The sequence below is a fragment of the Alosa alosa genome, chromosome 7 (genome assembly GCF_017589495.1).
Source record: "Alosa alosa isolate M-15738 ecotype Scorff River chromosome 7, AALO_Geno_1.1, whole genome shotgun sequence".
Taxonomy (NCBI): Eukaryota; Metazoa; Chordata; class Actinopteri; order Clupeiformes; family Clupeidae; genus Alosa; species Alosa alosa.
The window spans coordinates 27360174-27432262 of NC_063195.1; the positions used below are offsets into that span (position 1 = coordinate 27360174).

The following is a 72089-nucleotide window of genomic DNA, read 5'->3' on the forward strand; positions in this document are numbered from 1 at the left end:
ATGGTTAGGAAGGTGTGATCTAAACCAAGCAAGTGCTGAGTCTTTGATGCCTATCAAATTTTCAAGCCTAAGTAGTATGTCATGGTCTATGGTGTCAGTCCAGGAGGACCAGTATTGATACAAGGCTAGGTTTTTTGAGGGAGGCAGATGTCTTAAACGACTGCGGTACATGCCCTGATATCATTGAATTATTTATAATCTAGAGCAAAACATTATCCAGGAAAGGGAGAGCAGTCTTAAGAAGTTGAGTAGGAATAGGGTCTAGTAGACTAGTTGTAGATTTTGATGAAGAAATTGTGGAGGTGAGATGTAATATGTTGTGTATATGTAAATAAATTAAATGTTGTTCGAGGTCTCATCTGTTATGTTTTTGCTATCTTTCAGCCAGTATGTGTATTTGGTGAAACTGATTGGTTGTTGATCTTATCTCTAATTGTTTGACATACAATCATAATACTGACATACAATACTGTTGAAGATAACTGTTTTGTGAACTTTATTCAACATAGCCAGTGATTTTAGGCGAAATGTATGGTGTTAATTACAGTGTAATATACAATTTCAAAAAAATAGGGTTGAAACAGGTAAAAAATGCGTTCCGCGAAAATAAATCACACTTCAATTTGTCTCCATATTTTACTCCATCCCCCACTCTTGAAACTTTTGTGTATGCTTGTTTGGTATGCCTGAGTGTGTGTGTGCGGCTGCACAGAAAGTAGCCTACTGGTGCTGAAAAGGTGAATAGATTGTAGAATAGCCAAAGAAGATGTAGCATTGTTATAAAACCTTTAAAATCTCTAAACAATCACAAGTAGGGCAGTTCATCACAGTTCATCCATTGCAACTGGATTGATGAAAGGTCACTTACACCTGTAGGCTACATTGTATTTGGGAAAAGCAAAAGGTATCAGCATAATGTTATTTATTTATTTATTTTTTATGTATTTATAAACAAAAACATCTCTGTCAGTTCCATGCCGTTTTTCAACAGCTATCAAAAAACAAAGGTCATTTTGGATGGATGGATTTTTTGTGAATGTTTCTTCTTCTACATAAGATTTTAGTCATCTTTAGTTCATGTAATACTTTATTGTCAATGCACAAATTAAGTAACAGTAGTCTGAAACGTTATTGTTAATGCACAAATTAAGTAACAGTAGTCTGAAACGAAATGCTGTTTTACATCTAACCAGTGGTGCAAATAACTGACATGTCCAAATGGGCCTTGATGAAATGCGTCGCTACTGTTCATACTGTTCATACTGTTTAACGGGCCAAAGTTGAAGAGCTTTTGTCCGTTATTGTTCGTGCAAATATAGGCTGATTCATGTTCCCTTGCATTGTGTAACTGAGGTCCATGGCTAGTCTGACTTTCATCAGACCAAGCTCAACTTTTAAGAAATCAAAAAATAAATAGCGGGCAGATCAGGCTGGGTTCACCCAGCCTAGTCCATAGGCACCCGATATTGTTTAATTTTCCGATTGAGATATATACACGCTCTGGCTATTCTAAATGCAAAAATGCATCAGGGAGTTATGACAAAACGGTAACTAACAAACTAGATCCTAATAGAAAGCTGATAGCTTCCCTAAGCTACAGGTAGGATTATAAGGTAGGCCTATTTACAACATAAATTGTCAATAGGCTATGCTGGCGACACAAATAAAAAATCTCCTTTGAAACCAATGGCTTACAGCCTTACAGTATCAAGCGGACTTAAACTGCCATATCGTGGCGAAAAGTTGTAATAACATTCACGCAGCTCCACGAGTCAAGGAAAGCGCGAATGAAGTAGCCACTTCTAAATGGGACCCACTACACAGTAGCTTAAGGTGTGTTGTTATAGCAGCCATAATGAAATGAAGGTGTCATTGTTTGGATACTTCACACACACGTGTTTTTTTTAATTTCACAGACTACAACTACCAAGCTGGAATCAAAGCACATCGATTCCCCTCTCACACCCTGCACGCACTTAAAACAAAATAAACAGGCGTCTCAGTCTCACGCATGTATAGCAAAACTGTATCAGACCGGTGTAACGTTGGTAAATCTTCCATTGCACAGAATGATTTTGTAGCACGTGCAATAAATGACAGTCGAAACATGTAAACAGTGCTGCTATCAATTTGCTTGGTATAACCGCATTTATAGTTTTCTACAAATGCAATCAATCAAATGCCTCCATCACTCAACCAACGCTAACGGTAACATTACCTAGGTCCTTATTGATATTACAAGATTAACGTACCTGCAGTAAAAACCAAGCATGTCCGATAAACATCCTCAGATTTATTTCGGCTTCAAGAAGTTCCCCGGGGGCGAAATTAAAATTTTCCGTAAAAGTCTAGTGGGGCTACATACCCACCAAATTTCATGTACCCCGGTGGTTCGGTGTCCCGGGTATCAATGACCAAAAATTCAGGGAGTAGATGACGGGAAAAATTCTTGAATTGTGTGCATGTATGCGTGTACAAGTTTATGTTTATGTGTGTGGGTGTGTGTGTGTGTGTGTATGTGCGTGCTTGTGTGTTTGCCTGCGTATGTGTGTTTGTGCATGTGCATGTGCATGCATGCGTACATATGTCTACTGTGTGAGTATGTGTCATACTTATGATTACTGTAAATGTATGTGTGTGCGTGTGTATCTGTTTATGCACATGTGTGCACATTGAATGGGTTAACATGACCCCTGGAGGCAAACATACGGAAAAAAAATTGTCATCCTACATGTAGGCCCTACAGTTCTCAAGATATTCACAGAGAACTGTGTCTGCCCTACCCTCCTTTCGGGGGGTCCAGTCCAGCGGGGGGGCTACAGATCAAAACGAAAAATTACGGTTCCATGCTATCCATGTGGGGGTACATGCCCACCAAGTTTTGTGTACCCCGGTCTTTCAGTGTCCCGGGAATCCTTGTTGGTGTACATCACTAAATGTACACATAAATTATTTTATTGTAAGGCCCCCCATGAACGAAAGTACACAAAACTTGGCATGCATTCGGAGGGTGTCATAATGATCCTACACTTTTAATTTCGTGCAGTTTTGACCTTGTCAGCCAGAGATATTGTGATGAAAACACCTAATTTTTGGCTTTTTAATTTTTAACTAGGTGGCGCTATACATGAAATAAGTGGTAATGGGATGGGTTGACATGCCCCCTTAAGACCAACATACATAAAAAAGGTGGACCTCCTAGGCTCTACGGTTCTCGAGATATTCACAGAAAACTGTCTCCGGCCACCTACAGGCCAGTTGGTGTATAGTAACATAAATTAATTTATTGTGTGGCCCCCCCATGAACGGAATTCCACAAAACTTGGCGTGCATACCGAGGGTGTCATAATGATCCTACACTTCCAATTTCGTGCAGTTTTGACTATGTTAGGTCACAGATACCTTCAATTACAACACCTCATTTTTACTTTTTTGTGTTTAACTAGGTGGCGCTATACATGAAATGAGTGGTTATGGAATGGGTTGACATGGCCCCTTGAGATCAACATACAAAAAAAAAATGGTCCTCCTAAACCCTGCGGTTTTCGAGATATTCACAGAAAACTGTGTCTGCCCTACTCTCCTTTCGGGGGGTCCAGTCCAGCGGGGGGGCTACAGATCAAAACGAAAAACGATGGTTCCATGCTATCCATGTGGGGTTACATGCCTACCAAGTTTCGTGTACCCCGGTCTTTCAGTGTCCCGGGAATCATTGACGGAAATTTGGGCATGCGAAAAAGAAAAGAAAAAGAAAAAGGAAAAAAAAATCTGACTAAACCTATATGACCGCCGCGCAGCGAAGCGCCTCGCTGCGCGGCGGTCATATCGGTTTAGTCAGATTTTTTTTTCTTTTGCAATAATATGCATTTTCCATATGGGGTCTTATGGGGTCCTAAAAGCCATGTCTCCTTCTAGCCACAGCGTTTTTGTTGCAAACATAGGCCTAATCTAAGCGTGCTCAGATGACGTGATGGACGAGGCGCTGTTGCTCACCTGTCAATCATCGTAAAGCCTGATTTGATTGGTCCGCCAGATCTAGGGCGAGCATACCTAGCGTTTATGTATGGCAAGCCGTTCAAGACAAAACGTCTGTCAAAATAACGCCTCCACGTGTAGATTTTTTACTTCTTCAGGAGTAAAAAATAGACGTCTGAGCGTCAGATGTCAAATTTTCACGCGTGCCACGCAGCGCAAAACTTTAAGCGCCTGGCGTCAGCAGTAAAAAAAATGACGTCTGGGTGATTTGCTGCAATGCCAGAGCCTTTGTGCCAGAGTAGACACAGCATTGGCTGCTGGAAACAGGAAATGCAGCTGCTATAGTTGCAGCAGAAGAAACAAGATGCCAGAGCAATGTGCAGCATATTCCTGCTCAAATCGGCAGACCATCGCAAACAGGGCTCGGGGGATTACATTTCACATGTAAGATTTAACATTATCATACTATTGGTTGTATTTTGTGAATGCAATATTACCAGAGAGTTGAAAAGGAGCAAGGATCTTTGTTATTGTATGTAAATCGTAGCCAGCTAGCTAGGCTACTTGCTAGGTGTTTAGGTGTTCACCCGGCTATGAACTGAGACTTGATGAGTCATATCTATTGAGTCAACTGCCTATTATCGGGCAGTTGCTACTTGTAGCTTAGCTAGTAATAAGTGTGTTGGTGGTAGCTTCACTATTTCCAGAATAAAGTAACTTTTCAATAGCTTAACTTCTTTATATGAAGTAGCTTGGCCAAACAAGCTACACTTTTGTCATGTGAAATTAGCACAATTTTAAAGTAGCTTACTGCTGTGTTTGTGTTACTAAGCTTGCTACATTTGACTGGGGTGGTAGTTTTGTGTAGTGAAGTTTTATTCATGGCAGAGTAACTAGATGGATAGAGATAGATAGATAGATAGATAGATACTTTATTGATCCTCAAGGGGAAATTCAAGATACTGATAGTTTTGCTCACTACAATTCCCAAGTAGCTTGCCCAACACTGTATTATTCACATGTAATTCACTCAACAAAAATAAGATGCATCTCAAATCCCTTTTTATTCATTTATTATGACCGCCGCGCAGCGAAGCGGCGGTCATATAGGTTTAGTCAGATGTTTTTTTTTTTTTTTTTTTTTTTTTTCGCATGTCCAAATTTCCGTCAATGATTCCCGGACACTGAAAGACCGGGTAGACAAAACTTGGTGGGCATGTAACCCCATATGGATAGCATGGAACCATCGTTTTTCGCTTTGATCTGTAGCCCCCCACGCTGGACTGCACCCCCGAAAGGAGGGTAGGGCAGACACAGTTTTCTGTGAATATCTCGAGAACCGTAAGGTTTAGGAGGACCATTATTTTTTTGTATGTTGATCTCAAGGGGCCATGTCAACGCATTCCATAACCACTCATTTCATGTATAGCGCCACCTAGTTAAACACAAAAAAGTAAAAATGAGGTGGTGTAATTGAAGGTATCTGTGACCTAACATAGTCAAACTGCACGAAATTGGAAGTGTAGGATCATTATGACACCCTCTGTATGCACGCCAAGTTTTGTGGAATTCCGTTCATGGTGGGCCACACAATAAATTAATTTATGTTACTATACACCAACTGGCCTGTAGGTGGCCGGAGACAGTTTTCTGTGAATATCTCGAGAACCGTAGGGCCTAGGAGGTCCACCTTTTTTTGTATGTTGGTCTTAAGGGGCATGTCAACCCATCCCATTACCACTTATTTCATGTATAGCGCCACCTAGTTAAAAATTAAAAAGCATAAAATTAGGTGTTTTCATCTCAATATCTCTGGCTGACAAGGTCAAAACTGCACAAAATTAAAAGTGTAGGATCATTATGACACCCTCTGAATGCATGCCAAGTTTTGTGTACTTTCGTTCATGGGGGGCCTTACAATAAAATAATTTATGTGTACATTTAGTGACGTACACCAACAAGGATTCCCGACACTGAAAGACCGGGTACACAAAACTTGGTGAGCATGTACCCCATATGGATAGCATGGAACCGCCATTTTTCGCTTTCATCTGCAGCCCCCGCTGGACTGGACCCCCAAAGGAGGAGGTAGGGCAGACACAGTTCTCTGTGAATCTTTTATGGTATGTTGGTCTCAAGGGCCCACATAAACCTGGCTCATAATCACTCATTTGTGATTTGCCCCCGGTAAAAAAAAAAATGAAAATCAGTAGGATTAAAAGAAAGCCAAAATAAATATTCATCATCATCATCATGGCTGCATTTTCAGTATTGGCGAGAAGTAGTCGCTTGTCCACTAGATGGCGATCGCTGCAGTGAGACGTAATTTTGTTGGAAGTTAAAAAGGGGTTGGAAAAAAACAATGGACGCTTCATACAAGGACTGTAATTTACCGCAGCTTAACATCTAATAAGGATAGGACGATGTTCACATGAAGTGTAATTCCCATTTCTTCTTGAAGCCTAAATAAATCTGAGGATGTTTTATCGGACATGCTTGGTTTTACTGCAGGTAATGCTAATCTTGTAATATCAATAAGGACCTAGGTAATGTTACCAAGTTAAGCTTGGTTGAGTGATGGAGGCATTTGATTTATTGCATTTGTAGAAAACTATAAATGCGGTTATACCAAGCAAAATGTATAGCAGCACTGTTTGTATCTTTCGACTGTCATTTATTGCACGTGCTACAAAAATCATTCTGTGCAATGGAAGATTTACCAACGCTATAATCGGGTCTGATGCAGTTTTGCCTATACATGCGGGAGACTGAGACGCCTGTTTATTTTGTTTTAAGTGCGCGCAGGGTGTGAGAGGGGAATCGATGTGCTTTGATTACAGCTTGGTAGTTGTAGTCTGTGAAATTAAAAGCACGCGTGTGTGAAGTATCCAAACAATGACACCTTCATTTCATTATGGCTGTTTTAGCAAAACACCTTAAGCTACTGTGTAGTAGGTCCCATTTAGAAGTGGCTACTTCATTTGGCGCTTTCCCCTTGACTCATGGAGCTGCGTGAATGTTATTACAACTTTTCGCCACGATATGACAGTTTAAGTCCGCTTTGATACTGTAAGGCGTAAGCCATTGGTTTCCAAAGGAGATTTTATTTGTGTCGCCAGCATAGCCTATTGACAATTTATGTTGTCAATAGGCCTACCTTATAATCCTACCTGTAGCTTAGGGAAGCTAACAACTTTCTATTAGGATCTAGTTTGTTAGTTACCGCTTTGTCATAACTCCCTGATGCATTTTGCATTTAGAATAGCCAGAGCGCATATATCTCAATCGAAAATTAAACAATATCGGTGCCTATGGACTAGGCTGGGTGAACCCAGCCTGATCTGCCCGCTATTTATTTTTTTGATTTCTTAAAAGATTGAGCTTGGTCTGATGAAAGCCAGACTAGCCATGGACCTCAGTTAAACAATGCAAGGGAACATGAATCAGCCTATATTTGCACTAACAATAACGGACAAAAGTTTCTTCAACTTTGGCCCTGCTAAAATGTGTATGAACAGTCTAGCTTACGATTTCATCAAGGCCCATTTGGACATGTCAGTTATTTGCACCACTGGTTAGATGTAAAACAGCACTTCGTTTCAGACTAGGCTACTGTTACTTAATTTGTGCATTAACAATAACGTTTCAGACTACTGTTACTTAATTTGTGCATTGACAATAAAGTATTACATGAACTAAAGATGACTAAAATCTTATGTAGAAGAAGAAACATTCACAAAAAATCCATCCATCCAAAAATGACCTTTGTTTTGATAGCTGTTGAAAACGGCATGGAACTGACAGAGATGTTTTTGTTTATAAATACATAAAAAATAAATAAATAAATAACATTATGCTGATACCTTTTGCTTTTCCCAAATACAATGTAGCCTACAGGTGTAAGTGACCTTTCATCAATCCAGTTGCAATGGATGAACTGTGATGAACTGCCCTACTTGTGATTGTTTAGAGATTTTAAAGGTTTTATAACAATTCTACATCTTCTTTGGCTATTCTACAATCTATTCACCTTTTCAGCACCAGTAGGGTACTTTCTGTGCAGCCGCACACACACACTCAGGCATGCCAAACAAGCATACACAAAAGTTTCAAGAGTGGGGATGGAGTAAAATATGGAGACAAATTGAAGTGTGATTTATTTTCGAAACGGATGTACAGGACTGAGCGGCGGTCATATTTTGTACCGCTATGCGCGGTACATCTAGTTTATTTTATATCTCCATACTATTATAATGTTACTGTTTCTGCACTACAATGGTACTGTTACCACACTGCACATAGCTGTACATACTGTACATATCTGTTTATATGGTTTATACTAAATATCCATATTTATTCAGTTTGTCTGTAATATATTCACTGCATAATACACTGCATATATCTAATATAATATTTTTCTTACTACTACTATAATGGTACTGCCACTACATTGCACATATCTGTACATGTTGTTTATATTACATGGCCATATTTATTCTGCTCTTCTAAGGTTACTGCTAATACACTGCACATACTTTTACATTTAATTTATACTACTCTAAACCACCTTCTGAAAACAACTGTACACTGTCTACACTGCACTATATCTTTTGTCTGTCTATGCACCAACTACTTTGTATATCACATTGCACTTTTCTGCTTTTTACTTTTTTGCTTCTGGTTAGACACAAACTGCATTTTTGTTGTCTCTGTACTTGGACTCTGCACAATGACAATAAAGTTGAATCTAATCTAATCTAATCACCTGCATTAAGCCACTCTGTCTCCCATTTTCCCACTGTCTGGATGACTCGGGTCCTCTTTATGGAGTTTTACCCAGTTTCATTATGTACTGCCACCTGCTGTCTGTAGCACTTTTGTCCTCAGTCTAAGTGTATCTAAGTAATTTAGTACAAGCACCAGTTGTGCATGTACTGTCACCAGCATGACAGTAACCTCTGTCTCACTGAGCCTGTGAAGACACTCCCAGATTCTTTACTTATTGCATTGAACAGGGCTGATCTCAGCCGTTTTTAAAATGTTTCTTAATTCCTCTTTATTTGATCTCTTCATTGGGGCTGGAACCTGTGAACTGTGAATAACACATGCTGGCCTTTTTGTCTTGTATTAATGAACTGTTACACTTACTTATGCCAAAAACCAATGTCTGTTTTTTAACAATCAGAAACAAACCTACTGTACAAACTTGCACTTTTCAATGTTTATGGAACTTTTCTAACAGATATTGAACCCAGTTACACCATTTCCTTTACTTATTCCAAACCAATGTCTGTTTATCAAACTTTATTTTTGATGGCACTGAACTTAAATATGAAAACACTTGAAAATGTTTATGGAATTACAACTTGTATCAAACCAGTTTTTGTCTATGCTGTCAAACATTATGGATTATGTTCCCAGTTTTGATCTGGGATGTCATCACTTTATATGATATACAGTATCAGAATATTCTATTACTGTTAAGCCACTATGAATATTAAAATACACACAACCATGTTTCCTGTATCAGCTCTTCTACTCTGAGTCAATTTACTCAGGTTTGTCACTCAACCACGTAGCCTACTTGGAATAGCCTACCCCCCTCAGGTGTCTGAATGGCTGATCTCACACTCGATCAGTAGGAAAAAAATGTGGGCAGGGGAAGTGGTTGAGCACTGCTCTTCCATGCCCACATCCACGGCTGAAGTGCCCTTGAGCAAGGCACCTAACCCCTTACTGCTCCCGAAGCTGCTGTAGCAGGTAGCTCACTGCTTCGGGGTTGTGTGGTGCTTCACCTCACTGTGTGTTCACTGTGTGCTGTGTCGGTTTAACTAATTCACAGATTTGGATAAATGCAGAGACCAAATTTCCCTCACGGGATCAAAAGAGTGAATATATACTTATACAGAAAGGTTCCATAAACATTTAAATGAGATCAGCCATTCAGACACCTGAGGGGTAGGCTATTCCAAGTAGGCTACGTGGTTACGGGTGCAGAGAGACCTGTAACGCCTCCCTGAGGGGAGTGGGGTTGGGGTGTGAGACCGTTCAGCTCATTCGTGGTAGTCCTTGAGCAAGGCAGTTGTTCTGGGGAGATATAAAATAAATAAATGAATAAAAAGGGATTTGAGATGCATCTTATTTTTGTTGAGTGAATTACATGTGAATAATACAGTGTTGGGCAAGCTACTTGGGAATTGTAGTGAGCAAAACTATCAGTATCTTGAATTTCCCCTTGAGGATCAATAAAGTATCTATCTATCTCTATCCATCTAGTTACTCTGCCATGAATAAAACTTCACTACACAAAACTACCACCCCAGTCAAATGTAGCAAGCTTAGTAACACAAACACAGCAGTAAGCTACTTTAAAATTGTGCTAATTTCACATGACAAAAGTGTAGCTTGTTTGGCTAAGCTACTTCATATAAAGAAGTTAAGCTATTGAAAAGTTACTTTATTCAGGAAATAGTGAAGCTACCACCAACACACTTATTACTAGCTAAGCTACAAGTAGCAACTGCCCGATAATAGGCTACAGTCTGTGCCACTTGTGTAAAATTCGCCGGCCAATGTTATATTAGTAATATTTGATTAATTTCTACAATAGCATTCTTGTATCAGTTGTAATGTAAGTCAGTGTTATGGAATATGACTCATCAAGTCTCAGTTCATAGCCGGGTGAACACCTGAACACCTAGCAAGTAGCCTAGCTAGCTGGCTACGATTTACATACAATAACAAAGATCCTTGCTCCTTTTCAACTCTCTGGTAATATTGCATTCACAAAATACAACCAATAGTACGATAATGTTAAATCTTACTTGTGAAAAGTAATCCCCTGAGCCCTGTTTGCGATGATCCGCCGATTTGAGCAGGAATATGCTGCACATTGCTCTGGCATCTTGTTTCTTCTGCTGCAACTATAGCGGCTGCATTTCCTGTTTCCAGCAGCCAATGCTGTGTCTACTCTGGCACAAAGGCTCTGGCATTGCAGCAAATCACCCAGACGTCATTTTTTTACTTCTGACGCCAGACGCATAAAGTTTTTAGCGTGGCACACGTAAAATTTGACGCCTGGCGCCAGACGCCTATTTTACTCCTGAAGAAGTAAAAATCTACACGCGGAGGCGTTATTTTGACAGACGTTTTGTCTTGAACGGCTTGCCATATTTATGGGCTTCGGAAAAACCTTTCTCCGAGAGGTCGGAAACTGGGGCTAGATTTTGCTAACAGAGTTGCCCAGTTAGGGGCTCGTCATCACTTTTGTCGTCACGTTGTAGTGCGTTTGTAGTCCATGTGGCCTTTCATGTCCAACAGTTTTAATGTGAACTTGGGAATTTGCCGTTTTTGTCACTTGAAAGCTGCATATCTTTCTTTCACGAGCATCTTACACTATATTTTAAGCAAATACAGTTGTTTGTTTAGGATTAGTGAGTGTATGTTTTAACCTTTGTTGTGGCATCCGTGTTTGTCACACATTCCGATGGCAAAGCACATGAACACTTGCTGTCGGAAAAACAAAGTAGCCATGGGGGCGGTCCTTGTCATTCCGAGGTGCTCTGAATGCACCAATAGACCTGTCCGGAATAAGTCCCGCCTCCGAAACAGCCGTGTCCACCCAACTTCCGGGCGTCGAATGTCTATGGTAAATAACATGGCGTTTCGAAATATCATACCTGTCAAACATCTGTAGGTGGAGAAGTAGAAAAAAATGGTGGGCCGATTAGCCTACACACTACTGCCATCTAGTTTCCACTGGATGTTTTGATTGTCGGTGGCGTTAAAGTAGAAATATATCAGTAAGAAGCACTAAGCTAACGCACGCTTCGGACGCCGTGACTCCCCGAGTCAAGGTTGCATAGCAACGGCAATGTTTCATAGTTTTCACCGAAATGGAGTTCGTGGCACCAGAGCCTGTCTATGCCATAGACGTCCAGACTCGAAGTCTCGAGCTCGAAACGTTGCACACATAATATAAAACCTTCTATGGGAACGAAGCTGAAGTTGGCCGCACATTCAGAATGCGGTGTAGTCAAGTTTCCATTCCACCTTAAATATTGCAATTTTCTACCGACGGGGCAGTGCTGACTGCAAATATGCGATGACACTGGCATTTGCCTAGTAGCAGACGAACATTTAGGCTACTCCTCACAGACTAATAAAATCCTTTTTTCTGGTGACTCCATTGTCGACCAATCTTTAAGTAAATGATACAACATGCTTTCTGTCAAATAAATCGGTTCATATTGCACTTGTTTGGGGGGATGTGGTGTAATATTTCACGGCAAATAATGTATGGGCCATAGGTATCAAATCTAGTGGATAAATTGTGGAATATGAAATATAGCTCATGTAAATTAAATCTATGAAATATGTCCATTTTCCACAACGAAATTGTCCATGCATGGTGTCAAATGAAAGCTCAGAGACTGTAGAATCGGGATGTGGTGTAATATCTCACGGCAAATGATGTGTGGGCAATAGGTATCAAATCTAGTGCATACATTGTGGAATATGAAATATAGTTCATGTAAAGAAGAAACAGAAAAGCTTCAAAATCTGCCACTGTACTCAAGTAAAAGTACCAATACTTTGATGAAATATTACTCAAGTACAAGTTAAAATACCGATCTGAAAATGTACTCAAGTAAAAGTAAAAAGTAGTTCATTTAAAATGTACTTTAAGTAAAAGTTACTTACTTTTTTTTTTTTTTTTTTTGGGGTACCAGAACAACCAGTTTTACCAGAGACTTTCTAATGAGGAAATACAGCACTCAACTGTTGTAAAACGTGGCAAAACGTCGACATGACATGTGAATACATTGAGCCAATCATGTGGTGTGTTGTGAATACATTGAGCCAATCATGTGGTGTGCTGTGAAGACATCGTGCCAATCATCTGTTGTGATCTCGTCGCTGGAGCAAGATTGGAGTCGTGAAACCTTACGCACTCCATAAGTAGAGTCATGTGTAATGAAGTGGAATAACACAGGGGAAAAGTATTGAACACGCCAAGAAAAAGCACTAAGGCAAGGAAAGGGAAGGAACGAGCTGGAATCTGTAAGTAGTTAGAGAGTAGTTATCCTTTCTATCTGTGCAAATTAATATAAGCTTAGTTAGAAGCCTACATATTGATGGGCTATAAAAAAGTTTTTCATTACCAAGGTGTCACACAAGAAACATTTCATGATGGATAAAAGCAAAAAGCTCTCCCAAGACCTTTGCAACCTTATTGTTGTAAACATCAATGAAACTGGTTACAGATTCATTTAAAAACTTCAGAATCTTCCAGTAAGCAGCATGGGAGCCATTATCTGCAAGTGGAAGGAACATCACTGCATCATCAACCAGCCATGCACAGGATCTCCTCGCAATATTTCTGACCAGGGAGTCAGAAGGATAGTCAATTCCAAGAGCCAAGGACCACTTGGAGAAAGCTCCAAAAAGACTTGAAGGCAGCCAATTCAATTAAATTCAATTAAACAGTTCTGGAAGTAACTAAAGATCAGGATTCACAAGAGGGACCCCTGGGCCAAAATGGGCCAAAATCACACCTGATACTGCGACTAATACGTTTTCTCATACAGGAAATGTCTTGAAGCTGTCATTACAAACAAAGGCTTTCTACAAAGTATTGAAGAAATTTCAGAAGGAACGTTCAATACTTTTTTTCCTGTGTCATTCCACTTTATTACACATAACTCTTATGTTTGGATTTTTTATGTGTGTTGATATAATGTGTGGTGAAAATTTCGAATAGACTCACTGGAAGTTTAGGCTAATTAGGCTACTGAAAAAACATTTAAGTGTTCAATACTTATTTCCACCATATATTTATTTTACCTGAATATTTTAACTTCCTTCCTTTAACTTCCTACTTTAAATGTCAAAATGAATGTCAGACGAAATTTAAAGTTTGACTGACTGTGATTTTGTATACAACATAGTGAAAACTGTCTATCTCACTCTCCCTTGCTAAAGAGCTAAAGCCTGCACGATTCATTAGGTAGTCTACAGTGTTTATTTAGCTGAGCATCGCTAGTAGGCCTAGTGGACCGCTAATTGTTGTGCTGCTGGTGCAATGTCTTTCTCCAAGAAAGCCAAGTCAGGTTACCAAAAAAAAGTCTAAAACAGGAAAAAGAGAGACATTAAAATGAGGGGAAACAACTGCTAATCAACTTCTTTCCAAAGAAAGGTGAGCACAAACGTCAAAACACAAAATCCCATGGTGTTTGCTTGAATATCTCCGCAATCATTAGTGCTAAAACGAACTGAGACAACCCATTGAAATAGTGGAAAATACATAGCCTAGACATGTAATCTGATGCATCTCGTGATCCAGCTCCATCTCCATCACTTTCAGAAAGACTGCATGGCGCTAGCTTGATTCATGTCCTGTTGTAGGCTAGCCTACATGCTGATCATTATCACTAGGCTAGTGGTTTAGGGCACGATTTTTTTCTCTCCCTTTCTGTTTTCGTTAGTCTTAACTTTTTTTTTTTTTTACCCAAGTAACGGATGGGATTTTTGATGTAGCGAAGTACAATACTTCACTCAAAATGTAATCAAGTAAAATTTAAAATACCGATTTTATAAACTACTTAAAAAATACAAAATACACAGAAAAACTACTCAATACAGTAACGTGAGTAAATGTATTTCGTTACTTTCCACCTCTGCGTTAGTGCTAGTTGACGTTAGCTAACCTACCGATAGCAGAGCTAGCTGATGCACTAGCTACCAGATTAATTTGGTAATTAGGCTACAAAGATAATTTACGAACCTGATATTTGCTCTACCTAAATCGGCATCTTGTGGATCAGATCTACTGGATTTAGCAGTAACTGTACTGTAACGTGGTCAGCTAATGGAAATGCAGATACTTATGTTTAATACATTACGTTTTTGAACAGTTATGAAGGACGCAATGGATGGTGAGGATGAACCCGCGATGACAGGGAGGAATGAACTTGAGCCTGTGTTATTCAGAGGATAAGTCAATGCTATGTTACAGTACATAGACCAGGGGTCTCAAACTCCGGCCCGCGCCCGGCCCAATTCCGGCCCGCGGCCTAATGTCAAAATAATAATGTAATTCGGCCCTTGAGGGTATTTTTAATTGCGACAAACAACAACACTGATTAAAATAGACCAGTTGCTAGACATCCAGAGCTTCGATTCAAGCCCAAATTCGATGCACAAAGTTTTCAGGAAATATTTGTATTACACGCCAGAAACACGAAGACATGAATTTGTTTGTGATGACACGGAAGCGATGCAGGCCATTTTTGCACAAATTGAAGCAGAAATAGACCTACACCAAATGTTGAAAAACATTCACGTGTGATGAAGTCTTGGCTAGGCTATTTTATTCATCTAGATTCTGATTCTGAAGGAGAATATCTGCCTTTTGGAGATTATGATCGATCGTCTGACTGATAGTAATGGTGCGTCTGTGAATGAAGGTGGGTCTGTAAGTGTATACGACGGTGTCCACTAAGCATAGGCCCCAAACCATGCTTATTTCGACCCTCTGCCCAACATAGCTGAAGGTGGCAGTGGTAATCGTGATGATAGTGTCCGTAAAGGACGTGGTACAGACGGCAGGGTTTGTGGTTATAGGCTAGTAATAGTTTACTATATTGTTGGTTTACATCAGGGGTCTCAAACTCAAATGAGCTGGGGGCCAATTCTGCCAACGTCATCTGATTGGGGGGCCGGCTGAAAATGCAATGTTCTTTTTTTCAAATACCACACAAAACTGCAAACAGAAAGTGCAAGTGTTTTTATCTAGTTTTAGACACCTGTGCTAGCAACCTTAGCTTATAAATAAAATAATGATAAAATAAATATTAATACAAATTATAAAATAAATGAAAAACATAAAAAAAGGTATGTGTGTGTGTTTTTCACCAAATAAAAATATTTCCTCTCATAACTTTTTTTAAATCTGGCAAACTAGGCATCAGGGGTTAAGAAAGCAACACCATTGGATTTTTATATCAAAATTTAAAAGGCCATGGCTTGAAAGTGGTCAGAGATAAAGTTATACTGTAAATGTAAAATCTTTGAGTAAAACAAAAGTTTATGAAGGGGTAAATTTACCCATCTAATTTGTCACTGGATGGCAAGCACCTCAAATTATGCACCTTTCAGTAAATACTGGATGAACATATTTAAGCAGGTTTACTTTCCTTTTTTCATATTACCCACATAACAAATTAACAGAAAAAAAACCTAAGATGTATACCAACACCTAAGATGTTGTGGTTTAGTAATAGATTACTACAATATAGGCCTACAATAAAGTATTCTGGTCAAACAGTTCCTATCGCGGGTAATCTGCAGTACCCAGAAGTTCGCATCATATTGCGGGTGACTTTGTAGTTCTTTAGAGCCCTATTTCTACTAGCCCTGCTGTCTGTACCACATCCATTACGGACACTATCATCACGATTACCACTGCAACCTCCAAGCTATGTTGGGCAGAGGGTCGAAACAAGCATGGTATGCTTAGTGGACACCGTTGTATACACGCACCTCCATTCACAGACGCACCGTGACTATCACTGTCATAGACGATCGATCATAATCTCCAAAAGGATATTCTCCTTCAGAATTAGAATAGGTGAATAACATACCTTACCTAAGACTTCATCACACGTGAACGTTTTTCAACATTTGGTGTAGGCCTGGCTATTTCTGCTTAATTTCTGCTTCAATTTCTGCAACACTATGGCCTGCATCGCTTCCGCGTCATTACAAATGCACGTCTTTGTGTTTCTCGCGTGTAATACAAGTATTTCCTGAAAACTTTGCGCAGCGATTTTGGGTTTGAATCAAGCTCTGGATGTCTTGCACATAGTGGAGCAGAGTAGGCCTACAAATGAGATTTGTCACCGTACCTGGATCAATCGTCTATTTTAATCAGTATCGTTGTTTGTCGCAATTAATAGCCTCAAGGGCCGGATTACATTATTATTTTGACATTCGTCGCGGGCCGGAATTGGGCAGGACGCGGGCCGGGTGTTTGAGACCCCTGGTTTACATCTTAGGCCTACTGTTTTCCTGTTAATTTGTTATGTGGGTAATATGACAACCTGTAAACCTGCTCAAATATGTTCAACATCCAGTATTTACTGCATAACTGCATAAAGGTGCATAATTTGAGGTGCTTGCCATCCAGTGGCAAATTAGATACATTTACCCCCTTCATAAACTTTTTTTTAATACTCAAAGATTCACAGTAGGACTTTCAAGCCTTAAAAAAGCCTTACAAAGACCACTTTCAAGCCTTTTGAAATTTTGATGTCAAAATCCAATGGCGTTGTTTTCTTAACCCTGTTGCCTAAAGTTTGCCATGCAGGTTTAAATACGTTATGAGAAGAAAAATTTTTTATTTGGAGTGAAACACACACATACCTGTTTTTATGCTTTTTGTTTTTTCTTATAATTTGTATTAATATTTATTATCATTATTTTATTTATAAGCTAAGGTTGTTAGCACAGGTGTCTAAAAAGAGATAAGATTTGCACTTTCTCTTTGCAGTTTTGTGTAGTATTTGAAAGAAAACATTGCATTTTCAGAAATAGCCGTTCTTTTTTGTATTATCCTTTAACACTGACATGGCCCTCCAATCAGATGACGTTGGCCGAAGTGGCCCCCAGCTCATTTGAGTTTGAGACCCCTGACATAGACTGTTCTGTAACTGTCAGCTCTTGTGGCCTTTCAAATGTATAGGGCAATTCCACGCAAAACTGTCATATCCATAACGGCAACACAATGCCATGGTATTTAGTTGGCATTATGGATGTGACAGTTTTGCGTGGAATTGCCCTATACAAGTTACAGACTTTCAAAGTTAAACATATCAAATATAATTTCATATAGGCTACTCACAATCAGACCTGAAGACTTAAAGACTTAAAATAAAGTTGAAACTAATTCTACAAAAGGCACTCCAAGGAAAAGCCTTTTTGGCTGCATTGGCCAACATGTTTCGACCAACAGCCTGTCACTATGAAACTCTGTAACTAGATTTAAACTTCCCTCTGTATGGAAAAAATATATATATTATTCAACATTAGTTAACACACTGAGAATGATTGCTGCACTATATGTATTGTTCTCTAGCAACCTGAAGGTCCAAGACTCAATCCACTGAAGGCTCTCTCTCGTAAGATGGTGGATCTGATGTCTGATGTCTGCTTTGTGGTCCTATAGGACGACACCATGGATTGGGGTCAGAGATGCGCCTGAGAAGTAAGTGTTTGGGTTTGTAATCAAGTGCTGTTTGACTGATGCTAAAACTGCAGTAGCGGATTTGAATGTACATTTATACCGTGAATTTAAGACATCAAAAAGCCTGTTCATGGCCTCAAAGAAGTCAGTCGTAGTATTTGCCTCACTTGGCAGCCTCTCCAGCTGTATCATAGTCTTCAGTCCTATTGTGTCATCACAGCATTTATAGTAGGAAGGATCATATTAAGCAAAGAAATGTACAGGTGCAATAACTTAATTTCAAGAACATAAGAACATAATTGTAATTCATGATGTATTTTTTTTTTTACTTTGCGGTGTTTTAGGTGCTGTAAATGCTGGCCATATGACTTCAACCTTTATCCAACCAAACGAAGAGATCCTGCTTTCCTGCACTCACACTAATCCATTGAGGATGTTAGTTAATTCAAAGACAAGAACAGTATTTAGTTTTGTAAATGCTTAACTACCACTCAATGCAATGTCATGTCTCTGCAGGACACATCTACTGGCAGTTGATGGAGGGGGTTTAGGGCAGTTGATTATTGTGGGAACAGCATCGTCTGTAAGACGCTTTCTTTTTTGCTGTAAAATACATTATCAACATTGTGCTATTCTTTTCCTTGTGGGGAGACTGCAGAATATGGCTATGTATGCAGGTGTTAAATTGTGGGATTTGTTGAAAATGTGAATTTCAAATAAAACCATACCATTCAAAGTTAGCCTCACACACTCCATACCCTCCTTTCCTCAGATTTACAGAAAGGTGTCTGTTTATGCACCCAAAGTTTAGGCATTTTTGCGATTGAGTGATCAACATCGAAGTAGTAAGCAACGGTAACTTATTCCAGAGAACCTTCGGCTACCTAGTAGATCGTGACAAAGTCGTTTTTCTCCTTAATTGTTAATTTGAAAAACGCCATGTCGGTCTCAGAATGTAAGGAACACATGTGAATTACAGAAAATGCTTTAACATGTCTAATCTCGAACTGTATAATTAAGGGCTGGGGCATAATCCGAGAAAAAAATGATTTCTTCCATAGTGCCCCAGTGTAAAGAATCTCTCACTAGTCTCCTAAAAAGGCGTGGCGCTAGTGAACCCTACGTCATAGGGGAACAGGAAGAACCCTTCTGTGAATCGTCTCGCTTTATCAACCGTCTCTGGCTTCAGTAACCTGTCGGCTATGGACTACTCTGCAAGTCATCCCTTCATAGGAGCTCCTGATTATGTCTGTGATCTTTGGTACACTGTAGTGTCTCAACAACTTCCAGAGGGTCTGACTGTCGACACTGTCTAAGGCCTGCAGGTGAAGGAGGATGCTATTGTAGGAAACAGAATCAGACTAAGGTTCGAATCAGCTAGGTCAGATAAGGATGGCTGCTAGGTTGTTGCACCCCATCCTGTTGGTTGCTATGGTGGTTGCTAGGTGGACATTATGGTAAGGGTTAAGTTGTTGCTAGGGTAACTGAGATGGTTGCTAGGTTGACATGCTGGTTGCTAGGGTTATTGAGATAGTTGCTAGGTTGTTACTATATGGTAGATATGGTGGTTGTTATGCTGATTAAAGTGGTTGCTATTCCCTATGCTCGTACTTGCATAATGTGGTTCGCTCCTAAAACATAATTCAGAGCTGCATTTGCAGAAATTGGTTTGTCACTATGGTTAGAGGGGTCAAAAGGTCCTGGTTACAGAAGTTTGTCTGCCATCAGGTTTTAAGAGGAAGTTAGTTATCCTGGCCACAAGGAGAACTTAGCCAAATATAAAGTTTCTAAACACATTGGTGTCCGTCAACAGATTTCCGTATCCTCCCTCGTATGAAGTTTAAATGGACCTTAAAAGGACCCTAAACTGTTTCACAGCAAATACATCTGCTAACAGAGTCTGGTTGCGTTTTTTGTCTGCTCTGGTGCATCGGACTTTCCTTCCTAACACATGTGGAACACATTTGAGATTGCTACTGTATGTACCAGTGCATGTGTGCAGTTTGTTTTGCCCATAAACAGTATCTTAGAAAGTAAGCCCTCAAGCAGACAACTTTGAGAACAGCTCTGCGCAAGTCACCTCTGTAGGCTGATGCCTCTGCAAGGAGTTCGATCTTCTCAATGACACAGGAGAGGCAATGAAACACGAAAAGAACTCTGGATGGGCTTTTTAACAAAACCCCTAACCAAAAGTTAGGGCTTTGACTTTATTAAGTACAACAAATAAAAATAACGCTTTCAAGCCTACGTCTCTGCGAAGTCTGAATTCAAAAGGGGCCGTTCTCTTTTTATACTTTTTTAAGTGGGCTGAACGCTCTAGCTCGATCTTATCGCATCCTGCCATGAGCGAATTGTTCTCTAATTCGTTGTCCGTTGGTTTCTCATTGACCCCTTACTGGCCTACAGTTGTTTACTGCTAGTATGCCTTTTTCTTACACTTCAAAACACATTTCATTAAAACATAACACACTTTGATTCTAAAACAAAACCTTTTAAATCTAAGCAAAACACCTTATGTCTTAAGCAAACATTCTTTAAGTCTAAGCAAAAACACCAAGTCTGATTTTTTCCCCTCAGGTTATCTATTGTTGCAGCATTCGCACATTTTTATTTGTTTTGGAGCAAGCTGGATTTAAGCAGTTACATGATTAACATGATTTTGATATTATATATGATATTACATGATTATTATCCATGATTTTTATTTGCAAACTATTAGACTTTCCACTGTTCACTTTTTCAGCCCCATCCTACACACTGTAATAATAATAATAAAAAGAAGCCAACAGATTACAATACAGTGCATTGCTTTACATGCACTGTAATTAAACTATGTAACGCAAAACAACAAATCCACAGGCTATTGCATTGTGTAGGCCTAGTTGTTTCCATTGATTATTTAAAACATTTCCATGAAGAACCCTGATTCCATGTTTCTAGCAGTTTGTCTTACAACCTTTTGATGTGGCAGTATAATCAGAATAAACATATTGGTGAAGAGAAAATCAACATTCAATTAATATTTGCGGGGGGTATGAATAATTTTGGGCTCAACTGTATTTAAAAAAATGATTATTGTATCCTCTCAAATGGCCACACTGTTGTCCACATTTGTGGGGTTCAGAAAGGTGTAGGGAGGTTCCAGCCACTTGTTACGCCCCTCAATTTCACCCGACAACTTCTCCAGCTGCTTCTGAAAATCCTCAATGTGATTGCGAGGACCATCCTCATCAAACAGATCTTCTGGGAAACTTCCAAGAGGGTACTGCAGAGGAAGTGTGACAAATATGTGTATTGTCAATGAAAACAACAGACTCAAATAGCCAAAGTGACGTAAAATAGATACTTAAATGTTTATTTTGGATATTTTCTTTGCCCTTGTTTGAAAGAATACATGTTATTTATAGTTACATGGGTGAAACAACCCTAAAACCTGGGTTTTTCTTATGTAGACCTTCGGCATGGTACCTCTTAAGGTTGTAGTAAATCAATAATAACTAGATGTACCGCAGAGCGGTACAAAATATGACCGCCGCCCAGTCCAGCACATTTTTTCCACAAAAAAAATCACGCTGAAAGGCCTTTATGATTCTAACTGTCTCACTAAATTGCATTACACTCAATTCTCACTAGTATCTGCTAGACAACAAGTACAACAAGTACCAAAACATGATTAGTTCATAGATTTCACATGTAAAATTCATTTTATACAACCCCACACCCATCTTGCCTGTTCATAATTCTGAGGAATTCTTGAATTGTGTGCATGTGTGCGTGCACACGTTTATGTTTATGTGTGTGGGTGTGTGTGTGTGTGTGTGTGTGTGTGCTTGTGTGTTTGTCTGCGTATGTGTGTTTGTGCATGTGCATGCATGCGTACATATGTCTACTGTGTGAGTATGTGTCATACGTATGATTACTGTGAATGATTGTGTGTGCGTGTGTATCTGTTTATGCACATGTGTGCACATGGAATGGGTTAACATGACCCCTGGAGGCAAACATACAGAAAAAAATGGTCATCCTAGGCCCTACGGTTCTCAAGATATTCACAGAAAACTGTGTCTGCCCTACCCTCCTTTCGGGGGGTCCAGTCCAGCGGGGGGGCTACAGATCAAAACGAAAAACGATGGTTCCATGCTATCCATGTGGGGTTACATGCCCACCAAGTTTCGTGTACCCCGGTCTTTCAGTGTCCCGGGAATCCTTGTTGGTGTACGGTCACTAAATGTACACATACATTATTTTATTGTAAGGCCCCCCATGAACGAAAGTTCACAAAACTTGGCATGCATTCGGAGGGTGTCATAATGATCCTACACTTTCAATTTCGTGCAGTTTTGACCATGTCAGCCAGAGATATTGTGATGAAAACACCCTAATTTTTTGCTTTTTAATTTTTAACTAGGTGGCGCTATACATAAAATAAGTGGTAATGGGATGGGTTGACATGGCCCCTTAAGACCAACATACAAAAAAAAGGTGGACCTCCTAGGCCCTACGGTTCTCGAGATATTCACAGAAAACTGTCTCCGGCCACCTACAGGCCAGTTGGTGTATAGTAACATAAATTAATTTATTATGTGGCCCCCCATGAACGGAATTCCACGAAACTTGGCGTGCATTCAGAGGGTGTCATAATGATCCTACACTTCCAATTCCGTGCAGTTTTGACTATGTTAGGTCACAGATACCTGCGATTACAACACCTCATTTTTACTTTTTTGTGTTTAACTAGGTGGCGCTATACATGAAATGAGTGGTTATGGAATGGGTTGACATGGCCGCTTGAGATCAACATACAAAAAAAAACATGGTCCTCCTAAACCTTACGGTTCTCGAGATATTCACAGAAAACTGTGTCTGCCCTACCCTCCTTTCGGGGGGTGCAGTCCAGCGGGGGGCTACAGATCAAAACGAAAAACGATGGTTCCATGCTATCCATATGGGGTTACATGCCCACCAAGTTTCGTCTACCCCGTGGTCTTTCAGTGTCCCGGGAATCCTTGACGGAAATTTGGACATCTTGGAAAAAAAAAAAAAAAAAAAAAATCTGACTAAACCTATATGACCGCTGCTTCGCTGCGCGGTGGTCATAATAATAACAATAACAATAATAATGGCACATGAAAGCCATTTAGATTTTGTGTTATATTACTGCATTTTTTTTCCACATTTTGTTTTATAACAAATGGCAGTCTTAAAACATGTGCCATGTGGAGATGCACATACTCACGTGGTCTGTTGACTTTGAGCTTAGCAGTTTCAGGACTGCCATTCCATTCACTGTTGTGCCCTTATTAGGTAAGGTCTCCAGGATGGTCTTCTCCGTGGTCTGGCCTTTCACCTTCGGAGGGGGCTTTCTGAGGGCAGTGGGAAGGTTGGGCATCCAGCCACCAAAGTCAAACTGGGGGAATTTAGATACAAGGTAAAACAACTGTATCATACATCTGGCCATGTTGTGATATTATGCAAAATTAAGACTGGCCTCTGCACTGTAACACTACAGACCAGTCTAAAATAGCTTTGTGAAACCGGTCCCTTTTCACCAATTCACCAATGTCAAAATGGGGGTGGGGGGCACGGTGACAAAATGTGTCATATGAGTCTGATTCAAAAAGAATTACAGTACATCATTATCTTAAAGAAGGGGTTTTCCATTGTGGCCTCTACTCTACAGATTGTGGATGTTGTGGAGGTTGGTATAATGTCTATTTATAGAGACAATAACTGTTCAGAATGCTGTCAATGCTGTGCACGCTCGGCACAGGCCACACAGAGACCAGGGAAACATGAACAGGGCGACCTCAGTTCCCCTGTTAATAGGGTCCTGCTTATGTGTCCATACACAGCTAATGGACTATAGACCCTTTCAAGAGAGTTCTATTATCAGCATCATAGTTGGCCCCACAAGACTTCCATTTTAACATTCCATATGTTATCTTAATGCAGAGGAAGTAGATTGGGGCCCAAATAGAATGTTCAAGCATTGTTTTTGTTTTTATTGTTAAAAGGGTCTATATGGACCCTTTCAAGAGAGTTCCATTATCAGCATCATAGTTGGCCCCACAAGACTTCCTTTTTAACATTCCATATGTTATCTTAATGCAGAGGAAGTAGATTGGGGCCCAAATAGAATGTTCAAGCATTGTTTTTGTTTACCTTGTTGAAAGGGTCTATAAGCCGGACCGCTCCGTGTTTGGCATAACATATCAGTGTTTCCCATACGTTGACTAATCTGTGGAGGGCCGCCACGAAATGAAAACTGGCCGCCACACAATAATGTTCTATGTTTTACTATTTAACTCTTTAAGAAGGGGCCTTTTTGTGTACTGTGTGGTAACCTGTTGGTGTAGAAGCATAATCCTGGTCTCAAATGAAATGTAAGAATGTAAGGTTCTGATAGAGAATGACTACTGTACACAAAATATGAAATAATTACACAAAAGTCTCTACAGTCTCTAAGAGTTTTCTTTGTTGGTTCAATGGGTGTGTATAAAATGGACTATACATCTGCACAACTAATATTGGATAAAACAACATGTATATTCAATTTCTATGGATTCCTGTGAATATTTCAGTACCCAATATGCTGCATCTACTTGCTAGGGATACACACTGCAGCTAGAAGGTGTGTGTGTGTGTGTGTGTGTATGAAATAAACAACCACCTTTTGGGAATTGACATTGCATCTCTGTGCTTACCGGATGGCCAATGGCCAGTTGGAAAAAAAGTACTCATTTTATAATCTGAACCAAAGTGATTCACAGACCTTTATAAGAAATTACCTGTCCATTGTTGACAGCAGCATGTTGGGCTGATGCAGTGAAGATCACCATGGTAACAAACTTGATGAGATCTTTCACTGTCGCAAATGAATCAGGTATTCCTAAGGGGAAGAAAAACAGACATGTGAATTAAAAACCTGCTAGGTTGATGATGTGTTCACATCTGTGGAACATCGGGACACAGTAAAGTGTTTCTGGCTTGATCCAGGCATGATCCATGCTAAAAAGCAGTTTGTTCATTCCTTCCTTCAATTCCTTATGAAGCTGTATTTTCCAAATGAGGGGCTCTATGGCATTTGCAAAAAAACAGCTCCTGCTCCTAGAGCTTTTGTGATATCGACACCGTTCCAACTCTGAAAAGTGTAGCCAGACCTATATTGACCCGTATGTCCAATGTTGAAAAATTAGGTACTGTTGTAATCCTTGGACCAAGCCAAGTTCGTTGCACCCTATTCCACTACCTGCTCCCATTGGTGAACCGCACCTCACTTTACAAGTCCTCAGAAATGAATTGCAGTTATTATTTCTATGCAACATATTGACGTCAATTCCATTTTTTCATTAACAAGACTATGTGATTAAAAAAAAAAAAAAAAGACCTACAAATATCTACAGATATTAAAAAAATAATTGTATCATAATGCTATGCTCTGTTTTGCCCACATATCTTGTTAAGCTAGCATCAGCCTGGCTGTCTTGTAATACCACGTTGTGCTGTTTAACCCTTAGAACCCTAAGCTGTTTTTAGCGCATTTTCACTACCTTTATTCATAAGGATTTATTCTGGTCATTGTAAGTGCCACACACACATATTATATATTGTTTTTTTCAGCAGAGTCTAGGCTATCCAGATCTGCCATCATTTCATGTATTAGTACTAGCATTGATTTTATTTTGATTTTTAAATAATTAAAATATAAAAATCATATTATAAAAATTCTTATATTTTGACCTGTATCTTACCACAGCAAGCTCATAGCTCTACATGCATTTCATGTGTGTGTAGGGCAGACTGTCCTGAAATGGGCAATATAATTGCCATGTTGGACGGATACTCTGGGGCTGAGCAATTTACAGAAATATGTGGTGTGTGATTTACAGAAATAAATGCCATTTTTTATTTAGCAATGAAAAATTACCATTCTGCACTCCATATCTGTGACACGAACTGATCTGACCTGACTTGACCCAAGTTTGCCTGTTAGCATGTGTGACTATGGTGTATGCACACATGATGATTCTCAACTTTTTACTGCATTGCCATGAACAAAGTAAAGGCAAAAAAGGTGTTTCTTTGTTGAACAAATTGGGATGCAATGTGAGCCTTGAATTGGATGCCATGCAGGAATTTGCTAGGATCTCAAAACCGGATTATGAACATGTTTTTGCCATAGAGAAACACATGATAGCGTTGGATTATAAACATGCTTTGCCACAAAACAGACAAAAACGTGGGTAAGTCCAGCTATATGAAGTTATTATTTTGCTGTCACTTCGTCTGTTTTATAACCCAGAAGGATGTATTTGGTATCAAATGATAGCTCTGTGTCTCCTCTTTCATCTAACATACGTTTCATATATATCCGGATCACGGTCCAAGAGTAATTACTCCGAGAGTAATGGGTGTGCAGCGTTGGTTTGTGTACATGACGTTAATATTTTGCAGTCACTTCGTCTGTTTTTATAAGCCAGGAAGATCGATATCCATATTCAATGGATAGCCCTGTTTCTCCTCTTTCATCTGATATGCTTGCCATATCTATGCGATCACGGGTTCGCGAGTAATTCAAACGAGAGTAATGGGTGCGCAGGTGAACGCAGAGAAGTATAGACTGTAAATATGATGCAATTTGATTTAATTTCATGATTTTTTTAAATTTTCATACTTGATCGTACAGACAAGTGCGTAGTCTCTTTGGAAAGCCCCACTTCTTCTCTGTCATGCAATAAAGGTTTTATCTCGTTGCGATGAACAGTCGTGGAGCAATGTAACAAGGAAGAGAGGGTGTGTTTTTTGACGCACTTTGCGTCAATCGGGTTCTAAGGGTTAAACTAAAGCAAGTCAACGCAATTGTGCCGTGTGACTGCAATCAATACACCTCAAAGCCTACAATTCCACTTACCACCTACCAGGGATATTATTGCTGCACACACCTGTTTTTTTCCTTCCCAGGAATCCTTCGGTGAAAATCCCACTGATCCATTTCTGCAGTTCTGTGTCTTTCTGCACATCCTCGTCAGATTTGTAGTAATATTGCAAGACTCCTTCAACATACCTAAAAAATGGTCACACACACATACTGTACACACAAAAATAGACAGACAGTAGAATGTGTGATTTACAATCTGCTAGCCTGGTTAGCACGCAGACCTTCTCCATTGGAATTGAGAGTGGGTCTGGACAAGGTTCATTGACGTATGACTTCCAGCAGGGGGCTTAACTAGCAGTGAAATTAAACTTAAAGGATAATTCCGGTATTTAGCACTTTGAGTCCCTTTTCTGGTTTGTTTTGGATGAACTAGAGTGGTGGACACCGAAATTTACACGATGGGTCCTGTCTCGACTTTCTGACTGGTTTTGAATCACCTTTGACTGGCTGGTATATGGGCATGCACAAACATGTCCTTAAAACAACCCTTGACGTTCATTTTTAAAACTGTGCAACTCACCGAGTGATGTTCGTTGATGTTCCAAAACAAGTAGCGTAGCGAAATACAGTTTCTGTCGTGTTTTACAGTATTTAACATTTTGTAAAATCCCATTGATTTCTGTTGGAAGACTCATTGCTCCTTGATATCACTGTGCTACCAGAAACGGAAAGGGGGTCTGTTTACGGTTGTAGTCTTTACCCCGCGAGACCTTCTTTTACTGTCTATGCTTCAGACTCAAATATTGAGCGGAAGTTGTGAACGTATGTCTCATAGCTTATCTCGGCTTGTCCCCTGCACTCAGAAATCTGGCGCTAGTTAGCCAATGCTACCAACAGTTTTTCGATGGGGTGCCTCGGGCATCGGCCTAGCCATGCAAATAAATCACTGTTTTACACCATTTACGAGGCTCAAAGTAGCTCCATACTTCATTGGTAGACTTCCGAGGGCCTTGACATTTAAAACGAGACATTGAAAACTTTGAAAAAGCACTGGTAGTTTACTTACAAGACTATTTATACAGACAGTATCCTCACGTTTAGCGTTTGCAGCCATCTTGAATTTAGTCAAGATAAGTCGAGCGACGAGTAAGAGTGAACAGGTATGATAAGGGATCAGATTCCAAAAATAATTCTGTGGAAATGCATGGATTCCAGTTTCTTCCAGTAGCAGCAACTGGAATCCAGGCAATTCACGATTTTTTTAAATGTTCATACTTGATCGTACAGACAAGTGCGTAGTCCCACTTCTTCTCTGTCATGCAATAAAGGTTTCATCTCACTGCTATGTCGCGGAGCAATGTAACAGAGAAGAAAGGGTGTGTTTTTTGACGCACTTTGCATCAATGGGGTTCTAAGGGTTAAGGACATGTTTGTGCATGTCCATAGCCAGGCAGTCAAAGGCAATTCAAAACGAGTCAGAATGTCGAGACAGGACCCATCGTGAAAATTTCATTGTCCACCACTCTAGTTCATCCAAAACTGTAGTATATGGGGCTGGAAAGCCCATACCTGTGTCATGTACTGACAGCCAATCACTTTGGACTAGGGGTTGTCGTGGGTGCAAGATGTGCTTGCAATAGAGAAACATGGGCGCCAACGGCAGGCATCGAAATTGCGCGCGCACCAGACCAGGGAACAGCAGGAGAAGACATGCGACAGATGTGGCAGAATGCACAAGCCCAGGAACTGTCCCGCATTCAATGTGGAATGTAGAAAATGCGGCAAGAGAAACCATTTTGCAGTTGGGGAAGTCGGTCAGCACCCGATGTTGCACCCATTGATACAGAAAGCATGGGTATGGATGCACTGTTCATTGGTGCTGTCACACCGCACAGGCTCGCTCTCTAAAGACAGTGGGTGGCACACAGCCTCCCGTGGTCGGGGAGGCGAACGGTCAACTTCAAGCTTGACACAAGGGTTGAAGCCAACGCGGCTGCCACAATAATACAAATACAATGCCCAAGCAATGTGTAACATGAAGAAGACAGATACCGTACTTGGTAATTATGGCCACCGCATCGCCCAAGGGTATACTCACGCTGCATGAAGTCCCAAAAACAAGCAGACCCTCCACACATCTATGTGACGGATACATCTGACACGCCACTGCTTGGCAGAGCTGCTTTGTGTGAGTCTGTAGGATCCAAGTAGAAAAGTGGAGACATTAACACGGGCTAAATCCACTGACCAAAGAGGAGCTGCTCCAGCGCCATCCCAAAGTGTTACAGGGACTAGGTGAATTTCCAGGGCATACACCACATCCATGTCAATCTGAAGGTTCCCCTGTTGTCCATGGTGCAGGGAAAATCCCATTTGGTGTTCTGATAGGCTGAAAGACACACTGGACATTCAAGAACAGAGAGGTGTGTCACAAGATAACAAAAGCCAACACCATGGGTGAGCAGCCTTGTTATAACTGAAAAGAAAAATGGTACCCTTAATGGGTGTGTTTGGACCCTCGGGACCTCAACAGCAGTGCAAGCCGCCAACACTACCCTTACACCCACACCTGAGAATGTACAATGCTTAGCAGGAAAGACTGTGTTCACAATTCCCGATGAAAAGGATGGGTATTGGCAAATAAAGCTTGATGATGAGTCAGCTGACTTGTGCATCGCTCAACACCCCCTGGGCGTACCAGTTTATGCAAACCGCTTGCCTTAAAAGTGCAAGTGCAAGTGCAGGTGTTTCAGCAAAACCAAATACAGACAGCTTTGGTGATATTGCTGGAGTCCACATCATTGCTAATGACATGATCATAGCAGCAGCCACCAAAGAAGAACATGACGACATCCTACAGCAGGTGATTGACAGAGCCGTCAAGCTGAACGTGAAATTCAATGCTGACAAGATCCAGTACATGGTGAGTGATGTCAAATACATGGGGCACATCATCAGCGCAGAGGGAGTCAGACCAGATAGCGCCAAAGTGGCAGCAATCGCAGCAATGCCTCCACCTGGAGATAAAAAGGGCCTACAGAGGTTGTTGTGTATGATTCGATATCTTGCCCAGTATATCCCGCACAAAGCCACTCTGACTGCTCCGCTCAGAATGTTGCTAAAAAAAGACATGATGTGGCAATGGCAGCCAGAGCACCAAGCCGCACTTAACAGCCTGAAGGCAGCCATCGCCAACACGCCACTGTTAAAGTTTTTCAACCCACAAGAGGAAGTTAAAATACAAGCTGACTCGTCCAAAGACAGTGAGCAGTACTAAAGCAGGGCAAGCGTCCTGTAGCTTTTGCATCCAGAGCCCTCTCTACAGCTGAGCAGAACTATGCTCAGATTGAAAAAGAGCTCCTGGCCATAGTGTTCGCACTGAAAAAATTTCACCAATATGTTTACGGCGTCACAGTCAAAGTCCAGTCTGATCATAAGCCTTTGGAGGCTATAGTCACCAAGCTCATTGACAAGGCACCTGCCCGCCTCCAAAGAATGCTACTCCAGATACATAAGTATGACATTCACATCACCTATACCCCAGGCAAGGACATGGCGGTAGCTGACACACTCTCCAGAGCTTTCCCACCAAATGCCGGGCCGGAAGACTGTGAGCTGGGGGAAGAAAGGGTTGTATATGACATCAGTGCAATGACTCAGCTGGATGGGTCTCTCCTGGAGCCACTGAGAGCAGTGACGGAGACAGACAGCGAGATGCAGACGTTGGTGAGTCTTCACAAGCGAGGGTGGCCAGAGAGGAAGAAGTGACTTCCACTAGAGGCAAAGCCATATTGGCATGCGTGGAATGACATCTACATTGCAGATGGCTTGCTAATGGTCAACCTCTGTATAATAATCCCCAGAGGCCTCAGGGCTGAGATGCTGAGGCGGCTGCACACTGCATATCAGGGCATCCAGCGCTCCTTGGCGCACGCCAGAGCTGTAATGTATTGGCCTGGTCTCACAGAAGATGTCAGAATGATGGTTGAATCATGCCCCTCATGCCAAGAGAATCTACCTGACCAGAAGGAGCCCCTCCTTCCTCACACAGTGCCTGATACACCATGGGCGAAGGTAGCGGCTGACATTTTTGAATTTCAAGGACGCTCCTTCTTACTCATAGTGGATTACTTCTCCAAGTATCCTGAGGTCCTGAAGCTGTTCGACAAAACATCAGGTACTGTCATAGCCAAGTTCAAGGGTGTTTTTGCTAGGCATGGTATCCCCACTGAGTTGATTGCAGATCATGTACCCTTTGCCAGTGCTGAGATGGCCCAGTTTGCAAAGAAATGGGGTTTCAAGACAACACATTCTAGCCCAGCCTACCCACAGTCAAATGGCTTGGCTAAGAGGACCATTCAGTCAGTGAAGAACATGTTGAAAGCCACGACGACACAGACGGGTATTGACCCTCACAGGGCTCTCCTGCATTTCAGAAACACGCCAGTCACGGGACTAAAATACTCACCAGGTCAACTGTTGATGGGGTGTGTTCTTCATTCCGATCTCCCTGCCAGCAAGGCTGCCCTGGCACCTGCAATACCTGAGAATGTCCAGCAAAGTCTCCGACAACAGCAGCTTCGCCAAAAGCACAGCTATGACAAGGCGGCGGCCTCCCTTTGAGGAGGGTGAGAGAGTGTGCATGAAGACAACAAAAGGATGGCAGCTAGAGCCCGACCGATTTATCGGCGGGCCGATATTACCAGATCGACGTAGTGCCAACCCATCAAAACATCACTTTATTGTTATTTCCCCCTCAATACTTTCCTAAATATCTTACCCATGGACTTTCCCCCAGACTGCCTTTGAGTTTCTTATCCAGAGAATACAGTTACATTGCTCCTGTGTGACGCTAAGTCGCATGCTCATTACGTATGATTGCGTCATGATAGCATTTTTTTCGGAAAAAAAGTTTATTACGTAAGTGAATTGCGAGGTTATGACGCCAATCGCACAATGTTGTATTTCTCCGAAAATAGAAAAGGTTTATATAAAGCCTTAAAACCCTTTCGATATAACGTTATTTGATGTCAAAGTGACGTCAAAATGAATGGGGTTCAATGGAATGCTAGCTGGAAGTGGTCAACGTCTAGCCTCAGAGCCGCCCATAGTGGCTACACTCTCCGAACGTTCAACTACCCCCTTGACCGTAACGAGTCACTAAGGAGAGAACCAGCCATGCAACTTCAAGAATAGTCGACCCAAAGACATCCCACGAGAATTGTGGAACTTTCCCTTGTCGGTAGATATTGCTCTTTGGAGATATTGCTCTTTGGAGTTTTTGCCTGTTGTTAATCCTTCGCCTCCACAAAAAAGCATTTTCATTGTGTACAAGCATTTTCATTGTGTACAAGGGCCAAGCCACGAGAAGTAGGCTATTTACAACAACAGAGTAAAATATAAATATATTGCAACTCTAGGGAGAGCTCTACAGTCACCAAAATTCCTGAAACTGCATATACCTTTACTACATAGTACCAGCTTGCAACCATTAAACGTACTTGTGGAGGATGTTCCACAGTTTTAGGCCGTCTTCTCTGTAGTAGTAGTTGGGAACGTCCTCCAGGCCTCTCTCGGAGATGTTGTCAGGCAGACAGAGGGAGCTGTAGGTCAGGGAGGCCGTTGCACGCCTCAACAACTTACTTAAGGCCGAACCACCAATGCCTGAATACTAGGATTGTACATTATGATCACTAATAAAGCAGAGTAATATAGACCCTTTCAACAAGGTAAACAAAAACAATGCTTGAATGTTCTATTTGGTTCCCAATCTACTTCCTCTGCATTAAGATAACATATGGAATGTTAAAAAGGAAGTCTTGTGGGGCCAACTATGATGCTGATAATGGAACTCTCTTGAAAGGGTCCATAGTGATGCTCCAAATGAATTGGCATAAAACAACTAAATGTGTGATTATATAAAGGTCTATCAACAATGAAGGTGAAAATACATGGTAGGCATGCATCTCTACAAACTAATTACAAACACTATATTTTTACTGCGTTGTATGCTTACCATTGTTATCGCTCCATCCTCGGAAATCAGCCTATTACGTGCCAGGATGTTGATGTGTAGTGTATAACGAGTGTGGGGAATGAGGAGCTACAGTTAAAGAAAGAAAGTGAACAGCTGGTCATTACATAGTACATTGATTTTCCATAACATCTCAAATAATTATTAATTAAAATAATTTGGCAAAAATTAATTCATGCTGGAGAGCAGTTTAGCATGTTCATCTGGTCAGATCACAACTAGAATGTAGCTGAGCGTTTTTAACAAGTCTACTGAATGTTCTTTGTTTCCAGTTGTCCAGTTGTTCAACATTTTATCTTGTCTGCAGTCGTTCATTCAAGATCAACAGAGTAACGCAAGTAACAAACTCTTTTAAATTTCAGTAATTGCGTTACTTGATTTACAAAAATACTTAGTTACATGCTCGTTACCACTAAAAGTAGTGGAATTACAGTAACGCGTTACTAACACGCTACTCCCAAGGTCCAAGGTTTACCTTCTGTTCATTTGATTTTCAAGGTTGAAACAGTGATCAAAAAACGGATTTGAAGACCTTTACCTAAAACAGTACTTCCCAGAGAAAAATAAAACACAAATATTGAAGCATTTTGTGGAAAAAATAATCAAATATACAATGAGGGTTTGAATTTCAATATTGTAATTTCAATTAGTCATTATTCAAGTTAAAAATGAAAACCCAGGCACACGAGGCCACCACACACTCAACAAGCTACTGCATGCTGACAGCATTTTTTTGCCATTGCCCGAATGGATAATTGCTAGCCTCTATGTTCATCAGAGGGAGCAAGATGGTGATGTTGAAGGACAGTGATCTGCACATAGAAAATAGGAAAAAAATCACCAGAACATTCCAAGCTTCTCATTTTGATCGATATGTAGGCCTAATTTATGTCCAGGTATGCTAGGGAGTGGGATTAAGGTTGCGTGCACCCTTCGAAGAAAGAGGGGAAATGTCACTGAAAAGACAATCGACATAATGCATTTATTTGCCTATGTTTTATATGTATAGGCTTAGCTTAACAGTTTAAACTGCAAAAAAAAAGGTAACGTTGGTGCGTGACTCGTTGTATCGGACTCCCATAATGCCATATGTGCATGTTGGAATGTGATATATCGGTTTTAGTAGGCCTATTGTATTTGCATTTACCTTGTGGTGTGTTAGCATGTGTAGTCTTCCCTTGGTTGTACCCATAGACTGTATATATATACAGTCTATGGTTGTACCTCATGTGTTTATTCATGTGTACTAGCCTTGTGTGTTCTATAATGATGTTTCGACCTGTCTGTGTTCCCCGCTCCTGACCCAATAAATGTACTGATTTGAACCTTGTTGCCTCAGTTGTTACATTATGAATATAAATATAAATTAGTTGTATGTCACTTTGAACAGAAGCATCTGCGAAATACCATTATCATAACCATAACCAAATAGCCTACGTCCTTGGTCAGCTGGCTACTATGCTTCCTTAGGCCTTATCACGTGCACCCGCCCCAATGCAAGGACAGCTCATTCTCGATTCTTTTTCCATTACTATTCTCCTTTACCAACATAATACAGGCAACGATAGGCTAGTCGCGCATACAGAACAACAGCATATTGTTTTGAGCCCAAATGCATATTTTCGTGCCTCATGCTAGGCCAGTAAATTGTCAGATTTGTTCCAGCTCTGCGTTCTACGGCTTCCACTCCCCTTGCTCCTAGTTGATAGACTACAACGTAACTGACATTTCTGCGTAAGTTAGCTTGTTTACAAACATGTCTCTAATTAAAACATTGTTTCAATGTAGGACAGCCTAGCGGGGATAGGCCGAATGAAAAATTGAGGAAAGTGCCGATTTCACATTATTGTTGTGCGGATTTTGGATTTCGGTCGTGGGGATACAAAGTTTAATATCCAAAACAAAAACACGAGGGAATTTCCTATTTTGTTTTTAAAAAATAGAGATATAAGGTCATTTTTTGATTTTCAATTTTCGTTTCTAATTTGAAAATCAAATGAACAGAAGGTACACGGACCTACACGGACCTCCCAACACTGTTTATCCCGTAGCTGTGTTTGAACAATTTCAAATGAAACATGGGAAATTTCCGATTGTGGTTTCCCCATTTCAAAACAGTAATCGAATGGCTGCGAAGTACATGGACAGCCAATGCAATACATGTTATATGTTTGTTTTAATTGTAGGCCAGGTCCAAACCAAGTCATCCTTGTCAGATTCCATACCTTGAAAAGGGGGTGTATGGGGGGGAGGTCCCTTAACATTGCCACGGTAAACACCTCAGCAAGCAAGTGAGTTCTCAGCAGGTGAAAGTCGACCTCGTGCACGCTGAACTCCGCGGCCCTCACAAAGATCTTAGCCAGCAGCCAGTCATGCTCGTCAGTGGGCAGAAAGATGGGGTTCTCATGTCCAGGGGTTTGCTTCAACTGTGGAGAAACATAATGTAGAACTGACACCAGTATGTACTCACATGCATAATATGTTATGTGTCTACCATTTTGCCTGCGTTGGAAGGGATGACTGGCCAATCAATCCACATTTGGTGAAATTACCATTTTCTGCCTCATTGCTGTATTTAGTTGCCTGTGGTTAAAACCACACTTGGTGAATAGAGTCTGGGGACTCACGATTGGAAAATGTTTCCAACACTAGCATGGTGATGGGTGTAGACATAGTGTTGACTTTGAAAACATTGGTCCAGCCTAACCAATCACATTGATCAGGGATTCCTAACAAACAATAAACCGACAAACTGACAATAAACAGCATTGGCAGTCAGGAAACAAATAAATAAACTAGACTGCATTTCCGGCGGGAACTGCAAAAGTGTGCTTGCCCTGGTCCGGTCACCAACGTGAGCAGACAGTGGCATACGCTATGCTGAACCTGGCTTGATCCAAGCATTCTAACAGTGCCTTTCAGTGTTGGAGTTGTGGCAATACCGCAAAAGCTCTAGGAGAGGGCTATTCAACTATTGGCTTGCGGGGTGAATGCGGTTCGTTGGATTTTACCTGTGGCCTGCCTTTGAACTTAGCTTCTATGACTAAGATCAAATCAATAAAATAAAAAAACAGCAGTGATTGGCTGCAAAAATAAATAATGTCACGCGTCTTGCTCCTCTCAAACTGGGCTATCAGGTAACCTAGAAGAATGGAAATTATGAAATATGACTAAGGAATTCAAATGCTGCTTGTTTGTCAGGATACTTTTTCACTGATTTATTTTAAAAATATGAGCTATGAGTGTGAATGTTATATATTCCATCCCCTAATTCTGTTTTACTGGTTTATTTGACAAATAATCTATATGGATTTGCTCTATAAAGGCCTTATGTCTGTTTAAGATTGTTTTGAGAGCCTATTGATGTATCTCAGAATAAAGTAATGTCCACAACATTAGTGATGTTTTTTTTTTTGTGTGTGAATGTATTTTACTTAACTTATTAAATGTAGCTGAATACTCATGAACGCATGTCTCTAATAGCCACAATAGGAGTAATTTTAGCAACACCGTATTTTGTGTGGTCCATAACGACCCAGTGGATCATGAAAATGTGCCAAAATTCACATTCCTTGCTTGTTGTTGGTACATTAATCCCATTCAGATTGCCACTTATCTGAGATGTAAGAGTTCAGTATAGGTTTAAGGTCTGGGGCAGGGATTTGACATTCTGTGACTTCTTCATTGAGGGCTTGCTTAGCAGCACTGTCCGCTTTCTCATTTCCCCTCAGACCAACATGGCCTGGGACCCAGCAAAAAACTACACTCAAGTTCTGGTTCTTTAGACGTTCTAGTTGATCAAGCTCAGCTTTGGTTGTACTTTTTGCGTGACATTAAAGCTTACTGGAAAGATTTTTAATTGCAATTTAATTTAATGCAATTTACTTTTACGATTAAATAAAATTAATGTATCCCTCTCACCCATAGTTTTCAATTTATTTACAAATGTACATAGGCCTACTGTAATTACATTTATACATAGTTATTCTACTGATCTTCATACTATTCATCCTGCACATAGACTTATTCTTACTACTCTTATGATGTTGTTTCTGCACTACAATGACACTGTTTCCTCACTGCACATAGCTGTATGTTATGTACATATCTGTTATATATTTGTCATATTGAATATCCATAATTATTCTGTTTTATTATATTCTGTTAATACACTGCATATATCTATATTATTATTTCTACTATTATACTGTTACTGCTACATCTACATACATTATTCTACTTATTGTATGAGGTAACTGCTAATACACTGCACATATTTATATTTAATTCATATTACTCTAAACCACCTTCTGTAAATCAACTGTATACTACTGTCTACATTGCACTATATTTCTTGACCTGTCTGTATATTTTATCACCTTTCTATACTTTGCATCACATTGAATGCATACTGTAGGCTACATGAATCACAGCTAAGATCTTTGGTTGCTATGAAGGCCAGTCGTTCTAAATGGATGATTGCTATGGCCAAAGGCCAGTTCTATCTCTGCCGTTGTCAAGCGGGCATATCCTAACCTTATCTTATTTGAAGCATCTCTATTTTACTTAGCCTACTTCCATACAGCGAATCCCATTAAGAAGTGCCCACTTCATTCACACTTACCGTGATCCACGCAGAGACATTATTAAATTAATGTCACCATATGCCTATGCCAACGTTTGCAAGGAGGAGAACATTTTAATTTGATTCACAATGAAACGTTACATTTAATGTACATGTTGACAATGAGTAGGCTAGTTTTGGTTGTTGTTGGTGGGGTTACTGCATCCCTTAGTTATGCCTACAATGCAAAATTGTACCCTCGCAATTGTTAGCTCCTGCAGACGCATTTCAAAACATCGCGACGTGAAATGCCACCACAAAAAATTGTTCGGTCTTAGTGAGTTGAGTCTTCGCGACTTCTTTTAAGCTGTCACAGACTCAGGCGCTACTTTTAGGGCTAAAATGCTTCCTGAATTACTCTTAGTAAAAAAAAAAATAGGAGTCCTAAAGTTACGAGTACAAGCATCTCATATCAAATGACCATGGCATCACGCTAAGCAACATAAATCCCATACAGCAACATCTCCTCCCTAGCTTCTAGCCACACAAGAAATGAATAATGTTAAATCTCTGCTTAGCATGCTTCTCCGCTTAGCATTCTAATAACAGAAGGGGCACATTTATGTTGACCACTACCATATGACTCATTATATCTGTAACTGTATAAAACACTTACTTTCAGTGGCGTGCACAGACACTTTTTAGCGCATGTGGAACACTTAATTATAAAAAAAATTACATGCACATGTTGAATGAAATTTGACTTGTGCTGCAATTGGTAAATTAATATACAATTAAGACAATAAAGAGACCAAAATGTGTTAATTTATGTTGCCTAACAAAACCTATACAACAGAAAACGTTCGTCTTAACAATTGCAAACTCTACCGAAATTATTTGTAGCCTATGTGGTCGTCCTCACGTTATCTGTCATTGACTTGGGCTACAGCGAAAAAAAGGTGACTAAAAATGCTTAGTTGTTTGATGCTGTATGAGACATTTTACTGCACAATGATTACACGTTGGGCTTAGAGGGCAAACTGTACGATTTTACTTGATCTGTAAGACAATAAAGAGACCAAACAGTACGAGAAGGAGTTATAGTGGGCTACAGACTGTTGTCATTACATGAATGCAGATGGGCATTTTTCACAGGTAATGGGGAACTTCCCGTTTCTTCTGTCACAAATGAATGTGTTAATTGCATGTTGCCTAACAAACATACAACAGAAAACGTTCTTCTTAACACATAAATTTGCAAAATCTACCGAAATTATTTGTATGTGGTCGTCACGTTATCTGTCATTGATTTGGGCTACAGTAAAACTTTATCTAGCTTCATCTAACTAGTTTATCAGGTGACCAGTCGGCAAAAATGCTTGTTTGGTGCTGAATGAGACATTTTCCTGCACAAAAAAATTATTACATGTTGGGCTTAGAGGGCAAACTGTAAGATTTTGCTTGATCTATATGTTACCTGGCTGATGGGGCACGGGAGAAGCAGCCTGTCAGCGATCATGCCTGCTATCTGAAGACGCTTACTGAACTGCTATGGTGCTGCGCATCTGGCGTGCCCTGCGCGACCGCGCGAGTTCACGTGACAAAGGAAGAGAGATAGGCTGGTCGGGAGTGCGCAAGGAGGTGTTTCAGTCGTTTTTAATCGTTCAGGTTTTCAAAAGATCATTTCAAAACCGACCTCAGTAAAATCTTAATAATATTAATAATAACTAGATGTACCGCATAGCGGTACAAAATATGACCGTCGCTCAGTCCTGTACATCCGTTCCACGAAAATAAATCACACTTCAATTTGTCTCCATATTTTACTCCATCCCCACTCTTGAAACTTTTGTGTATGCTTGTTTGGCATGCCTGAGTGTGTGTGTGTGCGGCTGCACAGAAAGTAGCCTACTGGTGCTGAAAAGGTGAATAGATTGTAGAATAGCCAAAGAAGATGTAGCATTGTTATAAAACCTTTAAAATCTCTAAACAATCACAAGTAGGGCAGTTCATCACAGTTCATCCATTGCAACTGGATTGATGAAAGGTCACAGTTTACACCTGTAGGCTACATTGTATTTGGAAAAAGCAAAAGGTATCAGCATAATGTTATTTATTTATTTATTTATTTTTGATGTATTTATAAACAAAAACATCTCTGTCAGTTCCATGCCGTTTTCAACAGCTATCAAAAACAAAGGTCATTTTTGGATGGATGGATTTTTTGTGAATGTTTCTTCTTCTACATAAGATTTTAGTCATCTTTAGTTCATGTAATACTTTATTGTCAATGCACAAATTAAGTAACAGTAGTCTGAAACGTTATTGTTAAAGCACAAATTAAGTAACAGTAGTCTGAAACGAAATGCTATTTTACATCTAACCAGTGGTGCAAATAACTGACATGTCCAAATGGGCCTTGATGAAATGTGTCGCTAGACTGTTCATAGACATTTTAACGGGCCAAAGTTGAAGAGCTTTTGTCCGTTATTGTTCGTGCAAATATAGGCTGATTCATGTTCCCTTGCATTGTGTAACTGAGGTCCATGGCTAGTCTGGTCCATAGGCACCCGATATTGTTTAATTTTCCGATTGAGATATACACGCTCTGGCTATTCTAAATGCAAAAATGCATCAGGGAGTTATGACAAAACTGTAACTAACAAACTAGATCCTAATAGAAAGCTGATAGCTTCCCTAAGCTACAGGTAGGATTATAAGGTAGGCCTATTTACAACATAAATTGTCAATAGGCTATGCTGGCGACACAAATAAAATCTCCTTTGGAAACCAATGGCTTACGCCTTACAGTATCAAGCGGACTTAAACTGCCATATCGTGGCGAAAAGTTGTAAAAACATTCACGCAGCTCCACGAGTCAAGGAAAGCGCGAACGAAGTAGCCTCTAAATGGGACCCACTACACAGCTTAAGGTGTGTTGCTAAAGCAGCCATAATGAAATGAAGATGTCATTGTTTGGATACTTCACACACACGTGCTTTTTAATTTCACAGACTACAACTACCAAGCTGGAATCAAAGCACATCGATTCCCCTCTCACACCCTGCACGCACTTAAAACAAAATAAACAGGCGTCTCAGTCTCACGCATGTATAGCAAAACTGTATCAGACCGGTGTAACGTTGGTAAATCTTTCCATTGCACAGAATGATTTTGTAGCACGTGCAATAAATGACAGTCGAAAGATACAAACAGTGCTGCTATCAATTTGCTTGGTATAACCGCATTTATAGTTTTCTACAAATGCAATCAATCAAATGGGCCTCCATCACTCAACCAACGCTAATGGTAACATTACCTAGGTCCTTATTGATATTACAAGATTAACGTACCTGCAGTAAAAACCAAGCATGTCCGAAAACATCCTCAGATTTATTTCGGCTTCAAGAAGAAATGGGAATTACACTTCATGTGAACATCGTCCTATCCTTATTAGATGTTCGCTGCGGTAAATCACAGTCCTTGTGGGAAGCGTCCATTGTTTTTCCAACCCACTTTTAACTTCCAACAAAATTACGTCTCACTGCAAAGATGCGCCATCTAGTGGACAAACGACTACTTATCGCCAATACTGAAAATGCAGCCATGATGATGATGATGATGAATATTTATTTTGGCTTTCTTTTAATCCTACTGAATTTGTAATTATGTATCGGCCGTTCTAATACTGATAGTATGTGGGTGCCTGTGTGTGTGCATGTGTATATGTGTGCACCGCCATTTACAGGCCAATGAGTGTACAGTCACTAAATGTACACATAACCTAATTTTTTTAGACCCCCCCTATGGATGAAATTCTACGAAACTGTGGGTGTGTGTGTGTGTGTGTGTGCCAGGTCAATCATACACATAAAATTGGGTGCAGTTCTGAACATCTTAACTGAAGATAAGGGCGATTAAAGCAAAATAATATTGCATTTTCATTTTTTACCGGGGGGGTGGGGGTGCAAATCACAAATGAGTGATTATGAGCCAGGTTGATGTGGGCCCTTGAGACCAACATACCATAAAAGATTCTCCATCCTCAGTGCCACGGTTCAGGTAGTTATTTAGGAAAAACTGTTTTTTTTTTTTTTGCGGTTCGGGGCCCAGCACGGGGGTTGTGCATACAGAGGGTGGCATAATGATCCTACACTTCCAATTTCGTGCAGTTTTGACTATGTTAGGTCACAGATACCTTCAATTACACCTCATTTTTACTTTTTTGTGTTTAACTAGGTGGCGCTATACATGAAATGAGTGGTTATGGAATGGGTTGACATGGCCCCTTGAGATCAACATACAAAAAAAATGGTCCTCCTAAACCCTACGGTTTTCGAGATATTCACAGAAAACTGTGTCTGCCCTACCCTCCTTTCGGGGGGTCCAGTCCAGCGGGGGGGCTACAGATCAAAACGAAAACGATGGTTCCATGCTATCCATGTGGGGTTACATGCCCACCAAGTTTCGTGTACCCCGGTCTTTCAGTGTCCCGGGAATCATTGACGGAAATTTGGGCATGCGGAAAAAAAAATTAAAAAAATTTAAAAAATCTGACTAAACCTATATGACCGCCGGTTCGCTGCGCGGCGGTCATAATAATAATCTGACATCGCTCGTGCACTCGTGCTGCTGACAGTGGCTGCGTAATGACTGTTCATTATATTAGCCTATATGGCAACTGTGTAACCCATTATAAATGGGTAGTTTCAGTGGAAAAGCTAGCTGAACAAATGAAAGGAAACAAGAAGGATTCATTGCAGCATATCGTCATATTTTTGAACCCTCAAAATCTTAGAACTGATGCAACTGAGCTGGTAGCCCAGGATGGAGGACAACTCCACGTAGAGGAGAAGAGGTTGTCCGAAGCAACTTAAATTAAGTGAGATTTTTTGCTGAATGTTACAAAAAGTGTTAAAATGTTTTTTGTGTATAAAAACATCAGATCTTTATGCAAATCGCACCCTGGCTACCATTACACATGCTTCATTCACTTATGCTACTATGCTTATCCAGATACAGTATTTACATACTGTGAATGGTCCACACGTCTCACCAAACCCCATCCCTAATAGAAAAAAAGCGAGGGGGGGCATTTCCTTGTAGCTGGCCAGCTCGAGAGGAGGGAAACTAAGATGGAATAACATTTTTAATATGAGTTAAGACTTCCCTTTCCGTTCCCCCAAATTTTCTATTAATTACCATTTTTGTGGTGCACCGCACTATATCTCCTTTTGTTCCCTGTTCTTAATGTTTTTCAGATGTGATTACCTGTATGGCGATGGGCAGCATCTTGCCATGATGGTTGAGATGGAGCAGCACCAGAGGAGCGGTGAGAAACTGCTGTTCGCCATTCACCTCATTTCCTATGAGTCCATCCAGCATCTTGTAGTCACACAGGAAGATGTTCCCATTCTGGATGGATTAGGTGTAGTTAAAGGCAAAACAACAAATAAACTAATTGAGTGTCTTGAAAGGCTCTTTAAAAATACAATGTAGCATATTATTATTATTATTATTATTATTATTATTATTATTATTATTATGCTGCTAGACTGTTGACTGTTGCTAGGTTACGGGGACGCTGGCGAGACACGCCGCTCCGTCTGGCATCATGTTTTTGTTTGTTTTTATGTAATGTTCGTAATTTTATGTAATGTCACGTTTATTTTTTGTATTGATTTGTCTAGTTAAATGTTTTCTCTCTTTATTTACGTTATTTTTGATAGTTTTTCGTTCGTTATTCTCGTTATTCAAGTCGTAAAACTGACTTGACTTGACTTGACTTGACTGAATGAGAAGCCTACTTCTATCTCTGCCGTCAAGGTGCTTTTTCCAAGACGGTTTTTGACCATCTCCTCTGTGACTGGGAAGTTCTCAGGCAACTTTGAGCAGCGTTGGATCACCATGGGGTTGAGGCCATTCAGAAACTGGTAGCCAAAGAACTCGTCCTTGTCCCAGTGCCCTATAACATATTCTGCAAAGGATGGCAAGTTAGAAGAACGTACAGTATGCTCAGATATACTGGTCAGCCATTTTGATTTTTAATACAATAATTCTAGAAAGCTCATTGAGGTTAAGCTCATTGAAGTTGTTTAAGATGAGTACTCAAGGTTTCATTTCTGGCTCCGCAAAGGAGCGCCTCCATTTGGCAGATGCTTTCCCACGAATCTCTGCAATCAGCTAATCCTATTAGCTTCAGAAGAGCTAACCTTAACACAAAGAATTGGTAGACAGTCCATTAATAAGAATAAAAGGTAAAAATATGTAAACGTTAAAAAAGGTAAAAATATGATAAAGTTAAAAAAAGTAATGTTGATTTGTTTTTTAGGACTTTCTCCACAATAGCATAGAAGTGAACTGATATTGTTAACAGCACATGAGTTATTATAAGATGAAAAGCACACACAACATATAAGGGTACACACTCATGCATACATACATACATACATACATACAGACATACAAATGACCGTCCACTAGGGGTGTAATGGTACATGTATTCGTATTGAACCGAAACGGTACGGGCGTCATGGTTCGGTGCATGAATTTACACAGAGAATACGCGGTATGAAAATAAATAAAACTTGCGTGCGAATTAATTAATGCAATGCAGAACTACTGTTCGATACGCGAGTTCATTAGGGACACCTAATCTGTAGTCCCGCTTTAGCTCTGTGAAGCTCTCATTGGCGCATAGGTAGCCGAGGTCCGCCTACGTAAATTACACTTTTTTGTCAGGTCGACGGTCGAGTGAGTCAGTCAGCGATAGCAGCAGCACTAAGGATGGGTATGGCGAGTGGTGGCGACCCACCAGACATGGGCAGTATTTCAATTATATGTATTTAAAATATGTATTTAATTACTTTAGCGTATTTTGAAATTTGTATTTTGCAGGATTGGAAAAACTCAAATGTAAAATACTTTGAGGGATTGTATTTGAGTATTTCAGCTACTTAAATATACTTCTCAAATAAGCCAAAATGTCATCACTCAATTAAATATACTACCCGGCCTGCTATAACAATGACAATAGGCAATGCTTATCATAAAGCCAAAGGCCAGAATCTTGGTGAATCTGGTTTTAAGAATAGGCTGGGTGCCTGAAGATATCCTTTGGGCAATTCCCTATATTCAACTGTAAAGTTTACCTAAACATTTCATTACCTTTTTGGAAGAAAAGCATGAAATGTTTACCCATTTTCCATTTTTCTTGCTGTGGTATGCCACACTGTGACAGACCAACTTAAAAGTGTTAGGCCTATTTCTGCTTCAATCTGTACAAAAACTATGGCCTGCATCGCTTCCGCGTCATTACAAATGCACGTCTTCGTGTTTCTCGCGTGTACATGTTAAAATGGGTTTCATTTTGACAGTAGTATGAAACTGAAAGATAAACAAAATAATATGTTAATAAGGTGAAAATCCATTGTTATGTTCGGATAGCATTTTAACTGTTGGTAATTGATAGCCCCCTACTGGCGAATGGAATATACATGCAAGTGGTTTGATTCAGTAAACAACCTAACCTGCATACGGCCTGCGTTTCTTCATTATTATAATATCATGGATATAACAATTACTGTATACACACTGAAAAATATTGAGGCAAACTGTATACCCTTCCATATACAACCAAACACGGATGTTGAAAGTCTCTAAATGGATGAAAGTGAAAGTCATAAATAAGAGATGCTGTAGGCCTATTTTCAGTTTTATAGCTGATTGCCTTATCTTGTTTGCAAGTTACAGATTGAGTCTGTAGATCAGGGGTCTCAAACATCCGGCCCGCGGGCCAAATCCGGCCCGCGTCCTGCCCAATTCCGGCCCGCGACGTATGACAAAATAATAATGTAATCCGGCCCTTGAGGCTATTAATTGCGACAAACAACGATACTGATTAAAATAGACGATAGATCCAGGTACGGTGACAAATCTCATTTGTAGGCCTACTCTGCTCCACTATATGCAAGACATCCAGAGCTTGATTCAAACCCAAAATCGCTGCGCAAAGTTTTCAGGAAATACTTGTATTACACGCGAGAAACACAAAGACGTGCATTTGTAATGACGCGGAAGCGATGCAGGCCATAGTGTTGTAGAAATTAAGCAGAAACAGGCCTACACCAAATGTTGAAAAACGTTCACGTGTGATGAAGTCTTAGGTAAGCTCTGTTATTCACCTATTCTAATTCTGAAGGAGAATATCCTTTTGGAGATTATGATCGATCGTCTATGACAGTGATAGTCACGGTGCGTCTGTGAATGGAGGTGCGTGTATACAACGGTGTCCACTAAGCATACCATGCTTGTTTCGACCCTCTGCCCAACATAGCTTGGAGGTTGCAGTGGTAATCGTGATGATAGTGTCCGTAATGGATGTGGTACAGACAGCAGGGCTAGTAGAAATAGGGCTCTAAAGAACTACAAAGTCACCCGCAATATGATGCGAACTTCTGGGTACTGCAGATTACCCGCGATAGGAACTGTTTGACAATACTTTATTGTAGGCCTATATTGTAGTAATTACTAAACCACAACATCTTAGGTGTTGGTATACATCTTAGGTGTTTTCCTGTTAATTTGCTATGTGGGTAATATGAAAAAAGGAAAGTAAACCTGCTTAAATATGTTCATCCAGTATTTACTGAAAGGTGCATAATTTGAGGTGCTTGCCATCCAGTGACAAATTAGATGGGTAAATTTACCCCCTTCATAAACTTTTGTTTTACTAAAGATTTTTACATTTACAGTAGGACTTTATCTCTGACTACTTTCAAGCCATGGCCTTTTGAAATTTTTATATAAAAATCCAATGGTGTTGCTTTCTTAACCCTGATGCCTAGTTTGCCAGGTTTAAAAAAGTTATGAGAGGAAATATTTTTATTTGGTGTGAAACACACACACATACCTGTTTTTATGTTTTTCATTTATTTTATAATTTGTATTAATATTTATTTTATTATTATTTTATTTATAAGCTAAGGTTGCTAGCACAGGTGTCTAAAACTAGATAAAAACACTTGCACTTTCTGTTTGCAGTTTTGTGTGGTATTTGAAAAAAAGAACATTGCATTTTCAGAAATAGCCGGCCCTCCAATCAGATGACGTTGGCAGAATTGGCCCCCAGCTCATTTGAGTTTGAGACCCCTGCTGTAGATGATGTGGGGTACTTGTTTACTGTTTACAACTTACTTTGCACACTTCAGGCTGTTGCAGCTACACTGTAGCTCAGGGGAGAGATTTTTTAGTAGGCCCTACAGCCTACAGACATTCACAATAAAGAAAAATTGCCTTCTGCACTTTTGATTTGCTTTTCCCTCCATTGTACTGAACTCGTACCGAACCGTGACTTCTGTGTACCGTTCCACCCCTACTGTCCACATATTATATAAGGGCACACATACATACATACATACATACATACATACATACATACATATAAATGACTATCCATTGTGACTATCCAATTTTTTCCTGTTCTCTTTATTATTATTATTATTATTATTATTATTATTTGATTATTATAATTATTATTATTTAATGATGTAGGCACTTACTGCTTTCCTGCTGTGTAAAAAAACTCATTATTCTTTGTGTAAGAGAACCGGAGTTCAGCAGGCAGAGCAAGGGCAGAATCAAAATCAATAATGTGGGGGGTGCCCTCAGCGTACACACTCCACCTGTGAGAAGAATATACAGACAGATTGGAAAAAGATTTTACTTAACTGAATTTAATATTTGATTTGCTGTCCCCAAACCTAAATGCATCCTGTCGATTTTCTAGCTGCCTTCTCCTTTCTCGAAGGGCTACTTGGTTGGTGTCCTTGAACACAAGCAAAGCTGAAATGGAAGTATATTAAAGAACACCATTAATTGGCAATCTGAATATGTTGTATATGTTTATTGTAATATAGCCCAAAGCAAAACTTGTGTGTGTGTGTGTGTGTGTGTGTGTGTGTGTGTGTGTGTGTGTGTGTGTCTGTGTCTGTGTGTGTGTGTGTGGCTGTGGCTATGTGTTTGTAAGACATCACAAATTAACTCTCAAGTACACCAGTACTAGTGAAGTCTACCCTGAGTGCCTACCTTTAGCAGGTCTTAAAACAAGCTTTTCATTACAGGCCAGCCAGCGGTAGCAAGGAAACAAAAGCTCATCACCTTCAGGTGTTGTAATCAAGATCTTATCGCAAAACCACTCGTTGACAAGACCCAGAAAGGCCTTGGAGCGGATTTTGACAAGTACGAGCTCCCCTAGGGCTTTTTTATAGTGTACCTCAAATTTCTGCTCCTGTAAAGATATGAAAAGCGATTTTAAGGCACTATGTGGAGTTCTTTTTCTTTTCTTTTGTTTGTTTGTTTTAAAGGGCATTGTATTTAATACAGCAGCAGTCAACTGTGGTACAATGTGGCACTAGATGGTTTACATGCTAACTTCAGTGGATATCTGGACAACATGCATAGGCGTTGTGTGTGTGTGTGTGTGTGTGTGACACACACACACACAACTGTTTTGACGCGATGTCAAAAACGTCTATGCTCCATGTTGTCCAGATATCCACTGAAGTTAGCATGTAAACCATCTAGTGCAGGTCGGCAACCCGCGGCTCCGGAGCCGCATGCGGCTCTTTGATCCCTCTGATGCGGCACCTCACTTGACTCCGTAACCGTAGCCTGCACAATATTGTTACATTTGCGGTTCGTTGCCATGTCAATATCAAACGAAATTGGATTGGATATATGACAGTTTTGCGTGGAGTTGCCCTTAAATGATGACAGCTGATGTTACTTTGCATACCAAAGGACACTGGGAAAATAGGGGGTGGTGCTTAGCCTACATGGGAAGCCTAAGGCCTATACTTCTGTCATTCCACTTTACATTTCAAGTTACTTGCACATTACTTTTAAAACTAGTAGAATATGTATTAAAAAATCCTCTGTTGAATAAAAGTAACTGTACGTTAAATATCCAAACTTTTTCTTGTAACCGTCTTTATGTAGCTCTTCTGAGATTAAAAAATAAATAAATTTGGTAAAAGTGGCTCTCCAGGCAAAAAAGGTTCCAGACCCCTGATCTAGTGCCACATTGTACCACAGTTGACTGCTGTATTAACACAGAATAACAACAGAATGTGAGAAATAACATTCTGATTTGACGTGTAGTCCTGATATCCACTGAAGGTACACATGCAAACCAGCTACTGTATAGCACCTGCTTAAATCTCTTGTAATGCCACGTTGAACCACATGTGGGCGCTGTAGTATACACAATGTAAGTAAATGGAAGAGTGTCATGTGGCTGCATTCAAGACAATAGGCTCTGTGCAGTAGCATAGTGACAAACTTCCGTTTTTGTCTAGAGGTCGGCATATCCGTTTCCTGTTTGCTGTCATCGCTGTCAACAAATACCTGAAGATGAGTGTTTCAGTTACACCAAAACATGTGCTCAGTCACCGAAAATCCTGTCCTCCTTATTTTGTGCAGCCATTGTGCACGACGGCTGTCGTTTTTATGAAAAAAGGTGGAAGTTCAAATCGCTGTTATATCGACTTGAAGCCAATCAGAGTGGCACACGGCAGTGCTCCATAGAGTCGCCCACGGTTTTAAGAAACTGTACATTGTATTTCCTACGTTTTGGTACAACTGAGGCATTCATCTTTCGGTGTCTGTTGACAGCATTGACAGCAAACGTAACTCCTTTTAAAAAAACATACCTTTCTGCATTTGTTTATCATTCCTCCCTTACAATGTTTACAGATTCATATTCAAAGATGCATTCCTCCCTTACAATGTTTATAGATTCATATTTAAAGATGCATTGCGCAGTTTAACATAAAACCAGCAAGTAAGTCTATCAGCTAACAGTTGATAGGCCTAACAGCTTCCTGCAATCAGGATGGGGAAGGTAACTTTTGAAATATAATAGGTTACAGACTAGTTATTAGTAAACAATTGGTGGCACAAATTCAAACAAGATGACCCATCAAAATGTCAACACATTTTCTCACACTTTTTCACTTTCTCATAACTTACACACACTGGCAACCAAGTCTAATCTACCAAGCTGTTGTCTAGTCTACCTAGTCTACCAAGCTGTTGCTTTAAAATGAGTGCACTTACTGATCCTGTATGAAAGCCCACAGCTTGAATTCCCCCATTTAGAGGAATATTATCACTATCCTCCTCGGGACCTTGAAATTGGATGGAGATATAGCTAGTTGTGCCAGCTAAGGCCCTGTTTCCAGTGTATGCAGTCACTGTGTAGATCACCATGGTTATTCTGAAAAGTAATAGAATTGATTAATTATGCGAATTATTTAATTGATTTTATAAAATAAATCATTTGATTACTGTTGAAAGGCTATAGTCGCACATGTGTCCACTAAATAAGGAACTGACAAGGATAACTATTGAAGGACAACTATGCCAATTGCAAAACATATTTACAAATTGCATGATCAAAATGCATAATTTGCAATTACATGTAATGTCAACAAATCCATAAAAAGATCAAAATTATTCTCACTATCAAGTTCAACTAGAGAATGTAATTCCTGGGAATTACGAGTGCATGAAAATGGAAAAATGGCTGCTCAATAAAATATTGTTGAATATTGTTTAAAAATCTAATCCAAGTAAAAAGATGGAGGTAAGATAGAGAAAAACGTTTGGTGGGGAGTTGTAGTTGATGACAACTGACAGTTGGAATAGTTGAACATTTAAAAAGTTGGATAGTTTAAATGGTTAAATTATTTAATAGGGAATTATTGTATTGAGGACTTATTTTGAAGTTGAGGACAGAGGAAACAGTTGGGACTTACTATTGCAAGCAGAGTACTGTATGTATGATGTATGTGAGTGATGACAGTGAAGATGTGTGTGTGGGCTGGAGGGGAGTGGAGCAGTGACTGTGTGTGTGTGTGTGTAGTGTGTAGGTGGGGGCAGTGTGCTGTAAGTACACTGTAAATTATTTAATAGGGAATTATTGTAGTGAGGACTTTTATTTTGAAACAGTTGTGGACAGAGGAAACAGTTGAACAGAATGTGTAGTCTTAATAGATGATGATGATACTGTATGCTTAAAGCCTGAGAAACTGACAGTTAATCCAGGTGGCTAGCAATGCTAACATGCTAAGATGCTAACTATGCTAACCATGCTAACTAGCTACAGTGGGTAGGAGTCATAGTTGATGACAAGTAACAGTTACAATGGCTGAACAGTTAAAAAGTTCAGTAGTTTAAAGGGTTAAATTGTTTAACAGTGAAATATTGTAGTGAGGACTTTTATTTTGAAAGTTTTTGGCAGAGGAAGCAGTTGAACAGGATGTGTAGTCTTAATAGAGCCAGTTTGTATGCTTAAAGCCTGAGGCTGCAGGTGGCCTGAACACCTGGCATAGGATTCTAATTGCTTAATGGCCGTATTATGATGTCACAATCGGCAATGTTAAGTCTATGGGGATTTTTAAAAAGTTTTTCTTTAATAGTTTCAAAAGTTTCAAAGTTGAAAAGACATAGCAACCTGGTCCGTTTGAAGACCTACGTTACAAAGTTTGAACGAAGTTTCTAAGTTAAACTGTTCAAGAGAAATTGCGTACGGAAAAATTGGTAAGCGGAATAATAATAAGAAGTTGCCTAGGAAGAACAGTACACTGTAATAAGAAGCCTAGGAAGAACAGTACAGTGCATTTTCATGCACTGTAATAAGAAGAAATCGGATAACAGTAGATTGCATTTTCATGCACTCTAATTAGGTCAAAATCGGTTGTTTAACTATAGTTACGTCATTTGCAAGTCTATCTAGTCCACCCTTCTTTAATTAAGGTGTGAAGCACACCTAAATCATTTGACTGCTGTTAAAAGGCTATAGTCGCACATGTGTCCACTGAATAAGGAAGACCCTTTCGAATTGCCAATTGCAAAACATATTAACAAATTGCATTATCAAATTGCATACTGAATTTGCAATTACATGAATTGTCAACAAATCCATAAAAAATCCATAAAAACCTAAAAATTATTCTCACTATCAAGTGATCAATGAGGTCAAACTCCATGAAATTGCAAATCGGTTCTTTAACTAAGTTACGACATTTCCAAGTCTATCTAGTCCACCCTTCTTTAATTAAGGTGTAAAGCACTTACCAAAGTCAAAAGTCGTCCACAAACAGAGTTTTCCTTGTTGCTGAGGTATCTACAGTACAATGAATTTAAAGAACACCGAGTCAGTGAAGCCTCCGTATTGCACTGCTCTTGTATCAGGTCAAATCCAGTACATCCAACTATCCATGTATATCCAACTATCAACAATGTGTCTAGCTGTAGATTAGCCCCCAATTGTTATGTCTACTGTTTGAATGCATCAACTAAGAGGGGGGAGAATGTGGAATAATGTTGAACTAAATGTACTGAATTATTACTATATTTTTTATTATTATTAATATACTAAATTATTATTGTTATACTAAATATACTACTATTATTATTATCATTATTATTATTATTTTAGAAAATAAGCAACAAAGGAAATGCTGGCCATGAATGCTTACCAAAATATTCTGAACAGGAGAGTCGGCAGGACTAGCTTTCTCACAAGACAGCACTGGTTTACGTCCAGGTCTCCAAGACAAACATCGACAAGGAAGGGATGAGTGGCCTTGCTTTTAAAAGCACAGGTACACCTACGCACAAGAGCATACCTGTTGGTTAAACAACCACCCTGAGGCAACTACCCTCAGTCATAACACATAATGCCTGAGAGTAGGATTGGGGACCATGACAACCATGACATTATACATTTTAATATGCAGACTGCAAATTGAAAACTGAGTCAGACTCATGCAAGTTCAGGATCAGAATGCCTATCTACTGTATATTGTTGACATTGTCGCATGTATTTTGCATGTACATGAAATGTTCTACCAGAAACATCTTCACTTAAAAACATATTGGGGAAAAACCCACAATATCAGGTGCTAGATTTCAGGTAACCGCATAACCGGTTCCATGTGGTCCGATTAGATGATCATGTTTATTTCTCGGGAATATTCAGTTGAACATTGTTCAGAAAGTGTGGGTGAGCTAGTAATCATGTGGTTGTGTGAGTGGGTTGGTGTGAGAGAGGAAGTGTGTCTCTGTGTGTGTGTGTGTGTGTGTGTGTGTGTGTGTGTGTGTGTGTGTGTGTGTGTGTGTGTGTGTGTGTGTGTGTGTGTGTGGCGCTTTGGACTTGTAACCGGAGGGTTGCCGGTTCGAACCCCGACCAGTAGGAATGGCTAAAGTGCCCTTGGGCAAGGCACCTAACCTCTCACTGCTCCCTGAGCGCCGCTGTAGCAGGCAGCTCACTGCGTCGGGATTAGTGTGTGCTTCACCTCACTGTGTGTTCACTGTGTGCTGAGTGTGTTTCACTTATTCAAGGATTGGGATAAATGCAGAGACCAAATTTCCCTCACGGGATCAAAAGAGTATATATACTTACTTATACTTAGCCTAAATCAGGGGTCTCAAACTCCCGGCCCGCAGGCCACATCTGGCCCGCGCCCGGCCCAATTCCGGCCTGTGACCTAATGTCAAAATAATAATGTAATTCGGCCCTTGAGGGTATTTTTAATTGCGACAAACAATGGCACTGATTAAAATAGACGATAGATCCTCCTCCTCTAGTTGCTAGACATCCAGAGCTTCGCTGCACAAAGTTTTCAGGAAATACTTGTATTACACGCGAGAAACACGAAGACGTAGGCCTACATTTGTTTAATGACGCGGAAGCAATGCAGGCCATAGTTTTGCACAAATTGAAGCAGAAATATAGGCCTACACCAAATGTTGAAAAAAAGTTACGTGTGATGAAGTCTTGGGTAGGCTATGTTATTCACCTATTCAAATTCTGAAGGAGAATACAGTATCTGCCTTTTGGAGATGATGATCGATCGTCTATTGACACTGACAATTTGACAGTGATAGTCACGGTGTGTCTGTGAATGGAGGTGCGTCTTTGCGTATACGACGGTGTCCACTAAGCATGCCATGCTTATTACCCTCTGCCCAACATAGCTGGAGGTGACAGTGCTAATCGTGATGATAGTGTCCGTAATGGACATGGTACAGACAGCAGGGCTAGTAGAAATAGGGCTCTGAAGAACTACAAAGTCACCCGCGATAGGAACCGATTTGACCAGGATACTTTATTGTAGGCCTATAAGGTTTGTGGTTATTATGACCGCCGCGCAGCGCATGCCCAAATTTCCGTCAATGATTCCCGGGACACTGAAAGACCGGGGTACACGAAACTTGGTGGGCATGTAACCCCACATGGATAGCATGGAACCGTCATTTTTTGTTTTGATCTGTAGCCCCCCCGCTGGACTGGACCCCCCAAAAGGAGGGTAGGGCAGACACAGTTCTCTGTGAATATCTTGAGAACTGTAGGGCCTAGGATGACCATTTTTTTCCGTATGATTGCCTCCAGGGGTCATGTTAACCCATTTCATGTGCACACATGGGCACAAACAGATACAAACACACACACACACATACATTCACAGTAATCATACATATGACACATACTCACACAGTAGACATATGTACGCTTGCATGCACAGGCACATATGCAGGCACACACACAAGCACGCACACACACACACACACATAATATAAACATAACACAAACAATCAAGAATTTCTCAGAATTATGAACAGGCAAGATGGAGGTGGGGTTGTATAAAATGAATTTTACATGTGAAATCTATGAACTAATCATGTTTTGGTACTTGTTGTCTAGCAGATACCAGTGAGAATTGAGTGTGGATAATGCAATTTAGTGAGACAGTTAGAATCATATAGGCCTTTCAGCGTGATATCTTTTTGTGGAAAAAATGTGCTGGACTGGGCGGCGGTCATATTTTGTACCGCTCTGCGGTACATCTAGTTTACATCTTAGGCCTACTGTTTTCCTGTTAATTTGTTATATGGGTAATATCACAAAAAGAAAGTAAACCTGCTCAAATATGTTCCAGTATTTACTGAAAGGTGCATAATTTGAGGTGCTTGCCATCCAGTAGCAGATTAGATGGGTAAATTTACCCCCTCCATAAACTTTTGATTATACTCAAAGATTTTTACATTTACAGTAGAACTTTATCTCTGACCATTTTCAAGCCATAGCCTTTTGAAATTTTGATATAAGTTATGAGAGGAAAATATTTTTGTTTGGTGTGAAACACACAAATACCTGTTGTTATGCTTTTTTGTTTTTATAATTTGTATTAATATTTATTTTATAATTATTTTATTTATAAGCTAAGGTTGCGTGCACAGGTGTCTAAAAAAGAGATAAAAAGACTTGCACTTTCTGTTTGCAGTTTTGTGTTGGTATTGGGGTGGGGGGGGGCATTGCATTTTCAGAAATAGCCGTTCTTTTTTTGTATTATTCTTGAACACTCAATGGCCCTCCAATCAGATAACGTTGGCAGAAGTGGCCCCCAGCTCATTTGAGTTTGAGACCCCTGATTTAGGTGATACATGGGGACACTTTTTGAGCAGGCCAACCACATAACAGGTTCCATGTCGTCCGATCGGATGATCATGTTTGTTTCTCGGGAAAATGAAGTTGCCCAATATCAAAGGGAACCAGGCATGGACTGGCCATCGGGCGTACCGGGCATTGCCCGGTGGGCCGACGCACATTTTTGGGCCGGTGCTGTCATAATTTAATAATAATTTAAAAAAAATATCCACCGCGACAGTATTTGAGACACGAAACGGGTTGGTTGATTTTCTTGACGGACATTGGGCTAGTCCAATGACATCTCTCAGCCCTCCCCCTCCCCTCCCAGGGTTATCAAAGTTTGCCATTTGAGCTGTCTGACCGCGGAGAGAAGTGAGTTTCCGTCTGTGAAATTGTGAAAATGGATAGTAGGCCTAATAAACCACAAAAGCGCAAGGGGGGCGCACAGAAGCTGCGAGACAAAAGGCTAAAAAGAATACAAGTGGACGCAGCAAAATGTCAAAATCACAGAAATGTTCACCCCAAGGTCGACTGTTACAGCGGGTGCAGGGCCGTCGACATCGAGTGCACAGGCTGAAGGAGTGGAACACAGCTTTGATGTGCAGTGTAGTAACACAGAGAAAGGCTTAAGTACAGGTGGATTCGGAGGAGGAGGAGGAGAGAGACGTTACGTTTGATGTGCAGTGTAGTAACACAGAGGAAGGAGAAGTACAGGTGGATTCGGAGGAGGAGAGAGATGTTACGAGGAGGAGGAGAAAGACGTTACCCAGCAGGACAAATTGAGGAAGAGGTCTATAGCTACTGCTGGTGTCAATAAAACCTGGTCCACGCTTCATACTGATGTCATGACTCTTTATTTTCTTTGCTCGTCATGAGCACCGTGAAAACTGGCAGACAACAAACAAAACACATACCATGCATTAATATTAAGCAAGAAGACATACAAAAATGTATAAAGAAAATACAATAAATTCAAGCAATTACCGTGTACGCCTTGTACCAGCGGTAGAATCTCTGGAGCGTTGCAAACGCAGTGCACGCAAACTCATTTCAGAAGTCCTTTCCCTGACCCTAACGCTTCCAGGTCATATAAGTTCATTCAAGGTCACATGACATACACGGCTCATGAAATACAACCAAACGATAAATTGAACAAAAACAACCCAAGGACAAAATATAATCATATCCACCCACACAGCAAAATAAACATACAAAAGGGAAACAAAAACAGACAAACTTTTATCATAATTGTTATTTAAACGGAGGAATCACATGCTCCCATACAGGCCTATCAACGCCAGTTACAAGGTCAGAATAGCTACTGTAAATGTTAGCAGAATGAAGAGGGACGTTTCATGCAGGGAGGGCTGTTGTGTGTGTGTGGAGGGCTGGGTGACCACCTGCTCAACATAGGAAATAATTACAGGACTCATTTTATTCAGTCAGACTTAAAACATGCATAATAATAGTAGCCTATAGATTTTGTGCACAACCTCGTCCTTGCTGGTTTGGAGGTGGTCACCCTAGTGGGTGTGTATGTGTGTTTGTGTTTTAGCCTTTGTTTTCAAATAATGCCATGAGTAGACTCGATGTCCAACTTAAAGTGTTATTTTAGCTTGCCATAAAGTTATAGTTTGCTTACAGTTACTTACAGTTATTATTATCATGTAATATTAGTGAAACATTGCTTTCCCAAAATGGATGATAAATGTGCGCTTATATCCTCTATGTCACGTGCCTCAGCATATCGTATAAATAATCATGGTGGGCCGCCATGGCCAAAAATGCCCAGGCCATTTTTTGGTCCCAGTCCAGCCCTGAAGGGAACGTGCCAGAACCACAATACAATATCAGCATTGTTCAGAGAAGTGCCTTGTGTATCATCAGCTTTGGAGGACACATACACATCACAGTCTAAGTTGTTCCAAAGTTCTACCAAAAACAGCCAAACTTACAGTATAAGTGTGGGTGAGCAAGTAACCATGTGGTTGAGTAAGTGGGTTGGTGTGAGAGAGGGAGTGTATTGTGGGTGTGGGTGTGTGTGTGTGTGTGTGAGTAACCTGTACATTGAAAACTGCACTCTCAAACGCTTGTTCTCAAGAAGTCTTTAATGGACCATGTTTTTAACAGACATACACGTTTTAACCACAATATGACCTGATGCTATGGATATGGTTAACAACTGTGACTACTAGAAACCTTCAAGTTCTCTACACAGCCTATTTGAGGATGCATATTGTCAGGGATGGGCAAAAATACATCAAAATGTATTTTTAAATAAAATATCAAATACCCTAATTTTAAATGTATCAAAATACACTAGAAAATATAGAAGCCACACCATGTATCAAAATAAAATTTTATTAGGCAGGCTAACACATACTGATAACTTGCGCTAGCCTAGCACCTGCGAACTCTGCAACTAGAAGGACTGAAAGGATGAAACGTGTTGAAAACGGTCTCCACTGATAAATATCACACTTGCTAACTTGGAAATGAGGTCCTATGTCCAAAATCCTGAACCACCCCTTTAAATGTAAATTAAACAAAAATGAGTTAAAGGTGCCATGTGTATTGTCCGCCAAAAATCAATTCATACTCCACATTCCATAAAAGATGGGGGCAGTATACCTCCAGAAAGTGAATTGGTCTACCCTAGAGTAACAACCAACAAACGTGTATTGCAGTTTGGCTGGAGGTTATGTTGCCCACATACCGCCTCCCATGGCCGAAACTGGTATTATGACACCTGTCGGGCTGTGGCTAGTAATTTAGCCAAAGTCCTTTTAGGCAAGTCCCTCCACTCGGCGGCCATATTGCAACGCTTTTTGGGCACTCATCGGGCATCCTATTCGCCAGAAATGCGCGTGTGCAAGGCTTCACGACACCAATCTTGCTCCAACTGGAAGAACCGTTCTTTCCTGTTAACCCAGTCCAATATCATCCAGTATTGGACATCCATTGATGCATGATGATGTTGAATTGATTAACTGTATACTTCAAGTGGTAAAAAAGAAAATTAATCTTAATTTTGTGATTGTGTGTTTAATTCCGCTATGTCTACTAATTGTGGCATGTATACCTTCCCCTTTTTCCTTAATATTTTTTAGCCTTGGAGAAAGATTTTTATTTACAATAGCTACATCAAGAACAGGAGCGGAGCCAGAGGGGTGGCTCCGGGTGGCACAGGCCACCCTTGAGATTCGATTGGCCACCCCAGGTGCCACCCCAAATCCTAGTCTACGATTGGCCATTAACATGGTGTAAGGCGGGACCTTTCTTGATGCACTTGCAGCAGTGTGAAGTGTCAGGCGTCAGAAATGTAAGTGGCAAACACGCTTTGCCTTTATTATTCTGCGGCACAATTGAACTGGCGGAACGAAAGGTTTCCCGATCAGGAAATACTCCTTAATCACGCAACTTTGTGTAGGCTTAATAGAGGTAGCCTAAATATCGTGCCTATGATGATGACAGCTTTAAAAAAAAAAGGAGAGATTCCGTTAACAAAAACCTAAAGTTTTGCTAACATTTTCTCCATTATTATTGTAAAATATGTCTCCATGCAGGGCAGAGCAAGTTCTAACCTAGGCTAGGCTACTATATTTGGGTGGGCTGGTAGAAATTTTGGGTGGGCAACATAGCAAAGCTGTCAAATTGGATCAAAACTAACATAAACACAAAACAAACACAAAACAATCAGTACTACCTAGCTTGAGTTGCTGCAGCCAACAGCCAGGGATAGGCAGTATGTCTGATACATGTATGTGAAATACAAAATAGTATGTTGTCATTTTTATTTTATTTAGTTGGAAAAAAAATGGCATCATATTTTGTATCAAAATACTTTATAGGTTTGTAGTTTAAAAATGGTGCCAAATTCTTTTGGTAAAACCAATAACCTACTTTTGGTGATGTGATTATAAAAGTGCAAAACAATGAATGCAGCACTGGTGCTGACTTGTAATTTGCCCAGAGTTGTTGTGATCAGAATATTGAGATTCAGGCAGATAAGTTTCTTGAGAACTTCAGTCATCCAATTCAAACACATGGAAGTCATCCAATTCAAACACATGGACCCGATATGTGGTTGCCCTGCAAGAAGTTGCACCATGTGCAACGTGCACAATGTTTGCTCACATACACAATACACTCCTTCATACCAACCTCAAGTTTCTTGAGAACTGATGATTAATCATCTAATGGGAAAACATGGAACCGGTTATGGTTGCCCTGCAACAAGTTACCCCATGTAAAAATGTAATTAATAATTTGCCCAGACTTGTTGTGATCATAATATTGAGGTTCAGGAAGATGAAATTGCTCACATACACAATACACTCCTTCATACCAAATTCAAAGTTTCTTGAGAAAATAAACAAATAGACAAAAAAGCAGGTCAAATTATTGTAACAGCTACAAAAATAGATGGCCATAGAGTGGGGGAAATGTCTTGGATGAGTATATTTTGTATATCTTCATTTACAGTAATATAATAAAATTGATTATATTTTAATGTCCCCATGATGGAATTTGTTTTAGAACAGCATAGCCCAGTGACAGACAACTTAGATAATTAACTTTAATATGTTTGTATTACATTTTATTCAAATACAAAGACATTTTATGTGAGAGTAAGGTATTTGTGTTTTTTTGTCCTTCAATTTATGAGTATGGTGTTTGCATCTGGTTTCCCTAATGTATTTGTGCTAATTTCACATCTTTAGCCTGTTTCTGTTTATCTGGATGTTTTGCCTCATGCCACCCTTGAATTAATCAGTGCCTCACTGTAAAAAATAACAGCTTGATTCAACTTAACATTTAAGTTACTCTGCTGCCTCAAAATGATAAGTACAATTGACTTAGATTTGCAAATTATTATGACCGCCGCTAGCGAAGCGGTCATATAGGGATTGTCAAAGTTTTTTTTTTTTTTTTTTTTTTCCGTCATCTGCTTCCTGAATCTTTGGTCAACGATACCCGGGACACCGAACCACCGGGGCACATGAAATTTGGTGGGTATGTAGCCCCACTAGACTTTTACGGAAAATTTTCGTTTCGTCCCCGGGGGCCACTCCCCGTGCTGGGCCCCCCGAACCGCAAAAAAAAGCAGTTTTTCCTAAATAACTACCTGAACTGTGGCACTGAGGATGAAGAACCTTTTATGGTATGTTGGTCTCAAGGGCCCACATCAACCTGGCCCATAATCACTCATTTGTAATTTGCACCCCCCCGGTAAAAAATGAAAATGCAATATTATTCTGCTTTAATCGCCCCTATCTTCAGTTAAGATGTTCAGAACTGCACCAAATTTTATGTGTATGATTGACCTGGCATTCTCTGGGGGTATGCCAAGTTTCGTAGAATTTCATCCATGGGGGGGGTCTAAAAAAATTAGGTTATGTGTACATTTAGTGACTGTACACTCGTTGGCCTGTAGATGAGTGTAAAATGCATGCTTCTGAGGTGAGGTGTAGTGTACATACACAGTGTATCTAAGGAGCATATTTTTCAAATCATTAACTTTGTAATTTTTAAACAATTAACTTTCGGAGAAGCGGAGAAACACACGTTGCCCTAATTATGACATGCCCCAGCTGAAGCAACAACACAGGTAAGTGTGTACATGCACATAGCAGGCCTTCACATCACACACCCTGCCTGATTCAACAGCAGGCAACGAGAGGGAGGGAGTAAGTGAGAGAGAGCAAGCGAGCGAGCGTGTGTGCATGAGTGAGAGAGAATGTGTGTGTGTGTGTGAGTGAGTGAGAGAATGTTTGAGTGAGTGAGCAAGTGTGAGTGAGTTAGTGTGAGTGAGTGAGCGAGTGTGTGTGAGTGAGCGAGCGTGCGTGCATGCATGAGTGAGAGAATGTGCGAGTGTGTGTGAGTGAGCGTGAGAGTGAGAGAGTGTGTGTGAGTAAGTGAGCGAGCGTGGGTGCATCAGTGAGAGAGAATGTGTGTGAGTGAGTGAGAGTGTGTGCATGTGTGTGTGCGTGAGTGAGAGAGAGTGTGTGTGTAAGTGAGTGAGCGTGCCTGAGTGAGAATGTGTGTGTGTTTGAGAGAGTGTGTGTGTGAGTAAGTGAGCGAGCGTGGGTGCATCAGTGAGAGAGAATGTGTGTGTGAGAGTGAGTGAGTGAGAGTGTGTGTGTGCGAGCGTGCGTGTGTGAAAGAGACAAACAGAGAGGAAAGACTGGTTCAAAGGTCAGCTGGCAGTGTAGGTCCGCTCCTCTCTGCTGACCAGGAAATGCATAAACGTCACCTTGACAGCCTCTGACCTGGACACTAGTAGTAAAAACAAGTAATGGTAACAGTTTGTAACGTGTGTGTGCAGACCAACCCAACCTACCACACTAAACCAGACTAAACGTTGTCCTCGAATGAACGAATCCTCAGATTTAGGGTTATTATGACCGCTGATGGCAGCAAGTGTGCAAACTCTAACCTTAACAATAACCCTGTACTGGGCAAGTTTACAAAACAGATAAAAGCAACCTTCCCCTCAGCGATCCTCTATAGCAAAACCAGCGTTTCCATATAAAAGAATAAAACAAAGTGTATAGCTATGGTGTACATAGCATCATTTTAAAATGAGGTGCACATACTTTATATAGTGTTCCTGAGAAGCCTGTTTCTTAAACCATTAACCTTCGGAGAAGCCTCCTCTGGATGGATGTTGAGGATGACCCTCTGCTTGAATTCGAAAGAATACTTCATGGCTTTAGGGTATTCTAGTTCACACAATATATGACACCCATCAGCCTTCATATCCAATAAGCAGGCCGACGTCCATCCCCTGCATGGCAGCCGCCATTGTACCGTGATATACCTTGAAAAGTTAGAACAATATTATTATCTATTACAATATTATAAGACTTATATTATAAAACTTTGAAAGGTTTACGCCGACTTAAAGGGAAACTTGGCAGGATTTCCCCCTCTGCTGGAGAAATTGTGCATTATGCTATTTCAAACTGTGGAAAAAGGTAACGATAAAGCACATGGATTTGTTTACAAGCTAGCAAAACGGTTAGCATAAGTTCGGCAGACAATGTGGATGTTACAAGGTAAGAAACACGATTTAAAACGAGTTTCTTGTTTCTCACTTCTCTTTCCGGGACAGTAGTCTCAATGTTGCAAGGTTGGTTTTCCACCTGGGGACGCTAGGGGCAGCGGGAAAAGTAACCATTTTCACCGGAACAGGTCATTTAACCATCCAAATGATTTCTAAACAGGTTTATTACGTTGAAATAGTTGCCAAGTTCCCCTTTAAAGGCAACTGCATTGTGTCGACGCAGAAGCATAAATTCTATTCACCAGCACATCAGTGAGGGTGTTTAGATCGTATGCATCCACGCACAAATGTATGGGCGTACAAATAGCAGTCGCTTTCAAAATAAAAGCAACGATATTGATTTGCGTGCATTATCTCTATGCTAGGCTCTTGACTATTGTTCTTTCACGGACCTTACGCAGGCCGGTCAGGGAAAGCCCACGGGCCGGATGTGGCCCGCGGGCCGTATGTTGCCCATGTATGACCTAGACTATTATAAGTTATTGTTGTTGTTACTGGTGCGTGTCTCTTCCCTTGCCAGCCCAGTCCTGTGCCACTATCACTGTAACAAACGGGACAGTGCAGTGGCACAAGCGGTAGGCGAGTGGACAGTGGCGTCTGTATAGTAGCCTACAGTAGGAGTTTTTGCTCCAACTGATAATCGATTTCAGGTTTCAGTTCATTTAGTTTTCAGTAATTTTACATTTCGTGTTGGTGTTCTTGGTGTAGTAATTTTGATTGCTTTGTCTGCCAAGTAATTTGTCAAATACATAGCGAAGTTTGCATGGAAGAGACTGACGTGACAAGAGGGCATTGCCTTTCATTAGGTAGTGATCTTTGTAAGTAGGACAAATGTCTTTCTTTGGATAACTGAAAAGTGTAGTCAGGTTAATAGGGCATAGGTCACTCTGAAAGTAATCCCCAACAAAATTATTCTTCATGTTGTTATTGTTATAGTTTTTGTGTGGACTTGTGGCACCCCCAGCCTTGCAAATGGTTGACTGTGTATATGGGTAGCCTATGTAAAACTCTTGCTGGAGATGGCCTCTTGCTTAGGTTTCTGCTAATTACTTAATGTGTTGTCCCAAGTATACACTGAGTGTTACCTGCTTTGTTCTCTCCCATTCTCCACTGTGCCTGTTCTGCTTATCCAGGACCAAGGATGCAGAGGACAAGAAGGGTGTGCGATATATGAGTGGAATGGTCAGATAAGATCATTTCTTATGTTTGAGGTCCACACAATGGGGCCCTTACCCGAAGGGAGTTGTGTTGATCCAGCATCTTCCACACCTCCCAAATGTGTTGCATCCTCTTTACCATGTCCCTCTTATAGGTGTATAGAGTATATGGAGAGCTATCCATTCCTTCCACATTGTGTTTTTTGTGTAGTTCACACACAATTGTTGTTGAAACTTTGGAAACGGAAATCTTTTTATTTTTTGGAAACCTAAATGAGTGTCAGACCTCCATTTTATGTTGCAGTGTCACCATACCTTCCTTCCAGTCTTTTTTGCATATGTTCCTGTTCTTGTTTTAAACACACATTGAAAACTTAATAAAAAATCTATTGAAAACCTAACATGTATCAGTCATCCTTTTAATTCTGTAGTCTCACCAGCCGGCTGAAATATAAGTTCTAAGTATTTTATTGAAACAGTTGATTGCTTAGTTACAAGTGTGAAATTGAAACAGTGGGTGTCTTATCTTGCAGTATTGATCAAACCTTTCACATTTAAGTTGTTGTTGATTCTTATTTAGCCTATGTGTTTTTGACATGTTTATGGCTAGTCTTAAAATGTTAGCAAGGCTGTGTGGCACCTTTATGCTATTTCTCTAAAAGATCTGAACAGATTTAACGCATTGATCAAACTTTTAAAATTTAAGCTGTTAGGCTACTGAATGCTATTCATATATTTATATATTTGATAGACGTTTAAAAGTTGTGTGGTAGATTTGGGGGTCACCTTCATCTTCATCTCACCAAACGAACTGAAAAGGACACTGGATATAATGTCCACACACTAAAAGGATACAAAATGCATAGCCTACGTTTTGACAATGTAAGTAAAGTATATGTAGCGTGATACAGGCAAATGTAGGAATCCAATAACAGCTTATGTCCAGCAAGGAAACAAACGTTCATTGTTAGAACTACCAAAGAACATGTTTTAGATCGATGTTGCAGACCAATTATAGCCTACTCGCAATATGTAATTGACACTTTAATGTAAGCATGCTAACACGTAATAACACTCGTTTTTGGCTTGTTGTAATGTTTCCCGTTCAATAACGCACTCGCTGCTGCCTATCCCATTGAAATAACACTACATGCAAAGAGCTGTTTGGAACTGTTGAAGCGTACGTGAACCACGTGACCGCGTGTCGGCGACTTCAAAGAGTGTCGCAACTCTCTTTTCTATGGCTCTGCGGAGCACAAAACATACAATCACAAACACAGGTGAGACAGATCAAAACAAACACGTGTAACATTAACCCGTAGGGACATGACATAAACACAAAACAATCAGTAGCCTACTACCTAGCTTGAGTTGCTGCAGCCAACAGCTAGGGATAGGCAGTATGTCTGATACATGTATGTAAAATACAAAATAGTATGTTTTATTTTATTTAGTTGGAGAAAAATGGCATCATATTTTGTATCAAAATACTTTATAGGTTTGTAGTTTAAAAATGGTGCCAAATTCTTTTGGTAAAACCAATAACCTACTTTTGGTGATGTGATTATAAAAGTGCAAAACAATGAATGCAGCACTGGTGCTGACTTGTAATTTGCCCAGAGTTGTTGTGATCAGAATATTGAGATTCAGGCAGATAAGTTCAGTCATCCAATTCAAACACATGGAAGTCATCCAATTCAAACACATGGACCCCGATATGTGGTTGCCCTGCAAGAAGTTGCACCATGTGCAACGTGCACAATGTTTGCTCACATACACAATACACTCCTTCATACCAACCTCAAGTTTCTTGAGAACTGATGATTAATCATCTAATGGGAAAACATGGAACCGGTTATGGTTGCCCTGCAACAAGTTACCCCATGTAAAAATTTAATTAATAATTTGCCCAGACTTGTTGTGATCATAATATTGAGGTTCAGGAAGATGAAATTGCTCACATACACAATACACTCCTTCATACCAAATTCAAAGTTTCTTGAGAAAATAAACAAATAGACAAAAAAGCAGGTCAAATTATTGTAACAGCTACAAAAATAGATGGCCATAGAGTGGGGGAAATGTCTTGGATGAGTATATTTTGTATATCTTCATTTACAGTAATATAATAAAATTGATTATATTTTAATGTCCCCATGATGGAATTTGTTTTAGAACAGCATAGCCCAGTGACAGACAACTTAGATAATTAACTTTAATATGTTTGTATTACATTTTATTCAAATACAAAGACATTTTATGTGAGAGTATTTGTGTTTTTTTGTCCTTCAATTTATGAGTATGGTGTTTGCATCTGGTTTCCCTAATGTATTTGTGCTAATTTCACATCTTTAGCCTGTTTCTGTTTATCTGGATGTTTTGCCTCATGCCACCCTTGAATTAATCAGTGCCTCACTGTAAAAAATAACAGCTTGATTCAACTTAACATTTAAGTTACTCTGCTACCTCATTGTGTGGACTTGTGGCACCCCCAGCCTTGCAAATGGTTGACTGTGTATATGGGTAGCCTGTGTAAAACTCTTGCTGGAGATGGCCTCTTGCTTAGGTTTCTGCTAATTACTTAATGTGTTGTCCCAAGTATACACTGAGTGTTACCTGCTTTGTTCTCTCCCATTCTCCACTGTGCCTGTTCTGCTTATCCAGGACCAAGGATGCAGAGGACAAGAAGGGTGTGCGATATATGAGTGGAATGGTCAGATAAGATCATTTCTTATGTTTGAGGTCCACACAATGGGGCCCTTACCCGAAGGGAGTTGTGTTGATCCAGCATCTTCCACACCTCCCAAATGTGTTGCATCCTCTTTACCATGTCCCTCTTATAGGTGTATAGAGTATATGGAGAGCTATCCATTCCTTCCACATTGTGTTTTTTGTGTAGTTCACACACAATTGTTGTTGAAACTTTGGAAACGGAAATCTTTTTATTTTTTGGAAACCTAAATGAGTGTCAGACCTCCATTTTATGTTGCAGTGTCACCATACCTTCCTTCCAGTCTTTTTTGCATGTTCCTGTTCTTGTTTTAAACACACATTGAAAACTTAATAAAAAATCTATTGAAAACCTAACATGTATCAGTCATCCTTTTCATGCTGTAGTCTCACCAGCCGGCTGAAATATAAGTTCTAAGTATTTTATTGAAACAGTTGATTGCTTAGTTACAAGTGTGAAATTGAAACAGTGGGTGTCTTATCTTGCAATATTGATCAAACCTTTCACATTTAAGTTGTTGTTGATTCTTATTTAGCCTATGTGTTTTTGACATGTTTATGGCTAGTCTTAAAATGTTAGCAAGGCTGTGTGGCACCTTTATGCTATTTCTCTAAAAGATCTGAACAGATTTAACGCATTGATCAAACTTTTAAAATTTAAGCTGTTAGGCTACTGAATGCTATTCATATATTTATAAATTTGATAGACGTTTAAAAGTTGTGTGGTAGATTTGGGGGCACCTTCATCTTCATCTCACCAAACGAACTGAAAAGGACACTGGATATAATGTCCACACACTAAAAGGATACAAAATGCATAGCCTACGTTTTGACAATGTAAGTAAAGTATATGTAGCGTGATAAAGGCAAATGTAGGAATCCAATAACAGCTTATGTCCAGCAAGGAAACAAACGTTCATTGTTAGAACTACCAAAGAACATGTTTTAGATCGATGTTGCAGACCAATTATAGCCTACTCGCAATATGTAATTGACACTTTAATGTAAGCATGCTAACACGTAATAACACTCGTTTTTGGCTTGTTGTAATGTTTCCCGTTCAATAACGCACTCGCTGCTGCCTATCCCATTGAAATAACACTACATGCAAAGAGCTGTTTGGAACTGTTGAAGCGTACGTGAACCACGTGACCGCGTGTCGGCGACTTCAAAGAGTGTCGCAACTCTCTTTTTCTATGGCTCTGCGGAGCACAAAACATACAATCACAAACACAGGTGAGACAGATCAAAACAAACACGTGTAACATTAACCCGTAGGGACATGACATAAACACAAAACAATCAGTAGCCTACTACCTAGCTTGAGTTGCTGCAGCCAACAGCTAGGGATAGGCAGTATGTCTGATACATGTATGTAAAATACAAAATAGTATGTTTTATTTTATTTAGTTGGAGAAAAATGGCATCATATTTTGTATCAAAATACTTTATAGGTTTGTAGTTTAAAAATGGTGCCAAATTCTTTTGGTAAAACCAATAACCTACTTTTGGTGATGTGATTATAAAAGTGCAAAACAATGAATGCAGCACTGGTGCTGACTTGTAATTTGCCCAGAGTTGTTGTGATCAGAATATTGAGATTCAGGCAGATAAGTTCAGTCATCCAATTCAAACACATGGAAGTCATCCAATTCAAACACATGGACCCCGATATGTGGTTGCCCTGCAAGAAGTTGCACCATGTGCAACGTGCACAATGTTTGCTCACATACACAATACACTCCTTCATACCAACCTCAAGTTTCTTGAGAACTGATGATTAATCATCTAATGGGAAAACATGGAACCGGTTATGGTTGCCCTGCAACAAGTTACCCCATGTAAAAATTTAATTAATAATTTGCCCAGACTTGTTGTGATCATAATATTGAGGTTCAGGAAGATGAAATTGCTCACATACACAATACACTCCTTCATACCAAATTCAAAGTTTCTTGAGAAAATAAACAAATAGACAAAAAAGCAGGTCAAATTATTGTAACAGCTACAAAAATAGATGGCCATAGAGTGGGGAAATGTCTTGGATGAGTATATTTTGTATATCTTCATTTACAGTAATATAATAAAATTGATTATATTTTAATGTCCCCATGATGGAATTTGTTTTAGAACAGCATAGCCCAGTGACAGACAACTTAGATAATTAACTTTAATATGTTTGTATTACATTTTATTCAAATACAAAGACATTTTATGTGAGAGTATTTGTGTTTTTTTGTCCTTCAATTTATGAGTATGGTGTTTGCATCTGGTTTCCCTAATGTATTTGTGCTAATTTCACATCTTTAGCCTGTTTCTGTTTATCTGGATGTTTTGCCTCATGCCACCCTTGAATTAATCAGTGCCTCACTGTAAAAAATAACAGCTTGATTCAACTTAACATTTAAGTTACTCTGCTGCCTCAAAATGATAAGTACAATTGACTTAGATTTGCAAATTATTATGACCGCCGCTAAGCTAAGCTAGCTAGGGATCATATAAAGTTTTTTTTTTTTTTTTTTTTTTCCGTCATCTACTTCCTGAATTTTTGGTCAACGATACCCGGGACACCGAACCACCGGGGCACATGAAATTTGGTGGGTATGTAGCCCCACTAGACTTTTACGGAAAAATTTTGTTTCGTCCCCGGGATTACTTGTAATTGTTTAGAGATTTTAAAGGTTTTATAACAATGCTACATCTTCTTTGGCTATTCTACAATCTAGTCACCTTTTCAGCACCAGTAGGCTACTTTCTGTGCAGCCGCACACACACACTCAGGCATGCCAAACAAGCACAAAAGTTTTAAGAGTGGGGGATGGAGTAAAATATGGAGACAAATTGAAGTGTGATTTATTTTCGCGGAACAGATGTAGGGGAGACCGGGGCTGGTTGGAACACTTTTCACTCTCGGTTATATTTCTCCGTCTTACAATGCGTTGAAATGGTAAAATTGTGATGAACTGAAAGCTTGGGATCTCAGCTACAAAATGTATACATTCAATGTCAACAAATGATCCCTTGTTTTGAGTTATTTATGATTAAAGTGGTGTTGTGCATGTGTGCCAACCTGCCCCATGCACAGGGTTGGTTGGCACATGTAGTCGGGGTTGGTTGGAACACCTATGTTATAGTCCTTTGCAGTACTCCTTTTGGTTTTGTTTGAAGTGCTTATCTATATCACTGCCTGTAGGGCTTTGCTGATGTCTTTCCTGTGTGTTTTTCTTCAGTAGGGCCCACTGTCAAGATCAATTTGCTCCCTACCGATTTTTTTTTAACTTCAAATGTTTAAAAATGTCTGAAATGCTTCCAAATGTAAAACTATGTTCAGTAATTACAATAACAATGTTAAAATAAAGTTTGATGATGTTTTTATGCATAAAATACAAAGTTTATAGATTTGTCACAAAATAGCCATAGGGAATGTATGTGCCAACCAACCCCAAAATCAGTGTGCCAACCTGCCCCGCCCACATTAGGTCAAACTTTTTTGCACAAATGCTGTTAGCCTGCTAATATCAGTCACCTCAGGTTTTCAAACTTCATTTTAAATTATAGATGAGTCCCCTAGCAATCAATTATAATCAATCTTTTTTTTATATCCCTAACTATTACCCTTCTAGGATGTATTTAGTGGGAGGTGCATATTCTAAGTTTTGACACTACAAAATTAAAAAGTTGTTGTCACCTAAAGGGTTAATGACCTGGAGACCAGTTACATACGTGAGTTTACGCTACTCAATAAGGCCGTCAGTTTAGTGTTGGAATTTTGTTGCAGCTCCCTCTAGTAGCCTGGATATTAACAGTGTTTCAACCTGCCCCTGTTCCAACCAGCCCCGGTCTCCCCTACAGGACTGAGCGGCGGTCATATTTTGTACGGCTATGCGGTACATCTAGTTTCAACTCATTGTTTAAGTTGAGTTAAGTTGATACAACTTAAATATATTTGTTGTCTTAAATTTATACAGTAGTACAATTGAATTAGATTTGTAAGTCATTTCAACTCATTGCTTTAAGTTGTGTTAAGTTGATCCAACTTAATTATATATGTTGTCTCAACTTGACAAGTTAAGTGTAAAAAAAATATGACTCATGAAATGCATTGTGCTGACTAATATTAATAAGCAAATTTAACATATGCATGTAAGTTCAATTACGCTTTTCACATAACTTCTCAAGTTAATATTATATAAAAATATGAATTCTTTTAACTTATTACTTTAGTTATAGTCAAGAATAAATAAACCACTTATAAAGTAAAACCATTTATTCAGTTACACAATCAGTACATGTAACACAGGACAGTATACATCATATTTAAGTAAAACACATGTTTAAAAGTAAAAACACATAAGAGTAAAATGCATGCTTCTGAGGTAAGGCGTACATACACAGTGTTCCTATACAATTAATAAGCAAATTTAACGTAACTTCTCAAGTTAATATTATATACAAATATGAATTCTTTTAACTTATTACTTTAGTTTTAGTCAAGAATAAACCACTAAATACAGTAAAACCATGTATTTAGTTAGACAATCGGTACATATAACACAGGACAGCATACACATCATATTTAAGTAAAACACATGTATAAAATGCATCCTTCTGAGCTTCTGAGTGTAAAATGCATGCTTCTGAGGTGAGGTGTAGTGTACATACACAGTGTATCTAAGGAGCATATTTTTCAAACCATTAACTTTGTAATTTTTAAACAATTAACTTTCGGAGAAGCGGAGAAACACACGTTGCCCTAATTATGACATGCCCCAGCTGAAGCAACAACACAGGTAAGTGTGTACATGCACATAGCAGGCCTTCACATCACACACCCTGCCTGATTCAACAGCAGGCAACGAGAGGGAGGGAGTAAGTGAGAGAGAGCGAGCGAGCGAGCGTGTGTGCATGAGTGAGAGAGAATGTGTGTGTGAGTGAGTGAGAGAATGTTTGAGTGAGTGAGCAAGTGTGAGTGAGTTAGTGTGAGTGAGTGAGCGAGTGTGTGTGTGAGTGAGCCGCGTCGCGTGCATGCATGAGTGAGAGAATGTGCGAGTGTGTGTGAGTGAGCGTGAGAGTGAGAGAGTGTGTGTGAGTAAGTGAGCGAGCGTGGGTGCATCAGTGAGAGAGAATGTGTGTGTGAGTGAGGGAGTGAGTGAGTGATTGAGAGTGTGTGCATGTGTGTGTGCGTGAGTGAGAGAGAGTGTGTGTGTAAGTGAGTGAGCGTGGGTGCATCAGTGAGAGAGAATGTGTGTGTGAGAGTGAGTGAGTGAGAGTGTGTGTGTGTGTGCGAGCGTGCGTGCGTGTGTGAAAGAGACAAACAGAGAGGAAAGACTGGTTCAAAGGTCAGCTGGCAGTGTAGGTCCGCTCCTCTCTGCTGACCAGGAAATGCATAAACGTCACCTTGACAGCCTCTGACCTGGACACTAATAGTAAAAACAAGTAATGGTAACAGTTTGTAACGTGTGTGTGCAGACCAACCCAACCTACCACACTAAACCAGACTAACCGTTGTCCTCGAATGAACGAATCCTCAGATTTAGGGTTATTATGACCGCTGATGGCAGCAAGTGTGCAAACTCTAACCTTAACAATAACCCTGTACTGGGCAAGTTTACAAAACAGATAAAAGCAACCTTCCCCTCAGCGATCCTCTATAGCAAAACCAGCGTTTCCATATAAAATAATAAAACAAAGTGTATAGCTATGGTGTACATAGCATCATTTTAAAATGAGGTGCACATACTTTATATAGTGTTCCTGAGAAGCTTGTTTCTTAAACCATTAACCTTCGGAGAAGCCTCCTCTGGATGGATGTTGAGGATGACCCTCTGCATGAATTCGAAAGAATACTTCATGGCTTTCGGGTATTCTAGTTCACACAATATATGACACCCATCAGCATGGCCATGGCAGATGGCACATCATCAAAATTGTGCATGACCG

At 40.0% G+C, this 72089-nt stretch overlaps 1 protein-coding gene across 1 annotated transcript; it reads right to left on the reverse strand.

Moving 5' to 3' along the window:
- Positions 1-20384: 20384 nt before the first annotated feature.
- On the reverse strand, positions 20385-52353 carry LOC125298570 (polyunsaturated fatty acid lipoxygenase ALOX15B-like). The gene is made up of 16 exons (XM_048249346.1): positions 52240-52353; positions 51836-51884; positions 49814-49973; positions 47783-47984; positions 47458-47539; positions 47257-47379; positions 43805-43908; positions 43504-43673; positions 42968-43111; positions 35358-35558; positions 33115-33201; positions 32600-32769; positions 27163-27284; positions 25009-25109; positions 23457-23627; positions 20385-21485 (listed from the first exon to the last, which is right to left on the reverse strand). The coding sequence occupies exons 3-16, from the start codon at positions 49964-49966 to the stop codon at positions 21306-21308; spliced, it is 2010 nt and encodes a 669-aa protein (XP_048105303.1). The 5' UTR covers positions 49967-49973; positions 51836-51884; positions 52240-52353; the 3' UTR covers positions 20385-21305.
- Between the last annotated feature and the right edge of the window lie 19736 nt (positions 52354-72089).

What these genes read in the sequence shown, in the direction of transcription:
- LOC125298570 (XM_048249346.1), bottom strand. Translation starts at nt 49,966, where the DNA reads ATGGTGATCTACACAGTGACTGCATACACTGGAAACAGGGCCTTAGCT. An exon ending in TTTTACACAGCAGGAAAGCA is followed by an intron (nt 43,909 to 47,256) that starts GTAAGTGCCTAC and finishes CTTTGTGTTAAG; the next exon opens with GTTAGCTCTTCTGAAGCTAA. An exon ending in CCTGGGAAGGAAAAAAACAG is followed by an intron (nt 25,110 to 27,162) that starts GTGTGTGCAGCA and finishes TCTTCCCCTTAG; the next exon opens with GAATACCTGATTCATTTGCG.